Source organism: Syzygium oleosum, unplaced genomic scaffold (genome assembly GCF_021117445.2).
Source record: "Syzygium oleosum isolate NSW1041296 unplaced genomic scaffold, Sole_v2.1 Sole_v2.04, whole genome shotgun sequence".
NCBI lineage: Eukaryota > Viridiplantae > Streptophyta > Magnoliopsida > Myrtales > Myrtaceae > Syzygium > Syzygium oleosum.
Window position 1 is genome coordinate 4,616,919 of NW_026607488.1, and position 54,979 is coordinate 4,671,897.

A 54,979-nucleotide genomic window follows, 5' to 3' on the forward strand; every position below is an offset into this window, starting at 1 on the left:
CCAGATATCGAACAAGTCTAGGACCCGATCTTTATAATCCCCGTCAAGTCACTGTCATTGTAGGATGGTTTTCTAGAATTCATATGGAAACTAGACTAGGGTGAGACTACATGGAAGGGTTCAAGATCATGAGAAGTAGAAGTTGTTAAAGCTAGGCTAGTATCCGAGGAGGAACTTACGTGAGTCAATTTGTACTTGGTGCGCTAATTAAAGAGTACCACAGAGTCAAAATTTTGAGATTTTGATATTTCCTAGGTTTAGACATCAATCAATATGGATGTGGTCAATTTGTATTTGGTGCACTAATTAAAGAGTATTGCGAAGTCGACATTTGAAGATTTCGATACTTTGTAGGTTTAGCCATCAATCAACATGGATGTGGTCTTTCTCTCTCTCCCACCACGTGACATTCGGTATTTCAACATTGAGTAATGTAATGTACAATAGAATAGTTTATTGATGTACCAAATTCTATGTGATCCACAATCATCAATTGCGGTAATAAGCCAAACTCGGTCATTTATATAGAAACAATCGGTGACAGTAGCACATGCGATCTTATCAGTTTATATACTAATTCTTTATAAAATGTTTTATGTAGCATTACTCATTTCCGTTTTATGCCATCCGACTTATGTAAACTCATTTTGCACCAAAGGAAAAAAAAAGAAACTTTTACGTTAATTCAATCCGAATTATCCCAATTCATGCAACAACTTTTTTGTAGTTACAAACTCACCAAGAGAACGTGGGGGAGAATTCACGAGAAAAGAAGATTGAAGTATAGTAAGTGAAAACCACTTAATTAAATACATTTTGTGTCCTTTAATTTTGGGGGAAAATTACCAAAACAGTCCTAAATCATTGCAATTATGTCAATTCAGTCATAAACCTTTTTTTTGTGCCAATTCAGTCCTAAACCTTTTGCATTTGTGCCAATTCAGTCCATCCGGCTAATTTTGGCCGGCTGGTGCTAATGTGGACGCTGGCCGGCCAGCCAACGCTGACGTGACAATTTTTAAATATTTTTTTTTTTTCGAATTTTTTTTATTTTTTTCCTTTCTCTTTATTTTTTTCCTTCTTTCTTCCCCCTAGCGGGTGGCCGGACCGGCCACCGGCTAGGGTCGACGAGGTCAACCTCGCCAGCCACTGGTGAGTCTCGCCCTCGCCGTTGCTGAGCGAGGTCGAGCCTCGCCCAGCCATGGTGAGGTCGGCTAGGCGAGCTCGACCTTGCTAGATTTGGGCGAGCTCGAGCTCGCCCAGCCACGGAGAACTTTTCCCTCGCCGTCGCTGGGTGAGGCTCGCCATGGCTAGACGAGCTAGACCTCTCCTAGATCTGGCGAGGTCGAGCCTCGCCGTGGCTGTGGGCGAGGTTGAGCTCGCCTAGCCATGGTGAGCTCTGCCCTCGCCATCGTTGGGCGAGGCTTGCCCTCGCCGTCGTTGGGGGCGAGCCTCACCAGTGGTCGTCGAGGTTAAGCCCCTGGCTAGTCCGGCCACTGGCCAGGGGAAGAAGGAAAGAAAAAAAAAAGAGAAAGGAAAAAAATAAAAAAAATTCGATAAAATAAAAAATAATATTAAAAAATTGCCACATCAGCGCCGGCCGGCCAAAATTGGGCAGATGGACTGAATTGGCATAAATGTAAAAAGTTTAGGATTGAATTGGTACAAAAAAAAGGTTTATGATTGAATTTGCGTAATTGCAATAGGTTTAAACTATTTTGATAATTTTTCCTTAATTTTGGGATGATAGAGATCATCGATTGCTGATATTGAAACTAGCAGGAAGACAATTTAGAAAAAAATGTCCATGTTGGAAACATGACATCTTCAATGCCACATGGGCTTAAGCTGCTGCTTTAGCAGAGAAAGCCCAATCTTGTTGGACTCCTAGTAAGAATCCAAGTGCTTAAATTAGCCTGTTCACATGAATAGTTCTGTCCAATGCACACCGTTCAACGTGCAAAAGTTCCCATTTCTCCTGCTAATTTCATGAAAGATAGGTAATTTATTCCGAAATTGAATGACTTGATGGAACACACATCTAGAAATTACTCTCTCTTGATCTAAGTCCAAAGAGGCAAAATATTGTGCTCTTGTAAGACATAACAAGTCATGATACTAACTTGAGCAATATCGTATGTCGGAATAACTATATCCTATTTTCCGAGACATTATAATGCAATGTCTGTCTTTTATTCGGTTGGTATTCAATAGTGGTTTTCAACTATGTTATATGTGCTTTACAAACATCGATTTTCAAGAAGTGCAATGCTATTAATTCTAAATTTCATATACTCAAAGATTAGAGTAAAAGAGAATTGTATAATTTTTGTGTCTATCACAATGAGTACATGAGGTATTTTTAGGCTTTATAGAAATATCATCTAAAGTAACAAGATATTACAATATCAATTATGATAAATTATAGTCAATTCTAGTTATGCACAATCAAGGAAGATATAGAGAATCTCCTAATTATTTCTAACATCCCCTTAAACTCAGGCCTAATTCCAAAAAAGAGCACAAACTTTATATCGAGTGACAATTCTGCCCTCAACTTTTTTTTGTCTCGTAAAAAATCACCAACTTTAACTTAAATCCCAAATCTAGCCCTCCTTGACTTAGAATAATTGATTATCCAACTTGACATTCCACCTCAGCAATAAATCCACGTGGCTTGCTGACTGGATTTAAAGCACTATTCATTGTCTTCTTCTCTGAGCCACAACTTGAAGAATAACGGTAAAACTGTTCATCTCCTTCACTTCACCGGCAAGTCAAAAAGATCTATAGAATGAATCTCTCCTGTCAGACTTTGTCGTTTTGTCGTTATTTGAAGTTGTAGACCATCGCCCATTGACAGACGCCATGGAGAGATCCACCAAGCTCACGATCATAACATTTTTTCTCAAACAATGGTGATTTCAGATAAAAAGTCAACAGGGGGCTAGATTTGGGATAATGATGAAAGTTGGTGATTTTTTATGAGATAAAAAAAAAGACGAGGCCAGAATTGTCACTCGATCTAAAGTCGGTGCTTTTTTACGAGACAAAAAAAATTAAGGCCAGAATTGTCACTCAACCTAAAGTTTTTGTTTTTGTTTTTTTGGAATTAGCCCCTTAAACTCATGGTAAATAGAAGAAGTCAACTCGAGTTTGGAGAAAAGATCTAAAAAGTGTTTGGGTGGATGTAGCTTAAACGCGAAATTTTCTCATAATTATTCGTTCAACAGTAAATTGAAAGGCAAGTTAATTGCACAACTTTCTCGGCCACGAGGTAAGCTGAGTAAAACCCAACACCAAATTGTCCAATCATGCTACCATCAGTACCGGCTTGCATTGCTTCCATGAATTGCGGATAAGTTCCTGAAGGAAAATCTCCTTTGCTGTAGAAAGTATTGGTAAATCAAGCTTAGGAGCTGGTTGATCTCCACATGGAACGCGAAGGTCTCTACTTTGGCCATCTGCGCATCCTTGAAGACCGGAAAGGCTGGAGAGGGTCGCGTGTGCTAAGGTGTTGAGGAGGCTGAACGAGGGTCAGTTGCACTTCAACGGTCTTTTCCTCGGCAGCTACCTGGAGAGATCCGACGGTGAACCGATGCCAGTCAAGAAGTATCTGAAGAGTCCGGCAGTGATGGTGAGTGAGGTCGTGCGTATGGCGTCCAATGCGATGGGTGGTCTCCCAAGGTAACAAAGAAGATGGAAAGAAAAGATGAAAAACAAAAAAGTAATTTGGGATTTTTCTGAATTTTAGGGCTTATATTTTTCTATTCATACTTTTTTTGGACAAAAGTGCTCATGTTCAATTCGCCGGAAAAATCACTTGCTCGCCTGCTGGCGAACATTTGGCCGGTTGGCGAGGTTAATCCCTTATTTGAGACAAATTAGGCCACTTTAAGCCCTTAATTGATACAAAGTTCACTTCGAATCGTCCTGTGAACAAATACATGCATTAAAATTATTTTAGATGGAGAGAGACCTTTTTTTCATATTTTCAGTGATTTACGAGCGACACGTCAGTTGTTGACGTGGCATACGCTTATTTGGTATTTAGTTACAACTTGACACGTGGAATAAATTATTTAAAAAGGGGGATATAATTTTTTAACTCTTTCTCTTCCTCCTCCATTCATGGCCACCACTTCGCGCAGATCTGGCCGTTGAGTGACGGCCAACTGACACATCCAGGCTGACCTCCGCCCCCTCCGTCGTCCCGGCACCCTCCGTCGTCCCGGCAGTTGTGCCTTGGCCGCGAGCTCATTCCTCTTCTTCTTGTCCACATATCTGAATGATCGTCCACTGCTTTGTTCTTTTTGTCCGCGAGATCTAAGTGCTCCGTTCCTCTGGAATCCAAATTGGATCCCCGATCTGGAGCCTTGGCCACGAGCGGCTCCAGATATGGAGGCAGCTGCCATGGATGAGCAAGGTAAAAGGAGGGGTGGCTCGGCTTGGACGCGCAGCAGTGTCGGTCTAGATGCGGCACGGACGGCTCTGCTAGCGGCGACGTCGGAAGGAGGCTCTGAGGATGGGCTCAAGGGTTGCCGGCAGGTGGTTTGGCCCAAATTTTATTTTATTTTATATAATTCCACATCAATATATATGTGTCAATTTGTAATTGGCTTAAAATGCAAAAATACGCGTTAGCTTGTAATTTGAAAGGTATTTTTGGAAGAAAAAACGTTTAGAAACAAAAATAGGAACTTTGTATATTTATATAGTGTTTCAATTAGAATTATATTATATTTAGATATGGAAAACTCTCAATTTCTCTCTATTCCATTTTTGACAAGTTATTCAATTCACCCCTTAGCAAAAAAAAAAAAAAGTTATACAATTCGCTACCAGCATAACAGAAGGTGGGGACTAATCTTTTCGAAAATATCATTTCTGAAACAGTTTTCGAAAATGCCGGGCATTTTTGGCCTTGTGTAAATTGACTGACCACCCTTATCATATGCTTGAAAAAGAAAAGCAGACAAGGTGTCACGAGTTTCAAGAACTGTTGCAAATTGTTCAATCACGTCCATTGGTCGGCATTTTTTTTTTTTGGAATAATTGAGTCCCTAAACTATATATTCGTTTTGTACGAGTTGGTCCTTAAAAAATATAAAAGGGAGATGTTGGCGTGGCATTTTATGTGGCAATTATTGAATAAAAAGTTGTTTTCAAAATTATAAAAAAATTTAAAAAAATCCGGAAAAGAACTATAATCTGAAAGGTAAAAAAAAAAAATTCACGTTGGAGAAACTCTCGAGTTTTGTTACTACATTCTGGATAGCAATCGTTTTTGCCCAAAGGTGAATTCATTCTGCAATAAAACCATATTAGTTCACGAAATTCATCGACAAATGGATTTGTCTCCTTTACAGCCTATACTTAGACAATTTGCATTCTTTCACTAACCTCGGTCCTCTCTACTCATTCGAGAAGCTTTTGGAGAAGTGGAAGATTGTCCTCTTCGACAAGTCGTCCACGAATACATGCCTCGCCAGAGTCCCCCAAGGTCTGCGAAGTGCGCCACCTAACAGTCTAGCACCGCCGCCTACTCTGATCTTCTTTAACATATAGATGGAAGCAATGAAGGCTACTGACCCTCGCCTCCGATTTGGGCGAGAGCCGCCCCACCTTTGAAAATCTGGACGAGGATCGCAGCCCTTGCTGCCTGACTGCACTATCCTTTCCCTTCTCCTCTTGATTTTTCTATTTTTTTTTTTCAGATTACTGTTTTTTTTCCCAGATTTTTATTTTTTAAAATTTGAGAACAATTTTTTATAGATTATAATTGCCCCATAAAGTGTAATGTCAGCATTTAATGGCCATGTCAGCATCTCTGTTTAAATTTTTAATAAAATAACCAATTCGAACGAAAAAAAGGTAATTCGTTTAAGAACCAAATTGCATAAAAAAAAGTTGGAAGATTTTCGGTAACTTTGGGACTAGATGCCTTTATTAAAAGGGAAAAAAAAGAATTTTTAATTGGCGAACTTTATGGTCTCCCAATGAGTCTTTTAAAATTTCGAAACTTGTTAAAAAGTCTTGCACACCTTCATTGAAATCTATTTTGCTAATGCGGAACATTAGGTGGGCAATAGAGAAATAAATTTGACTTTTAAGTTAGCCGACCAAGTTTTTTAGGTACTGGCACTCACTTGCCTCGAAACCACCCACTCATCTTTTAAGCCAGGCCACGCCACGCCACACAACCTTTTTTCTCTATAGGAGAGAGATCCGGAGGTAATAAGCTTCCTAGCTATGGCGAACTCAGAGGCTAGATCAAGTAGTGATGCTGCACGACCATCAAGAAGTGCGTATCAAGTGTTCCTGAGTTTCAAAGGATCTGATACTCGTCATGGATTCACAGACTTCCTCTACCACAGCTTGCTAGATGCGGGAGTCCGTGTATTTAGGGATGAAGAAGAACTCCGTGTTGGCGAAGTGATCGGTGGGAACCTTATACGTGCTATCAACAACTCCATGATCTACATACCCATCTTCTCTCGAACTTATGCTTCCAGCAAATGGTGCCTCCGTGAGCTTGCGCACATAGTAGACAACGTGTCTAAGTCAGAAGGTACAAAAAGTGTCCTTCCTATTTTTCTCGATGTGGAACCTGAAGATGTTAAACTTAAGACTCTACGATATAGCAATGCTTTACGGGAACACGAGAACAAGTTTCCTGATGAAGTCAAGGCATGGAGAAAGGCTCTTGCAGAGGTTGATGAAATCAAGGGATGGAATGTGAAAAAGGACCAAAGGTAATACTCTTTTAAGACCCCTACCTATTTTTTTTTATATGATGTACAACGTTGCCTCGTCAAACAAGTTCTTTTATTCTTTTTGTAACGGAAAGTATTGAAAACTACCTCCAATTGGCAATTACTAGTCTCATTCAACTTTCCATCCTCTGCTTTGTCTAAGATTACACAAGGAAACTAAGATTCAGTGAAGAAAAATCAATATATCAATATTCAATAGAAGTGAGAGAAAACTGCTGTGTTCAGTGTGCAACGCTACATTTGTCTACATTATCTTGGTTCATGTTTCTCCTATTATGAGTGCTGAAAATTTTTCTAGGCTTAACTGGATATGCCGAAATTTTGTTTATGCACAATTTAGTAGCCACTTGGTAACTTTGGCTATCGTGTGAGCCAATACTATCGTCTTCAGACATTTCTATAATTACATATCAAAAACATATCACGTGAATTATACTAAATTAGCCTATACTGATTATTCAATGTATTGAGATCTCATTCTGTGATGTACTTCAATCTATTCAGGTTACATTTTGACAATCCCACTTACGATGTGTCAGTATGAAATTAATCTAGTCAACTAATGAAAGCGATTTTGTACACTGCAGCCAAGCAGCAATTGTCAAATTGGTTGTTAAAAAGGTTTTGGAGAAACTGGAGCTAAAACAAAAATCAGTGACTGAACATTTAGTCGGACTTGATGATCGAGTAAAGCACTTGATAGAGTTATTAGATGTCAACTATCTTGATGTGCGACTCATTGGAATTTATGGAATGGGTGGCATTGGTAAAACAACTGTTGCCAAAGTCATCTTTAATAAACTTACTTCCCACTTTGGAAAATGCTGTAGCTTCCTTGAGGATGTTCGAGAAAGCATGTCGACCAAGGACGGAATAATCCAATTGCAGAAAAAATTACTGTCTAACATTGTTGATTTTGAATCTACAGAAGGAGTCGAGGATAGTGAACAAGGAATTTGGAGGATTGAAGAAATATTTTGCACTAAGAAGGTCCTTGTGGTTCTGGATGATGTTGATAATAAAGAGCACATTAAGAAACTAATAGGAGATAAGTCATTACATTCGGGATCTAGGATAATCATTACAACGAGAAACACTACTATTATGCAAGTTGAGGGTTTTAAAGGTAAAATTATACCGTATGAGATGCTCAAGATGGAAGATGCTCTTGCACTTCAGCTTTTTTGTCGGCATGCCTTTGGCAGAGACTTTCCTCTGGATGATTATCGTGGGCTTTCCAGTGAAATTGTCCGAAGTACAGGAGGGCTTCCTTTGGCAATTGAAGTGATAGGTTCGTTACTTAAACGGAAAGACAGAGCATTTTGGGAAGAGACGTTGGTCAGGTTAAGGAATGTACCCGAGGAAGAGATTCAAAAGAAGTTGAGGATTAGCTATGATGACCTAGACGAATATCAACAACAAATTTTTCTCGATATAGCATGCTTCCTTTTCAATGAGAAGAAGACGGATGCAATTTACATGTGGGCTGATTGTCAGTTTTATCCTGAAAGAGGAATTGATGTCCTTATCAGTAGGTGCTTGATAAAGATATTGAACAATAACAAGTTCTCGATCCATGATCAACTAATAGACATGGGAAGGCAAATTGTCCGTCAAGAAAGTCCAAGTGACCTTGGAAAGCGGAGCAGGTTGTGGATTGCAAAAGAGGCCATCGAAATCATTAGAACCGAAAGGGTAAGTAAGAAACGTCCAATTTTCAAATAGAAGTTGTATATTTTAAGATAAAGGATTCTATTTAATTTAGGATGTTTATCATTTGTTTCTTTCACATTCAAGTTGTAAAACATAGTGGTTGGAAGTTGAAAAACTTCTTCACCAAATTTCAAATTTTCACTTGCAGAGGAAGGACAAGGTTCAAGCGCTTGAAATAAATGTACAGGATGGTTTCATAGAGATTGCAAATGAAGAGTTTGAAAGGTTACCAAACCTAAGGTTCCTCAACTTAAGCAATGGAACTTTTGCTGGGAACTTTGCACAGTGTCATTCAAAGTTGAGATGGATTTCTTGGTGTTCTCCTTGTCAAGATTTTAGGGCGGACAATATGTATTTGGATCATCTTCTTGTTTTTAAACTTGATGGGAATCGCTTCACCGATGATTCAAAAGCATGGGACTTGATCAAGGTAAACTACATGATTTAATTCTAGTCTAATGGTCCTAGTGTTGCTATGCATTGGTTCTTACACTTGACATGACATCCATTTTTACAGAGGGCACATAATTTGAAAGTTCTATCTCTTACTGACTGTCGTGGCATAACAGCAATTCCAGACTTCTCCAAATGCTTGGGTTTAGAGAGGTTGACTCTTGCACGCTGCGACAATGTAAAGAGAATTAAAAACTTCATTGGAGATTTACGATCATTGATTAAATTAGAGATTGTAGATTGCCTAGGTCTTACATATTTGCCTGAAGAAGTGGGGGCACTAGTGAAGCTTGAACACTTCTCATTGCAGGATTGTTCTGGGTTGAGAGAGCTTCCAAGCTCGCTTGGGAATTTAACCTCATTGGTAAAGTTAAACTTATCAGGTACAAGAATAAGGGAACTTCCCTACTCCATTGAAAAGTTAAAATCAATACGCGCATTGCGTTTATCAAAAATTAAATCATCATTTCCAGAGCATAATGATTGGCAATTACCTAGTGGAATCAGTCTGTTGGAAAATCTTGAAGTGCTGGATCTCTCTTGGTGTAAAAAAATGAGAGGTAAAATTCCTGTTGGAATTGGAGAATCGTCATCTTTAATAATCCCAGATTTAAAGAGCACCGGTATTAGTGGACTTCCAAGGACAACCAACGGGCTTCATCACCTCCAAGCACTCCATTTATGGGATTATAATATAATTCGAGAGTTGCCAGAGCTTCCCACAAGTTTGACCTGTCTACATCTTAGATCTGAATCATTGCTCTTTGTCCCTAATCTGTCGAACCTTACTAATTTGGTTGGACTGGAACTAAGCGATGGCTGTAGGAATACAGAGAAATCAAACCTAATCACAGGACGTGATTTAAGGTGGATTGGGAGGTTATCTAGGCTGGAAAAGTTGGATTTGAATCTGCTAAATGTCCCTGCACCTCAAGAGTTGGCTTCTCTTTCTCATCTGGATTTTCTTGGTTTGTCTTACCTAGACCTAAAATCCCTCGTGCAGCTTCCGTCCTCCTACTGGAGATTGAGAAATTTGTCGAATTTATGGATTCGTTATTGTGCAGCGGAAGAAATTCCACTAGATGGACTTCCACAACTGAAGAACGTAACTGTTCTCGGTTGTAAGCTTCAGAGGTTTTCTATTCCTTTGGAATTAAGGAAGCTACGGAAAGTGTGGGTGTCAAAATGTCCAGAGCTAGTTGAGATACAAGTTGTGGCTCTTTTGAAATCACTGGAATCCTTCTCCGTTGTTCAGTGCAAATCTCTTAGAAGAATAGGTGGGTTACCATACTTGAAGAACCTGGAGAAATTGCAAATCCATGGGTGCGATCTACTTACTAATGTTGAGGGCCTCAACGAGCTAGAGTCTCTAAAATCCTTGAGTGTCGTAGGGTGCAAGTCATTGAGAAGGTTGATTGATGCATCTTGCACAAATATACAAGATGATTGCCTCGTCAATATACAGGATTGTGGAGACTATATCAAAGATTGTCCTAAGAGCGACCCACCTGCAATCTCGTTGAAGCATTACAGAGACGAGGTGCGACATCTTTATCAATGTGTGCAACTTTGTTTAATTCCTTTCTTTAGCCACATAAATATCCGCCCTTTCAAAGTTGCCATTTTTGTTGCACTGTAATTTTTTAGATGGCTGATTTGTTTCCTTAGATGAGTTACTTATCTATACTGGCATTTTTGGTGTTGGATAGTCTTTAGTTCTTTAATATTGCCAGCAAACTAACATAATCATTCTCTGAATATTAATTCATCAAAATTGCTTTCACAGACAAGATGCTAGATAATAGATTACAAATTATTGATTTTAAAAAAATTATATGATTTCTTTGTCTACTAATTTTTTTTTGCAATAGGCATAATTAATGCACAAATATAATATTGTACATATAATAAAAGTAATTATGGACTATTTAATACGATTATTGCATTAATGCGTTCTGGAGAAACTAATGCCCAATTAATTTTGAAGCATATTACTTTAGATTAAGAAAGAATACAACAACCTGCAGACTTTCGTAACCTGATTTGAAACAATTTGTCACATGGTTATGGATTTTTCATTCGAAAAGTAGAAAATAAAACTCTTTTTTGATTACAAAATACAAAATAATTGAATATATATATATATATATATTATGTCTTTACATTTTGTGATTTGTAGATTCATCAATTTTGTATCTAGATTATTTTTTTATCAATAAATCAGAGTAAAAATCTCTACTCTTTAAATGCATTTATTTTTTGTTTCCAACGGATTGTCTAGTGGATGTGGGATATAGAAAAACAAAATAACGATTCAAATATTAACTCATGTTTCCATTCATATAGAAAATGAGTTGTTACAACCTTCAAATCAAGAGTGGAGAAGAAGGCAATCTATGATGAGATAGAACTCTCAAATAGATAATTATCTTACTTATTTGGTGTTTAATTTAAATTTACATCACATACTTATTAAAAGTTTAAAATTAGTTACTAAAAGAAAATTCGAATAAGTATTACTGATCTTACACTAGATATTTGAGTATTTAATCCTAAACCCGTCTCTAACTAATGAATGATGTCTATGTCCTATTGGATTTCGGGTAGATAAGCAGAAAGGTTTAATATATATCCAATACATATGTTGTTTTGCTCTGACACTGAATTTGTTACATCACAGTTGGGGGGTCCCTTCACAATCATATTCCACCTTGGAGTAAAGAAGCCCAGTGGGGGGTTTGAGTTTATTGGTGGAATAAAGAGGGAAAATGAAAATGTCACTCCTAATTCAGTGACATATAAAGGATTGATTGCTGACGTTATAGGTTTTGGCTTCTGTTTAAAGAGAATGTGGTACGAAACTCCTGGTGAATACCACGACTTGCTCATAGAGATCAAGAGTGATGAGCAAGTGAAGGGAATGGTGCAACTAGCATCTAAAAGACTATCAATTCATCTGTACGTTGAGGGAGGGGTTGACAGTGAGTGGGAGGGAGAATACGATGACGAGATGATGGAGATGTTAAGGGAGGAATGGGCAATGAAGACTGATGTGTATTCTGACGAGGATGGGGCTGAGTGGGACGTTCCGAGTCCTGATGAAGACTCTGACTCTGCATCTGTGAGTGGAAGCGAAACTGATGGCACCTCCTCCATTGATGATTTCCAGTCAGAATCAGGCAATGCTGAATTTTTTGAGGCCAGAAGCCAAATGAGGGACGAAAGGAATGGGCACTCTGGCAATGTCAATGGAGGGAAAACGACGAGTATGGAAAATAGAAAGGAGGAGAAGGTTGAGAGTGGGGAACCTGCCTACCAAAATGATGTTGTTCGGTCGAGTTGGCAAAGATGCGAAGGAGTTGAACATCATGAGAGCACCTGCAAAGCTACAACTGAAGTTGAGGATGAAGGGGACCTTTCTTCTGTAAGTATTGAATATTTGCATTATCTTAATTCTGCAGTCCTCAAAACTAATGTGGAATTTCAACGTGGTCCAGGTGAAGAGAGATAGAACTGTGGAGACTGACCGAATACCTACAAAAACAGGCAGAGGAAGTGTGACCGTACGTGCTTCAAACCCAGCAAGGGATCCTGTAGAAATAGGTAGAGGAAGGGGTATAGCTTCAAGTTCAAGAAACAGCAAAGGTTCGAGGTCGGGTAGGGACGCAGCTTCCACTTCAGGAAAGGGCAAGGCATCAAATTCAGGAAGGAGCATATCTTCAATTTCATGAAGCAGTGCAACTTTGAGTTCAGGAAGGGGCAGATGTTCAATTTCAGGAAAGGGCACGACTTTGAGTTCAGGAAGGGACACGATTTCGAGTTTAGGAAGGGGCAGAGGTTCAAGTTCAAGAAGGGGCACAACTAAAATGGGCACAAGTTCAAATTCAGGAAGGGGCATAGCGTCCAGTTCACGAAGCAGCTCGACTTTGAGTACAGGAAGGGGTAGAGGTTCAACTTCAGGAAAGGGTGCAACTGTGAGTTTGGGAAGGGGCACGACTAAAATGAGTGCAAGTTTAAGATCAGGGACAGACAAGGGTTCAAGCTCGGCCAAGACCGAGCCTCAAACATCAAGTTCATGATAAACTAAATCAAGGTAAAGTTCAAGTTTCCTCGAATGTTCTTCCATCTTTCTTCTAGGAGACTTAAAATCAACATGTGCTTATGAAACTACGTTTGGGTAACTTCTGTTGCCGACGCAAGGCGGAAACACGTTACAAGAAATTCAAGGTTGCGGCATGGCTAGAAGATAACAAACGAAAACATCCACAAGAATTGTTCTAACTCAGGATTGTAAAGGATCAATTTTAGGACTAGTTTGAATCTCGGCTTTCTTGTTGACATCCGTTTTTGTTTGCTTGTCATAATTTGTTAGCTGAATGAATACATACTGCTCTATTACTGTTAAGGATGTTATCGGCAGCTTTTCTAACATTTCAGCGTGTAAAAAATATTTCAATGCCAATTGTCCTCCTTACAAAAGTCAGCACTGTTGACAAGCAGTCATTAAAGCTTAAAGCTTTAGAAAATATCATGCCTGAAATAGTTTTTGATAATGCCGTGCGATACACGGGCTATTGATCTTGTGTGAATTGATTGACAAGCCCTATCATATGCACGGAAAAGAAAAAAAGGATAAAGGCATTGGGAGTCCGTGAATTATTGCAAAATGTTTAATCAGATCTCTCAACATTTTTTTTGTGTAATCGAATCCCTAAACTATTTGTTATGTTCGAGTTGGTTCTTCCATTAAAGATAGATGCTGACGTGGCATCTTATGTGGCAATTATAATATAAAAGATTGTTGTCAAAATTTCAAAAAGTAAAAATCTAGTAAAGGACGAAAATTTGAAAAATGAAAAAGAAAAAACATCAAGCAGAAATTCATTTTGGAGAAATGCATGCGTCTCCATCTGAAAGTAGTTTTGAACTGGGTTGCTTTCGTTTTGCCTAAAGACGAACTCATATTGCAATAAACCAAATTAATCCACGAAATTCATGAGAAATGCATTTGTCTCCTAGTTTTTCCAATAATTAGAGAGTTGCATTCTTTGCTCACCTCGCTCACCTCGCTCACCTCGCTCCTCTCCACTTGCTTTTGGAACTTCTGGAGAAGCTGGAGATTATGCTCTTCGAATTTCTTCAACAGGTTGTCTAAGATAGCACATACGGTTTATACAGCATTACTCCTCTTCACGTTATGCCATCGACTAATGTAAATTCAGTCACCCAAAGAAAAGGAAACTTTTACATAAACTCGATCAGAAGTATCTCATCATGAGAAACTGAAATATATGAGCAGAGAATATAGAAGTATAGCAAGTGAAAACCACTTAATTACATACATTCTCTATCCCTTCATTTATGGGGATGATAGAGATCTTTCAATGCTTTATTTTGAAAGTAGTAGGGGGACAACCCCAAAGGAAGTCCATGTTCGAAACATGACATCCTCTATGCTACATGGGCTAGAACAGCTGCTTTATCCGAGAAAGTCCAATTTTGTTGGACCTCTAGTAATGACCCAAGCGCTTTAATTAGCCGGTTCACATGAATGGTTCTGTCCAATACACAACGTGCAACGTGCAAAATTTCCCATTTTTCCTATGGACATCCTTGGAGTCCAATCCAAATACGTATGATAGACCGTGTTGTCGACATATAGCGCACGGTACACTGGTTCCAAAATGGCCAACCTTAGGAACGATTGCGTGGTCATTAGAAAGCCACACGACCCTCGCGTACGCTCTCGATGCGTGATATCTATACCTCCACGTATGTTCTAGTGGAGAGAGGCTGAGCCCCCCATGGGGAGGTTTTGCATTGAATTTACATAGTGACATTTCTTTTGCTTTTGCATTTGCATCGTCCAGTTAATTTTCGCGTGCCAAGTGAGGTTCATCTCTCTTGCCCTCGATTTCACCAAAAGATAGGTCATTTATCCTGAAATTGGATGACTTGATATAAAACAATATTTCTGCAAATCGCTTTCCCTTGATCTAGTCCAGCGAGCAAATACCGTTCTCTTCCAAGACATACGCTCTAGTCAGGATACTAACTTGAGCAATATTGTATGTCAGAATAACAGTGTCCTATTTCCCGAGATATCATAACGTAATGCCCGTCTTTTATTCGATCGGTATTCAATAGTGATTCTCAACTATACTATAGGTACTTCAGAAAGAAGCGTCGATTTTCAAGAAATACAATATTATTGATTCCAAATTTCATATGCGGAAAATTGATTCACAAAATGATGCCTCGGACTCGTTGAGTCTCTAAATTTGAACATAATCCACTTACTCATACTTATCTACTTACAATTAGTCACATAATTAATTTAGTAAGGGACCGCTATTTCCACCCCTCCGTTCCCAAGGTGGGTCCCACAGTCCCTCACCTTTTTGTTTACCGCATATTTAGCATAATCTCCGCCTCTCTCCCTAGGAAGCACGGACACGCGTGTCAGACACCAACACGTGTTTGACACACTCCGATACACTACCAACACGTGGTTAACAAGTGTTAGACATCCGACACGCGGTCAGCACTCCAGACACACCAGCGACAAGCAAGTCCAACATCCCGATATGCCATTCCGACACACATGGGGTCAATTTTAAACATTTTCAATAAATTAGAGGTCAAAACGTAAATCTATCAAAAATATATAAACTTAAGGCATATACACGCACGGGGTCAATTTTAAACATTTTTTTCTCCAAGTTTTTATGAATTATTGGAATGGAATGTAGTTGAATATGTCAGTTCGAAACAATGAATGATATTAACAAATGATGGATTAATATTTTTGGAGTAAATTCATTCTAGGAATTTTTTATTATTTATTTATTTGTAAATTTAAATCAAATTAATTTGATTGAAATGATCATAAAAATGTACATTTAATATACAACGTGTTCCAACGTATCGGAATTCTCTGTTTTTTAAGACATGAAGTGTCAGTGTGTTGTATCGAGTCGCGTGTTCCGTGTCGGTGCTACTTAGCTCTCTCCTCCTTGCCGCCGGTCCTTTAAGCGCTCATCATCCTCGCCGACGCTTGCTCCGCCTTCCTCGCGATCTTCCCCGCCTCGCGGCCTTTCCCCTCGGGGCAAGGCCATGGTGACTTCGACTTCCTCCACGAATAAGAATAATCCATCGATTGAGAGACTGGATCGCACGTTGAGGAGGACTTCCAACGCAATTTCTCATCCGGGTTCCGCTTTGGCGGCGAGAAAATGGGAAAATTACCAAAAAAGTCCTAAACCTTTTGCAATTGTGCCAATTCAGTCCTAAACCCTTTTTTTTGTCAATTCATTCCTAAACCTTTTGCAATTGTGCCAATTCAGTCCATCCTGCCACTTTTGGCCGGCCGGCTGGCTGACATGGCAATTTTTAATAATTTTTTTTTATTATTTTTTGAATTTTTTTTATTTTTTCTCTTTCTTTTTATTTTTTTTGCCTATCTTCTTCCCCGGTCGCCGGTCCGGCGATCAGCGAGAGGCTGAGGCCGGCGAGGTCTACCTCGCCGGCCATGGGTGAGGCTAGCCCTCGCCGGCATTGGCGAGGCCTCGCCCGATCTGGGCGAGACCTCGCCGTCGCCTGATGAGCTTGAGCTCGACCTCGCCCGACCATGGCGAGGCTCGACCTCGCCCGGCGACGGTGAGGCCGCCCAGATCTGGCGAGGCCTCGCCGTCGCTAGGCGAGGTCAACCTCGCCTTGGCCATGGCGAGGTCGACCTCGCCCGGTGACGGCGAGGCTGGCCTGGCGACGGCGAGGTCTCGCCAGATTTGGGCGGCCTCGTCGTGGCCGGGCGAGGCTTGGCCCGGTCATGGCGAGGTCGGCCTCGCCCCGATCTGGCGAGGTCGACTTCGCCGTCGCCGGGCGAGGTCGAGCCTCGCCATGGCTAGGCGAGGTCAAGCTCGCCAAGCGACGGTGAGGTAAGCCAGATCTGGGCGGCCTCGCCGTCGCCGGGCGAGGCCTTGCCCAGATCTGGCAAGGTCGACCTTGCCGTCGCCGGGCGAGGTCAATCTCGCCATGGCCGGGCAAGGTCGAGCTCACCCAACGATGGCGAGGCCTCGCCCAGATCTGGCGAGGCCTCGCCGTCGCCTAGCGAGCTCGACCTCGCCTTGGCCATGGCGAGGTCAACCTCGCCCAGCGACGGCGAGGTCGACCTTGCCAGTGCCGGTGAGGGCCAGTCTCGCCCATGGCCGGTGAGGTGGACCTCGCCGGCCTCAACCTCTCGCCGGTCGGCGGACCGGCGACCGGGGAAGAAGATAGGCGAAAAAAAAAGAAAGAGAAAAAAATAAAAAATAAAAAATCGAAAAATAAAAAAAAAATTTATTAAAAATTGCCACGTCAGCCGGCCGGCGTCCACGTCAACGCCGGCCGGCCAAAAGTGGCCAGATGGACTGAATTGGTACAATTGCAAAAGGTTTAGGACTGAATTGGCAAAAAAAAAAGGTTTAGGACTGAATTGGCACAATTGCAAAAGGTTTAGGACTTTTTTGGTAATTTTCCCCCGAGAAAATTGCATCCTCCGAGGACCATTCCACACAAATGGTAAGCCGAAGAGTCACGCCCAGTTGTTGTCAAAGTATTGAAAAAAAATCTGGGAAAGAACGAAATTTGAAAAACAAAAAGAAAAATCAAACAGCAGTTCGTTTCAGAGAAATGCATGCGTCTCCATCTGAAGGTAGTTTTGTACTGCATTCTAGATTGCATTCGTTTTGCCTGTAGACGAATTCATTCTTCAATAGATTTGTCAAAATGGGTCATAAACTCATTTCTTAACCTATATATTAGTAAATAGATCATAAAATTAGTTAATTATCTTTAACAAATAGATCATAAATGGGTATAAGTATAATATAGGTGTTAAATGAGTCGTCAATGAGTTATAAATGGGTTTACAACTTATTTTAACTCAACTCATCTCTATCGCCCTCACTCAATTTCGCGTTCATTGACTCCACACTCTCATCTCAGTTTGGGTATGAGTTTTCCTAAATTTGGTTAAATATGGAAGTGTTTTAGCAATATGGGTCGGGTATGGATCGGGTCGGGTATAAGTAAAGAAAATTGTATTGCACATAAATGGGTTAATGGGTCAGTTCGGGTCGGATCATTTATGACATGATCCAAACTCAACCCGACCCACAAATTTGACAGATCTATTCTCCAATAAGCCAAATTATACACGAAATCCATGAGAAATGCATTAACCTCGGTCCTCAATACTCGCTCACGAAGCTTCCGGGGAAGCGGGAGATTGTCCTCTTCGATCTTCTTTAACAGGCTGTCCACGAATACACGCCTCTCTGAGTCCCCAAGCTTTGCGACATCCGCCACCTCACGGTCCGTCCCAGCCGCCCTCTTCGATCTTGTTCCACATGGATATTCAGCAACATTGGCGATATTTCGGACGGGCGTCGCTAAAGCAGTTCCCACCAAAATCTCTTTTCGCGTGTTTCGACGCTCTCTTTTCGGAGAAGCATCGTGTATAAAAGTGAGCCTGAAGGGAAAGGAGGCTGAAACGACCACCCTCAAGAACCACTTCACTTTATGCCTTTTATCTTTTATGGCTGATGATGTGCTTTGTGATAGTTTCATCAATCAATCACCCTCAAAAACCCCATCAAAGCAAAAGGCCAAAAAAAGAAAGTTAATGGCATTTGTTAGCGTTAAATAATTGATCCATTATCTAGAAGCTCCTAGGTTAGCTCTGGCTGTAGTTAAGATGAGGGACGAATATTGATTGAAAATGTGTTCTTCCCTTTTATTATAACTATTCCGGTCCCTTTCATTCGTCATTGTTTTCCAAGTGACTCATTCAAAGGTCGGAAAGCGAATCACGCGGGGTTTAGTAACTTTAAGCACAATCAAGCCGAGTCTTAATTTATTGCGTTGTCTTCACAGCAACGTATCACGTGTTTGATAGATGAATTATTTCTCCGACATTTGAGATATTTCTGTGGAAGCAACGAGGGCCACTAACCCTCTCCTCAGATTTAGGCGAGGGCTAGCCCCTCGCTGAAGATCAGAATGAGGGCCGCGACCTTGCTGCCAGTGCACTACCCTTTCCCTATCTCCTTTAGATTTTCCTTTTTCAGATTTTTACATTTTGTAAATTTTGAAAATAATTCGTTATATTATAATTGACCCACCCATAAGGGGCAACGTCAGCATTTGATGTGAATAATTTTATGAAAGGAACAATTCAAAAAAAAAAATTACACAATTTAAGAACCTTGTTTCACGGAAAAGTTGAGAAACCCGATTACAATTTTGCAATGACTTAGGGATGCGATGCCTTCGCCCCAAAGGAAAGGGAAAAAGAAGAAACACTGATTGGCCTTTATGGTCGCCAGGGTCTCCCAGGGAATCATTGGATATTTCGAAACACGTGAAGAAGAATTGGACACATCGACGGGTGAATAGTTGCCAATGAAAAACCTGCAATGATTGGACTTTTATCAAGCAAAAGAAAAAAGAGAGTTGAAAAGTCAAAGAAAGAAAAAGCGGGCCTTCAGCTTATTTATAAGGAAAAGCAGCGAGAGAGAAGATCGAGAGAGTGCCCGGGAAAGAAAGAAAAGAAGGGAAGAAAGAATAAAGAAAGGGAAAAGAGAGAGATGGGGTTTTTGTGCATACTCGCCGCCACGGACATCTCGCCGAACTGGATTTATTACGTCTCGTGCTGTTCAGTAACTACTCGCACCCCTAGTTCATTAAAATATTTTTTGAAATTAGAGCATAATTTCGAAATTTTGTGAAATTTGAGCTGCGTGATCCAATTTCTGAGATGTTGAATTATGAAATTTCATGAAAATTATGGATTATGACATCATAAAGCTGTGGATTTTACCGGGAGTCGATTTGGACCAACGGTATGATGCCATAATCCACAATTTTCATGAAATTTTAATAAATCGCACACCCAAGTGTAGTCCGTTTAAGTTTGAATAATCGCTTGGGATGTGTGATTTGTTAGTGCGTATGAATTGTTTTGTTAGCGTTTAAGTGTCATTTAGCCGATTCGTAGTTCATGTAGCATTTTCCTTGGTTTTAACGCCGATTCTCATTTAATTATTAGGATTACTAGATCGTCGGTGCGTATAGTTACGTTGTGAACATTCTCAAGTGAATGGTGCTATATCTTATATGAATTTGTAAACTCATATCTTGAAAGCGATAGGGATTCGATATGTTGCATTTTTATTGCGTAAAAGTCTTGATTGGCCATTTACTGTGTTTTGGTATTTGTGAATAGTTTGTGAAATGTTTTAGGAGATGTGTTGTGAAAGGTTATATGTATGTATTTGTGAAATGCTTTATAAAATGCATTTTATTCATAAAATAAGTTGTGAAATGTGATTTGTTTTTCCTTTGTGAAACCATTTGGGTGATATTGACCCCGAATTGGTTTGAGAATTGGGAGGATGTTGTTGTGAGTTTGTATTGGTGCTCAATATCACTGTGAGCCCAATTAGGGGCTTGTGGATATGCATACTAGTTTATGATATCCTTGTACGTCAGCCACTAGCAATATAGGTGAAGACCTTGCCAAGGAGGGAGCTTGATTGCCTTATCACGAGTATTATGCGTGATCATTGTTAGATATTTGAGCACAAGTTTGATCAATGGATGGACTAATGACATATGATTTGAGATTGACCAATGGAATGGATTATTACTGTATGATTTTGACGAGATTGATCAATGGGCTAGATTATTGATGTTTGTTATAATATTATTGATTTAACGAATGTTTTCTATATGTATATGGTTATGTTAAAGCAATATAATTCTTTTTCTTCTTATAAGTTTGTTATATTATGGATTTGTGTTAAATGAGTTTTGATTTGGTTTTGTAGATGTGCATAGTGATTGCTCGATTTGCTTGAAAGAAATACGCACTATTAACTGAGCTGTGGTTGCTCACTCCTCTTCTTCCCAATTTTTTTCAGGTTTTTTTGTTAGAGGCTCCGTCCTTCAGATGGGAGGATAACCATGTCACTCCTCCATTTTGATAGGTTTCAGGGTATGATAGAATCTTAGGTGCGAAATAGACAATTAAATTCAACTTTAGCTTGGCCACGCAACCCTAACCTTTTTTCTCTTTGTGGGAGAGAGAGATCTCAAAGTGCTAAGCTTCCTATCTATGGCAAACTCAAAGGTAGAAATGAGTAGTGACGATGCACGATCATTAGAAGGTGAGTATCAAGTGTTCTTGAGTTTCAGAGGACTCGATACTTGTTATGGATTCACAGACTTCCTCTACCACGGCTTAGTAAATGTGGGAGTCCACATATTCAAGGATGAAGATGAACTTCGCGTCGGCGAAGTGATTGGTGGGAACCTTTTATGTGATATCAACAACTCTATGATCTACATACTCATCTTCTCTCGGACTTATACTTTCAGTAAATGGTGTCTTCGTGAGCTTGCGCACATAATAGACAAATCATCTTAGTCAAACAGGAAAAAAAGTCTCCTTTTTATTTTTTTCGATGTAGAACATGAAGATGTTAAATTTAAAATTCCTCGATATAGCGATACTTTACTGGAGCACGCGCACAAAGTTCCCTAACGAAGTCAAGGCGTGGAGGAAGGCTCTTGCGGAGGTTGACGAAATCATGGGATGGAACGTAAAAAAGGACGAAAGGTAATACTTTTTTAAGAGCCCTACCTACAACTTTTTTTTTTTTGGTTGTATGATGTACACAATTTAAGAACCTTGTTTCGCGGAAAAGTTGAGAGACCCGATTACAATTGTGCAATGATTTAGGGATGCGATGCTTTCGCCCCAAAGGAAAAGGAAAAAGAAGAAACACTGATTGGCCTTTATGGTCAGCAGGGTCTCCCAGCCAATCATTGGATATTCCGAAACATGTGAAGAAGAATTGGACGCATGACGGGTGAATGGTTGCCAATGAGAAACCTGCAATAATTGGACTTCTATCAAGCAAAATAAAACAGAGAGTTGAAAAGTGAAAGAAAGAAAAAGTGGGCCTTCAGCTTATTTATAAGAAAAAGCAGCGAGAGAGAAGATCGAGAGGGTGCCCGGGAAAGAAAGAAAAGAAGCGAAGAAAGAAAGGGAAAACAGGGAGAAGGGGTTTCTGTGCATACTCGCCGCCACGGACATCTCGCCGAACTGGATTGATTACGTATTGTAACGTTTAGTAAGTATTCACACTCTTCGTTCGTTCAATCGAAGTATTTTTCGAAATTATGACACAATTTCGTAGTTTTGTGAAATTTGAGCCGTGTAGTTCGATTTCTGAGATGTTGAGTTATGAAATTTCATGAAAATTGTGGATTATGACATCGTAAAGCTGTGGGTTTTAACGGGAGTCGATTTGGACCAACGGTATGATCGGAATGAAATTTTAGGGTTTCGCATGCGAGTTTCATATTCCGTTTAAGTTTAAATAATCGCTTGGGGTGTGCGATTTGTTAGTGCGTATGAATTGTTTTGTTAGCGTTTTAAGTGTCATTTAGCCGATTCATAGTTCATGTAGCATTTTCCATTCTAATAGGTTTCGAGGTGTGACAAAACCTTAAGTGCGAAATAGACAACTAAATTCGACTTTAGCGAGGAGAGAGAGATCTGGAAGTGCTAAGCTTCCTCGCTATGGCAAACTCTGAGATAGAAACGAGTAGCAACGCTGCACGAGCATTAGGAGGTGAGTATCAAGTGTTCCTGAGTTTCAGAGGACCCGACACTCGTCATGGATTCACAGACTTCCTCTACCACGGCTTGGTAGATGCGGGAGTCCGCGTATTCAAGGATGATGATGAACTTCGCGTCGGCGAAGTGATTGGTGGGAACCTTTCACGTGCTATCAACAACTCCATGATCTATATACCCATCTTCTCTCGTACTTATGCTTCTAGCAAATGGTGCCTCCGTGAGCTTGCGCACATAGTAGATAATGTGTCTCAGTCAGACGGTAAAAAAAGTATCCTTCCCATTTTTCTCGATGTAGAACCCGAAGATGTTAAACTTAAGACTCCACAATATAGCAATGCTTTACGGGAACACGAGAAGAAGTTTCCTGATGAAGTCAAGGCATGGAGAAAGGCTCTTGCAGAGGTTGATGAAATCAAGGGATGGAATGTGAAAAGGGACCAAAGGTAAATACTCTTTTAAGACCCCTACCTATTTTTTTTATATGACGTACAACGTTGCCAAGTCAAATGAGTTCTTTTCTTCTTTTTGTAACGGAAAGTATTGAAAACTACCTCCAATTGCTGCTCTCATTCAACTTTCCATCCTCTGCTTTGTCTTATAAGACTACACAAGGAAACTAAGATTCGGTGAAGAAAAATCAATATATCAATATTCCATAGAAGCGAGAGAAAACTGCAGTGTTCAATGTACAACGCTACATTTGTCTACATTATCTTGGTTCATGATTCTCCTATTATGAGCGCTAAGATTTTTTCTAGTCTTAGCTATAAATGCCGAAATTTTGTTTATGCACGATTTAGTAGCCACTTGGTAACTTTGGCTATTGTGTAAGCCAATACTATAGTCTTCAGACATTTCTATAATTACATATCAAAAACATATCAAGTGAATTATACCAAAATAGCCTATACTGATTAGTCAATGTATTGAGATCTCGTTCGTGATGTACTTCAATCTATTCAGGTAAATTTTGACAATCCCACGTGTGATGTGTCGGTATGAAATTAATCTAGTCAACTAATGACGATTTTGTACATTGCAGCCAAGCAGAAATTGTCAACTTGGTTGTTAAAGAGGTTTTGGAGAAACTGGAGCTAAAACAAAAATCAGTGACCGAAAATTTAGTCGGACTTGATGATCGGGTAAAGCACTTGATAGAGTTATTAGCTGTCAACAATCTTGATGTGCGGCTCATTGGAATATATGGAATGGGCGGCATTGGTAAAACAACTCTTGCCAAAGTCGTCTTTAATAAACTTGCTTCCCACTTTGGAAAGTGTTGTAGCTTCCTTGAGGACGTCCGAGAAAGCATGTCGACCAAGGACGGAATAATCCAGTTACAGAAAAAATTATTGTCTAACATTGTTGGTTCTAAATCTGCAGAAGGAGTCAATGATAGTGAGCAAGGAATGTGGAGGATTGAAGCAATATTTCGCACTAAGAAGGTCCTTGTGGTTCTGGATGATGTTGATAATAAAGAGCACATTAAGAAACTAATAGGAGATAAGTCATTATATTCGGGATCTAGGATAATCGTTACAACAAGAAACACAACTATTATGCAAGTTGCGGGTTTTAAAGGTACAATTATACCGTATGAGATGCTTAAGATGGAAGACGCTCTTGCACTTCAGCTTTTTTGTCGGCATGCCTTTGGCAGACCCTTTCCTTCGGATGATTATCATGGGTTTTCCAGTGAAATTGTCCAAAGTACAGGAGGGCTTCCTTTAGCAATTGAAGTGATAGGTTCATTACTTAATCAGAAAGACAATGCATTTTGGGAAGAGACATTGGTCAGGTTAAGGAATGTACCTGAGGAAGAGATTCAAAAGAAGTTGAGGATTAGCTATGATGACCTAGATGAATATCAACAACAAATTTTTCTCGATATAGCATGCTTCCTTTTCAATGAGAAGAAGACGGATGCAATTTACATGTGGGCCGATTGTCAGTTTTATCCTGAAAGAGGAATTGAGGTCCTTACCAATAGGTGCTTGATAAAGATATTGGACAATAACAAGTTCTCGATCCATGATCAACTAAAAGACATGGGAAGGCAAATTGTCCGTCAAGAAAGTCCAAGTGACCTTGGAAAGCGGAGCAGGTTGTGGATTGCACAAGAGGCCATCGAAATCATTAGAACCGAAAGGGTAAGTAAGAAACGTCCGATTTTCAAATAGAAGCTGTATATTTTAAGATAAAGGATTCTATTTAATTTAGGATGTTTATCATTTGTTTCTTTCACATTCAAGTTGTAAAGCATAGTGGTTGGAAGTTGAAAAACTTCTTCACAAAATTTCAAATTCTCACTTGCAGAGGAAGAAGAAGGTTCAGGCGCTTGAAATAAATGTACAAGATGGCTCCATAGAGATTGCAAATGAAGAGTTTGAAAGATTACCAAACCTAAGGTTCCTCAACTTAAGCAATGGAACTTTTGCTGGGAACTTTGCACAGTGTCATTCAAAGTTGAGATGGATTTCTTGGTCTTCTCCTTGTCAAGATTTTAGGGCGAACAATATGTATTTGGATAATCTTCTTGTTTTTAAACTTGACGGGAACCACTTCACAGATGATTCAAAAGCATGGGACTTGATCAAGGTAAATTACATGATTTAATTCTAGTCTAATTGTCCTAGTGTTGCTATGCATTGGTTCTTACACTTGACACATCCATTTTTACAGAGGGCACATAATTTGAAAGTTCTATCTCTTACGGACTGTCGTGGCATAACAATAATCCCAGACTTCTCTAAATGCCTGGGTTTAGAGAAGTTGACTCTTGCACGTTGCTACAATGTAAAGAGACTCGAAAGCTTCATTGGAGATCTACGGTCATTGATTAAGTTAGAGATTGTAGATTGCATAGGTCTTACGTATTTGCCTGAAGAAGTGGGTGCACTAGTGCAGCTTGAACGCTTCTCATTGAAGGGATGTTCTGAGTTGAGAGTGATTCCAAGCTCACTTGGGAATTTAACCTCATTGATAGAGTTAGACTTATCAAAAACGAGGATAAGGAAACTTCCCAACTCCATTGGAAAGTTAAAATCATTACGCACCTTGCGTTTCGCAATATTTGATCATCGCGAGCATCATGCTTGGCAGTTACCTAATGGCATCAGCACTTTGGTAAATCTTGAAGAGTTGGATCTCTCATGGCATAATGTGACAGGTGAAATTCCTGTTGGAATCGGAGAATTGTCATCTTTAATAATCCTAAATTTAATTGCTACCGGTATTAGCGGAATTCCCAAGACAATCAACAAGCTTTCTCGCCTCGAAACACTCAATTTGGGGGAATGTCATTCGATTCAAGTGTTGCCGGAGCTTCCCAAAAGTTTGACCTGTCTACTTGTTGAATCTAGGTCATTGCTCTCGATCCCAAATCTATCGAACCTTACTAATTTGGTTGAACTGCAACTATGTGATGGCTCTAAGGCTACAGAGAAATCAAACCTACTCCCGGGATGCAATTTAAGGTGGATTTGGAGGTTAAATAGTCTGAAAAGGTTAAGGTTAAACTTGCTAAATGTCCCTGCACCTCCAGAGTTGGCTTATCTTTCACATGTGGAAGATCTTAGTTTGCATAGCCTAGACCTAGAAACCCTCGGGCAGCTTCCGTCCTCTCTGCTGAGATTGGATTTACAATTCTCTAGCATCAGGTGGGCAGAGTTACCTCTCTTGACAAATTTGTTGACTTTAGAGTTCTATCGGTGTGAAGTGGAAGACATCCCACTAGAGGGACTTCCACGACTGGAGAAATTAACTGTTGACGATTGTAAACGGCTTCAAAGATTATCCATTCCTTCGGCACTAAGTGAGCTACGGCTAGGGGAAGTGTCAAAATGTTCAGAGCTGGTTGAGATACAAGTTGTGGGTCTTTTGAAATCATTGGAATCCTTGCGCGTTGATGAGTGCGAATCTCTGACAAGAATTAGCGGGTTATCATACTTGAAGAAGCAGGAGGCTTTGACAATCCTAGGCTGCAACGTACTTGCTAATGTTGAGGGCCTTGATGAGCTGGAGTCTCTGAAATCGTTGGAGGTCCGGATGTGCCCGTCATTGAGAAGGTTGATTGATGCATTTTGCACAAAAATACCAGATAATTGCTTCATCAAAATAAAGTGGTGTGGAGACTCTATCAAAGATTTTGAAATGTCCTTGAAGGATTACAAAAACGAGATTCTTCAGAATACATCAAACAAGGTGCGGCATCTTCTTCATCAATGTGTGGGACTTTTGTTTACTTCCTTTTTTTGCCAAATATCCTCCTTTCTTTAGCCAGACAGTATCCGCCCGTTTAAAGTTGCCATTTTTTTTGGTTGCAACGTAATTTCTTGGGTGGCTGATTTGTTTCCTTGCATTAGTCACTCATCTCTACTTCCTTTTTTGGTGTTTTTCATTGTCGGTTCCTAAAGCAATCTTTACCCCTTCTCTTGAGGTTCCCAGCTTCTGCCGTACTTTAATTACTTGGGTTGCACGTTTTTATCCCTATTTTAGTTACTTGTCTCCACTTGCCTTTTTGGTGTTGGATCGTTTTGGTTCTTTATCTTGTCAGTAAAGTCGTTTGATATTATAAATATAATTGTAGTGATTATGGATTATTTGATTCAATTGCTGCATCGATGAGCTGTGGAGAAATTAAAGTCCCATGGTTTGATCATAGCTACAACAGAAGAGAAAAAAGAACTCAATAGATTCTGCCGCGAGTCACCATATGGGAAAATGAATGATGAACAAGGGCAGCTAACTCGTCATATATATGTTTGGTATTATGATGATCCACCTCCTATGAACATTAGAATGTTTGTTTTGCCTCTTTCTTTAATAATTATGTTAGAATGCTTTTGCAAGTTAATTAAGAGCTGATCTATCCACTTGCAGGTTAAGCACTAACTGTTCAGAACTATACAACACATTTATTTGCTGTTTTGCCGGTGCTTGCATATATAATGGGCTTGATATAATTGTTCAGAACTATACAACAATACATTGCAACTTTTCATAAAAGAGTTCAAACATCAGGACGTGGATAGAAGAGGTTTGGAATTGAAAAGAGCAATTGATAAAAAGGAACATGTAAGAAGAAAGAAACAGTGCAACCCTTTCAAGTTGTGGGTTATAATGAAAAGAAACAAGGTACAAACAAATCGGCAGTAACTTTGTAGTTATTGGTGACTATAATGGTAAACAAATAAATAGTGATTCTCAACTATACTATAGGTACTTCAGAAAGAAGCGTCAATTTTCAAGAAATACAATGCTATTGATTCCAAATTTCATATACGGAAAATTGTCTTCTTTCCTTACCAAAAAAAAAATGGTAAACAAATCGACAGTAACTTTTTGTCGTGCTTTTGTAAGTGGCTAGTAGATTAGTACATTAAGAAGGCAAACGTACATGTAGAAATTATGAACAGAAGGAAATAATGCCCGCTAACTCTAGCTAGCATTGACAAACTAAGAAGAACTACATACTTCACTAAATGTAGCATTCATGTACCAAACACAATCTTTTGACATTAACGTACAATTTATAAGGTTACAAAAACTTTCTATACAATTGCAAAAGACTATCTCATGTGTATTGCAGTTTGTGAAATTTTACTTATGGTACCACCTTGACTATAGTTTTTCGCTATTAGTGGATCTCGTCTGTCTTACGATGCTTAGGAGTGATACCTGTCGATAGGAATTAGTCAAGCTAAATGTTAGCACTATAATATTTAAAAAGAATTTCTTTTAATTAGGAACTTTTTTTAACATTAAAAAAAAAATTCTAATGACTCCATTCTTAAGTACTTACAGCAGTATAAAAAAATGGTTCCACAATCGCTTAATCTATCCTTAATTCGATGGTCAATGAGAAAGTGAGTAGTTACGGTCCTCAAATCAAAAGTGGAAGAAATTGCTGTTGGAATGTCTACTTACGGAGGTGTTAAAGTACTTTTTTTTCCTTCTTTAGCTTGAAAAAGGGAATCCGTGATGACACAGTACTTCTAGGTAGATAATCATCTAACTCATTTGATGTTTCGTTTAAATTTACATTATCATATAAGTATTACTAGTATTCCACTAAACATCTCAGTATTTTATCCTAGATGTCTCTATCTAATGGATCATGTCTACGCAGTATTGGAATTCGGGTAAATACGTAAAAAGGTTTAATGCATATCCAATACATTTGTTGTTTGCTCTCACGTTGGACTTGTTACATCAACAGGTAGAACATCCCTTCACAATCATATTCGTCCTCGGAGTTGAGAAGAATAGTGATGGGTCTGAAATTGTTGGTGGAACGGAGAGGGAGATCGAAAATGCGACCCCGGGTTCAGTCACGTATGAAGGATTGGTTGCCCAGGCGAAAGGTTTCGGTTTTCGTTTGGAGAGAATTTGGTGCAAGGCTCCTGGTGGAGACCGGGTGTTGCTCGTGGAGATCAAGAGCGATAAGCAAGTGAACGACGACATGGTGCCACTAGCATCCAAAAGAGGGTTTGTTCATTTGTACGTCGAGGGAGGGTTTGACAGTGAGCCGAGCACAGCTACAAATCAAGTTGAGGATCGAAAATACCTTTCTTCTGTAAGTGCCTCACAGCTTTTCCAGTGTATTCCAATAATTTATATCATATACTTATTAAAAGTTCAAAATTAGTTAATAAAAGAAAAATCGAATAAGTATTACCGATTTTACGCTGGACATCTGAGTATTTAAACCTAGACCTGTCTCTAACTAATGAATGATGTCTGTGCCTGTTGGATCTTAGGTAGATAAGCAGAAAGCTTTAATAGATATCCAATACAAATGTTTTTTGGCTCTCACATCGAACTTGTTACATCACAGATGGAGCGTCCCTTCACAATCATATTCCACCTTGGAGTAAAGAACCCCAGTGGGGGGTTGGAGTCCGTTGGTGGAATAAAGAGGGAAAAGGAAAATGTCATTCCTGATTCAGTGACATATAAAGGATTGATTGCTGACGTTAAAGGTTTCGGCTTTCGTTTAAAGAGAATGTGGTGCGAGAGTCTCCGTGAATACTGCGAATTGCTCATAGAGATCAAGAGTGATGAGCAAGTGAAGGGAATGGTGCTACTAGCATCTAAAAGAAGATCAATTCATCTGTACGTCGAGGGAGGGGTTGACAGTGAGTGGGAGGGAGAATACGATGACGAGATGATGGAGATGTTAAGGGAGGAGGCAATGAAGACTGATGTGTATTCTGACGAGGATGTGTGGGATGTTTCAAGTGCAGACTCAGACTCAGACTCTGCATCTGTGGGTGAAAGCGAAACTGATGGCACCTCCTCCATTGATGATTTCCAGTCAGAACCAGGCAATGCTGAATGTTTTGAGGCCACAGGAAATAGGCGGCAAATGAGGGACGGAAGAATTGGGCACTTTGGCAATGTCGATGGAGGGAAAACGACGAGTATGGAAAATAGAAAGAAGGAGAAGGATGAGAGTGGGGAACTTGCCAACCATAATGATGTTGTTCGGTCAAGTTGCCGAAGGTGCAATGGAGTTGAACATCATGAGAGCTCCTGCAAAGCTACAGTTGAAGTTGAGGATGAAGGGGACCTTTCTTCTGTAAGTATTGACTATTTGCATTATCTTAATTGTGCAGTCCTCAAAACTAATGTGAAATTTCAACGTGGTCCAGGTGAAGAGAGATATAACTGTGGAGACTGACCAAATACCTACAAAAACAAGCAGAGGAAGTGGGATCGGATGTGCTTCAAACCAAAGAAGGGATCCTGCAGAAAGAAGCAGAGGAAGGGGTACAGCTTCAAGTTTAAGAAACAGCAATGGTTCGAGATCAGGTAGGGACGCAGCTTCCACTTTAAGAAAGGGCAAGGCATTAAATTCGGGAAGGAGCATATCTTCAACTTCACAAAGCAGCGCTACTTTGAGTTCAGGAAGGGGCAGAGGTTTAATTTCAGGAAAGGGCACAACTTTGAGCTCAGAAAGATACACGATTTTGAGTATAGGAAGGGGTAGAGGTCCTAGTTCAAGAAGGGGCACAACTAATATGGGCGCAAGTTCAAGTTCAGGAAGGGGCATAGCATCTAGTTCTCGAAGCAGCTCGACTTTGAGTACAGGAAAGGGCAAATGTTCAACTTCAGGAAAGGACGCAATTGTGAGTTTAGGAAGGGGCACAACTAAAATGGGCGCATGTCTAAGATCAGGGGCCGACAAAGGTTCTTCAAATCCACAAAGCAGCACGACTTTGAGTATAGGAAGGGGCAGAGGTTCAACTTCAGGAAAGGGCGCAACTGTGAATTCGGGAAGAGGCACGACTTTGATTTTAGGAAGGGGCGCAACTGAAATGGGCGCAAGTTTAAGGTCAGGGACGGACAATGGTTCAAGCTCGGCCAAGACTGAGCCTCAAACATCGAGTTCATGATGAACTAAATCAAGGTAAAGTTCAAGTTTCTTCCGATGTTCTTCCAACTTTTTTTTTTTTTTTTTATGACCCAGGGAACCCCCGCACGGCCGACAGCCGGGAGGTAAACCCTGGGGGCGACACGTGCTAGCCACCACACACGTGCACCGGTTAAGTCACCCTGCGGCACCCGGGATTCGAACATTCAACATTTTGCGAGAGGAAGAGTGCGCACTCCAGCAGCGCCACCCAGGCGGGTGGTTCTTCCAACTTTCTTTTAGGAGGCCTAAAATCAACATGTGAATATGAAACTATGTTTGGGTAAAATCTGTTTCAGATGCAAGGCAGGAACACATTTCAAGAAATTTAAGGTTGCGGCATGGTTAGAAGATCACGAACGAAAACATCAGCAGGAGTTGTTCTAACTCAGGATTGTAAAGGAGCAATTTAAGGACTTGTTCGAATCGTGTTTCTTGTTGATATTCGTTTTTATTTGCTTGTCATAATTTGTTAGCTGAATGTGTACAGAAATGGCTCTGTTACTAATAAGGATGTTATCGGCAGCTTTTTCAATCATTTCAGTGTGTAAAAACATTTAAATGCAAAGTGTCGTCCCTACAGCAATCACTAGTGTTTACAAGTAGTCATTAAAGCTTCAAAGCTTTAGAAAATATCATGCCTGAAATAGTTCTTGATAATACTGTGCAATGCACGGGCTATTGACCTTGTGTGAGTTGATTGACGAGCCTTATTAATACGCACAAAAAAGAAAAAAGATTGCGAAATGTTCAATTAGGTCTGTCGACATTTCTATGTAATCGAATCCCTAAACTATTTGTTATGTTCAAGTTGGTCCTTCCATTGCTGATAGATGCTGACGTGGCATCTTATGTAACAATTACAATATAAAAGATTGTTGTCAAAATTTCAAAAAGTAAAAATCTAGAAAAAAGGACAAAAATCTGAAAAAGAAAAAACATCAAGCAGAAATTCATTTCGGAGAAATGCATGCTTCTCTATCTAAAAGTAGTTTTGAACTGGGTTGCTTTCGTTTTGCCTGAAGACGAACTCATTCTGCGATAAACAAAATGAATCCATGAAATTCATGGGAAATGCATTTGTCTCCTTCTAGTTTTGCCTATAATTAGACAGTTGCATTCTTCACTCACCTCGATCCTCTCCACTCGCTCACGAAGCTTTTGGAGAAGCCGGAGACGGTTTTATGTGGCGTTGCTCATCTTCATGTTATGTCATCGACTTATGTAAATTCATTATTTCACCCAAAGAAAAAAAAAAGAAAGAAAAGCAAACTTTTACATAAATTCGATCCGAAGTATCTCACCATGAGAAACTGAAATATATGAGCAGAGAACATTGAAGCATAGTAAGTGAAAACCACATAATTACAGTCATTTTCTATCCTCTATCTTTGGGGATGATAGAGATCTTTTATTGCTTATATAGAAAGAAGCAGTAGCGGGGGGACAACCTGAACGAAAGTCCATGTTTGAAACATGACATATTCTATGCTACATGGGCTTGAACAGCTGCTTTAGCAGAGAAAGCCCAATCTTGTTAGACAACTATGGAAGAACCTAAGGGCCAAGTGCTTAAATTAGCCCGTTCACATGATGACTGGGTTTGCATCGAATTTACCTAGAGACATTTTTTTGTGCGTTTGCATCGGGCGGTGTTCCGATCAATTTTCACATGCTAAGTGAGGTTCATCTCTCCTGCTCTCGATTTCATCAAAGATAGGTAATTGATTTCATAATTGAATGACTCGATGTAAAATGCTTCTGGAAATCAATTTCTCTTTGGTCTATAGTCCAAAGCGCCAATATCGTTCTCTTTTAAGACGAATGTTTCAATCACAATACTAAATTGAGCGAATATTGTATGTTGGAATGATTATATCTCATTTCCCGAGATATCATAACATAACGCCTATCTTTCATTCGGTTGGTATTCAATAGTGGTTTTTTTATTATGTTATAGGTACTTCAGAAATACAAAGCTATCGAGTCTAAATTTCGTATTCTCAAAATCAGTTCAAGATAATACCTCGAACTAGTTGGGTTTCTAAATTTGAACACGACCCACTTACTTATCTATCTACTTTTGATTAGTCGCATATTTTAGTAATCTTGTCTTTGACATGTCAAATTTAATGTCCTTGACATTTCGATTCAAAATGAACATTCTCCTATCATAATTCTGTCCCATCTCACTCAATCAAATCAATTCCACGGCTAGGTCCATTCAAGACAAAGTCATTGCAATTCGCAAAGGCAAACCACACACTCCATCTTCATCCCCCACCTCACTGATGATGGTTTCCTCCACAAAATTCAGAGATCGGGCCCCTCTCCCTTCTAAGATGCAACAACCTCTCTCCCCCAGTCCTGGAGATAGCAAAAACAAGAACTCCCACGACCAATCTTTGTTCAACATGAACATAAAATTTAGGCCCAATAATATAAAATGATGCATGGACCCACATGATATCTATCCAAGAGAATGATAACACCCCTACGGGTAACATCTGTCCCTTCAATCTTTTGTTAGCTTTCTAAGTCGATCAATCTTTGGACTCTCTCCAAATCAAAGATATGCAATCGAGATTTAGATAAAAATAAGATCTGAGAATAGCAAAGCTCAGAACCCCACTCGAGATATGCTACTTGGGGGTTTCTTGATTCTATCCGAATCTCAAACCTCCCGCGTGGTCGTTGAAGGTGTTTGCTTCGATGGATAGCAAGCGACATGGAAAAGGAAAGCTGTGTGGGAACCCAACAAAGGGTTACCACAAAATTTCTAAAGACAAAAAAACAAAAGCCCCCAACAAAATCAATCGATTAATAAGTAGATATTTATCAGTTCAATACCATAAAAAATCACAAACCGAAACACTCATGTTGCATTCACCCCAAACGAATTTTAGTTCCACAGAAAGTCCCGAGCCGGTATGTACGTGCCACATCTGCTCTAATTTTGGCCTAAGAATTTGGTACATTGGTCGCGTGTGCACCGAGTTTAAGATTTTTTTGGATAACGTGGCACGGTATACCGGTTCTGGAATTTTTCATGACACGAAAATTAATTTGGAATCAATATTGCACGGATATATCAATTTGAGATTTTTTTACGATAATAACCGTTATGTATTCGATTGGGATCCCGTAAATTCGCGTTCAAATTACATCTCTTGAGAAATCGTGACCCACATCTTAACACACGAAAAGAGAAGGGTGGTTTTTGACGAAATTGATGGAGCAAAATAAATTGCGGTACGTCCCATGAAAGGGACGGGAGCGTGAGCGAGGTGGTCGCTCCAACGAAAGAAGTCGGGGACTTCCTTATCCACATATTTTGTGCCCGAGAGAGAGTTTGACAGCAACTTTGGATGTTGTCGCCTAACCACCGCCCTCACAAACGTGCGATGCTCGCACGATTTGGACTGGGGTTGATGCTGTCGTCGTTCGAATTCTTCGTCTTCGTCTTAGTCTTCGTGTTTATTGCTTTCTTGAGAAGGAAGCTGTGGTTGTGGGAAGGAAGATGGGACCGAAGGCGACCGATCAGGCCATCACACGTCCTGCACACTGCGATTCAGCTGTTTTTTGTGAACTGATCTGATGATGAAGAAATAGTGCGATGACGGATCGGATGTCGTCCTCTGGCTTTACACGACTTGTAGTGTCAATTCGAGCCATGAAATCGCATCTATATTTGGTTAGACAGGCGTCCCTTCTTTCGCTTTCGATGGCGAAAAACAAATTCTATCCCTCGAAATTCAAAAATTCAAGTCTGCACCCTCGATCTCCCAGACTCCAAAGGAATTTTTTTCTCCTAAATATCGCTCGAGTAACAACCTACTAAGAAAAAGTGGGTGGTGTAGCAAATTCATCGGTATCGGAGTTCAAAGAAGAACGTAATTATGTTCATGGAGCAAGCAAATGTGCTAGCATTTTCACAAGTTCCCGAGGATCCGATTATTAGACATTGGTTTCCCGTCGGGTCGCAAAAAACCAAATCTTGATCAGTCGTGCGTCACAAAGGACCTTCAAAATTTTATGTACTTGGGCTGTGTGTTTGTTTGGGGAAAAAATAAATGATTCACAAAACATTTTTCAAAAAAAATTAATCGCTTCTATAAATGGAAAAAAAATTTCATTATTCACGAAAATATTTAGATATAAATAAAATTGATAATGAAAACATTATTCATTGACTAATTATTTCAAGTAATATAAATAAAAATTGTTAGAAAAATATGTTCCACATCGTACATTTTCTGTGAACCTTAAGAGAAATTATTATAGACAATTATTAATTTTCTTTTCAACCTTACCAAGGGAGATAGTAGAAATCCAACTATCCAGCCTTCAACAATCTCGGGAAGGAAAACATCTACCGGAACTAACTTTTCAACTGATCAACGATATACATGGATCAGGTGATCAATGACAGATCAGTATGAAACAAGTGGAATTTTACTGTATTGCATGATGTACAGCTGACAAATAGCTCAAGAACAAGAATTGTTTGCTTAGACAAAACAATAGCAAAAAACTCTTATCAACTATTAAAAACAAGTGACACAGGAGGATGATGATTGAATGTCACCTTTGCTCGGCCTACAAGGCAAAAAACCACAGCCCCCATACATTATCCTTGGCAGTCACTAATCCGAGAGGAAATCCAGCTCGCTGGGTAGAGTAACTCTTTTTCGCAGCAGGGACTCGATCGTCGGACATTTCCTCTGTCTCCCACCTCTGGGCCTCGATCGAAATTGCTCATCTGACTCCTCGAAATCACCCTGAACCCAAGGAGCCAAAATTTCCAGGTGTAAGGATCATCCATCTCTTGTGTAGTAAAGCTGGATTTCAACAGCAGTAAAATTGAATTTCGATAGAGAGAATGAGAGAATAGGGCTCACTGGAGTGTAAACATGGCAACCAGTTTTCTCATGCTTGTCTCTTACGTGCTTATACGCAAACTTCTTGCCACAATCCTTATAGCCGCAAACAAATGGCCTCACCTCAAGATGAACAGCCTTCACATGCTGACGTAAATTTGATTTCTGTCAACAAGGAAAAAACATCAGCTAATGTACACTCAGCAGCCACACGATAAAAGAACTCAAGCAACAATTATGTTCCATGCACAGCCAGAATCTACTTTATAGGTGATTGCATCTTACTGTTGAAAAAACACGGAGACAACCCTCAACATCACATCTGAATGTTTCTGAATCAGCAAAAATTTTCTTCTCATGCATGCGGAGATGGCGTTGGATATTCTTCCTCAGCTGCTTAGTCCCACATATGTCACAATTGACTAATTGGTGAGCTGACTGCATGTGCTCCTTCAGATAATCAACAATGCTGAAGTATTTCATGCACTCACAACAGAAAGCCTCCAGAGTCTCCAGTTTGACTGCGGCAGTTGAACTGACGTTACTATTGAACAACACATTAAACACCTCGTAGATATCATTTGGCTCACCAAAACACCTTCGTAATTAAGTAACTTACCATGAGAATCCTCATGCTTTCGCAACTTTGATGCAAAATTGAAAACCTTTCCACACCCAACCTCCGGACAAACATGCTGCTTCGGACTCTTAAATTCACCAGACGTCGATGGTAGCTCATCGTTATGAATTTCATTCGTGTGCCTCCTCATGTTCCCTTGATATGCATATGACTTATTGCAACCATCAACAGGACAGCTGAAAATCTTTCCTTTATGCTGAAGAAAGTGACGAGCCAAATGGTCTTTTCTCCTATAGTTTGCAGGGCAATCCTCTATAGAACACTTGAAAGGCCTCTGCAAATGAATTTAGCATATTGACACAGATACAAAGCATACCAAATCTCTAGATATCAATAGAACAAAACGAACGATGCTTCAAACCTTAAAATAGAACATGCGTGACCGAGGCTGACTTGATGGATCTTCTCAGGTGGTCCCCCAACCTGATACTAGTCCAATCAAGATACAAGAATGCAGCCTCTTGCATTTTGGAGTTCTTTATGGTGGGATCCAATGCTTCACGCCATTATTATATCATAATCAGATGAGCCAACATACTTTATCCTGCAAGGTCTTGATTTCAGTATAGGTAAACTCGCAGTAGCCAGATGGAAAAGAACTAAACAGCTCCATTTTTCGACCAAAACTAAAACTATTTTATCATAGAAATCTATCTGTAAAACCAGACCGCAATAAAAGATTGATACTTTCTCATAGGTGCTGCCATGTGATGATGATCCACAAGTTCACGGCACTATATTTTTAGGTAATCGCCATTCCACAGCCCAGAAAATCATGCACACCCCCAATGATAATATCCGAATTGCCATTTGTGACACCTCATTAGAAGTATACCTGTCAAATGGGTGGGTCGGGTCGGGTCGGGTTTGGGTCGGGTCATAAATGGTCCGACCCAAATTGAACCATTAACCCGTTTATGACCCATTTATGCGCAATGCAATTTTCTTAACCCATACCCGACCCGACCCGACCCATACCCAACCCATACCCGATCATACCCATATTGCTAAAACACTTCCATATTTAATTAAATATAGGAAAATTCGTACCCAAGCTGAAATGAGAGTGCGGAATAAGTGAGTGCAAGATTAAGTGAGGGCGAGAGAAATGCGTTGAGTTTAAATCAGTTCTAAACTCATTTATGACCCATTTGCGACCCATTTACGACCCATTTAACACCAATATAAGACTTCTACCCATTCATGACCCATTTACTAAATATAACTAACCCATTTATGACCCATTTACTAATATATGGGTTAAGAAATGGGTTTATGACCCATTTTGACAGGTCTAATTAGAAGTTATAAATGTGAAAAGTTTAAAAGCAAAGCCCACAACCGAGCATTGAGTTTAAATCAACCCGTTTATGACCCATTTTGACAGGTCTAATTTAGAAGTTATAAATGTGAAAAGTTTAAAAGCAAAGCCCACAATCGAGCATTGACCCATTAACCCATTTATGACCCATTTATGCGCAATGCAATTTTCTTAACCCATACCCAACCCATACCCGATCAGACCCATATTGCTAAAACACTTTCATATTTAATTAAATATAGGAAAATTCGTACCCAAGCTGAAATGAGAGTGCGGAATAAGTGAGTGCAAGATTAAGTGAGGGCGAGAGAAATGCGTTGAGTTTAAATCAGTTCTAAACTTATTTATGACCCATTTGCGACCCATTTACGACCCATTTAACACCAATATAAGACTTCTACCCATTTATGACCCATTTACTAAATATAACTAACCCATTTATAACCCATTTACTAATATATGGGTTAAGAAATGGGTTTATGACCCATTTTGACAGGTCTAATTAGAAGTTATAAATGTGAAAAGTTTAAAAGCAAAGCCCACAACCAAGCATTGTACATCAAAGCCACCTATTCAACAAGACTGGTGCGACTGTGATCAGAAACCCTCCACTTTACAAACTGAACGACACTGTCGACCACCAAAATAACAGATGCAATCTAATCGAAACTTGACTGAAATTTTCAAGGTACTTGCTTTCATGTTGCATTATCAAGAACACAAAATAACTCTAGGGAGATGAACAGAGAGCTCAATATACCTCGAGCGAATGGCCCTGCATATGCTGCTTCAAGTGCGCAGGTTTCTTAAACGTCGCCCCACATTCTTCGCAAGTATTAGCTTTCGCTCCCTCCTTCTCCTCAACCCCTTGAGCCATTGCCGCTTCCATCTCATCCTGTTAAGGACCAAAGCAGCATGAAAACCAGTTCACAACAGTCCTCATCGTGGCGGACATTCTTAGGCAAGCACATTCCGTGACGCAAAACCAGTAATTGCTGATAGAACCGATTGCATCGTAGCATCAGAACTCACAGCCCAAAACAAACCGAGCTGCTTAGAAAGCATCGGAAGGCAATGACACGAAGAGAACCGAGTAAAAAAAGGAAAGGACCTTGTGGTGCGATTGGATGTGAGAAGTGATGATGGATTTCTTGGACCTGCAGATTCCACAGAACTCGCAGTAGTAATGCCGTATGTCTCTGAACACAGGGCTTGCTTTCTTGCAGCCGTCTTCTTCACCCATCTCTCGCTCTCTCTCTCTCGCTCTCGCTGCTGTTGCAGAGCTTAACCCTACCAACAGGAGGAGACACGCTCAGACTCGTCTCAAGGTTTTGTAAAGGAAGCAAATGTCATATATATATATATATATATATAGAGAGAGAGAGAGAGAGAGATTAGGGGTGAGCATGGTCCGGTGGGTAGTTTCCGACTAAGAACCGGTTCTGAAAAATTGGAATGGGAACCTCCCGTTGGTCCCATGGACCCACCTGAGAACCAGACCAGCGGTGCTAAAAACACTGAATGATGTGATACCACAATAAGGTATGGTAACAAGGCATGGACCGGTGGAACTAAAAACACACTGAAACCCGCACTCTCTGATGACTTTTTTGATCAATGCGTCAGAAACTTGAATCATCCCTCATCTTTAGTAAGAGGGAGTTAACCATTAGGAAGCAACGCAGAAATATATCAAAAAAAGCGCTGATTGCATCATATCTTGCAATTGCAATCGTTAACTACTGAACAATGTCACACAATCCAACCAAAGAAGAGTCCGGGCCACATCGAACGAACAAACGGGTCGCGGCGTTCGTAAACGGCCCGCCATACACGGATTGAGCTCGAACTCCGCAAAAGCCGGACGACGACGCGTAAAATGACGAGGCTTTCAAACGACCGTAAGAATCCGAAACAGGGCAAAAGCTTAACAGATTCGAACCCGAAACGAATCGAAGCAAATCCAACGCGAATCGACCTAAATCAATACCTTGTTGCAGGCTCTCCTTGCTCCCTCCTCTCTCGCCGATTGATGGATCTAGGGTTTCCTAGCTGATGAGGTTTTAGAGAGAGAGAGAGAGAGAGAGAGAGAGAGACAGTGCAGCTTCGAGTAGAGAGAGAGAGAGAGGTTGCTGCTAGGGTTTTTGGAGGGAGGGAGGGAAAGATTGCGAGCGGGCGAGGACGAAGGAGGAAGTGAACCGGAAACGGTGCCGTTTCGGTTGCGATATTTCTTTGGGCCTGTGTTGGGCCCGGTCGTGGTGGGAACTGGATGGGCTTTGGAAATGGATCGGGTGATCCGGCTTCGGGCCCACCCGAAGTTTCGGATTACGGGTTTTTTTTCCCGGATGCGGGATGTTTCGGATTCGGGTCGGATGATGTTGGTGCTATTTTTACTTCTTGGGGAAATTACACGAAACTTCCCCCAAAAAAAATTTAGCCCCTAAATTTTCAACAGCTATATATTACCCTTCAACCCAAAAAAAAAAAAGAAGAAAAGAAACTGCTATATATTGGCCCTTTGAGTCTTTCGTCTCAAAGTTCTTCTTGAGAATATTCTTGGAGATTTTGATAATCTCAGCATGATTTCCAAAAATCAACAAGTCGTCGACATATAGACAATTAAGTACGCATCTAATGGTTTGTGGATTTAGTGTATACACATTTGTCAAACTCATTGATTTTACATCCATTTTGAATAATCACATGGTCAAACTTATCTTCGCTTCAAAGCCGAGAAACGAGCGGTGCCATGGTTCGACTGTGAGTACTAGTAGATGAGGCTAGGGTATCAGCTTTGCTAGGGCTTCTTTTGAGCGTCGTGAACATGAGGGCAAAGAGGCCAAGTGAGCTTCCTTCTCTATTTTAGTACACCGGCCGTGAGCTTTGTGAGTAGAGTGAAAGAAAATTATAAGAAAAAAATTATGTATATATCCGGGTGGGTGGTTCCACACCTAGAACTGACATCTGGATTGATACTTACCTATTCTAATAAATTGGAAATGGGAATCGGACCGATCCTTGTTGGAACTGCTGGTTCCGGGCGGATCTTTTGCACACCCCTACTTGATGTGTGATTTCTATACCCTCACACATGATAGTAGTGGAAAGAGGCCGAGCGCCCCATGGAATGGTTCGCATCGAATTTACATAGTTACATTCATTTTGTGTGTTTGCTTCTGATGGTGTTCCGATCAATTTCTGCATGCTAAGCGAGGTTCATCTCTTCTACTCTCGATTTATTTAAAGATAAGTCATCTATTCTGAAATTAAATAACTTGATGGAAAACGTTTCCAAAAATCACTTCCTCTTGATCTAATCCAAGCGCCAATATTGTTCTCTCTCAAGTTCTGGTCACAATGCTAACCTTAGCAAGATTATATGTCAAAATAACTATATCCTATATCCCTGATATCATAACATAATGTCTATCTTTTATCCGGTTGGTATTCAACAGCAATTTTCAACTATGATGTATGCGTCTTAGAATAATCGATTTTCGGGAAATACGTTGCAATTGATTCTAAATTCCATATATACTCAAAACCGGTTCACAAAATGATGCCTCGGACTAATTGGGTTTCTAAATTTGAACTAAATTAGTCACATATTTTAGTAATTTCGTCTTTGACATGTCAAATTTGATATCCTTGACATTCCGATTCGAAACAAACATCGTCATATCGTAATCCTATCCCATCTGGCTCAATCAAATCAATCCACAGCAAAGTCCATTCAAGACAAAGTCATTGCAATTTGAAAGGCAAACCACACACTCCATCCTCATCCCCACCTCATTGATGATGGTTTCCTTCAGAAAATTCAGAGATCTGGCCCCTCCCAACAAAGATGCAACAACCGCTCTCCCAGTCCTGGAGATAGCAAAAACAAGAACTCCCACTACCAATCTTTGTTCAATATAAACATAAAATTTATGCCCGATATAAAATATGATGTTAGACTTAAGTAAGTCATTAAACTGTTTCGTCTGAACTTTAAGACATTAAAATACAGGGTATTTCCTGGAGAGAGGGAAGAAAAACTGTCTCCTCAATTAAAGGGGCTGAGCATAATGGCACCGGCACGTTAAAATAAGGAACGCGGTCCTGTCAACCCGTCAGATATATACACCTAGACGGGCAGGGCGGCTCCAGTCGGAAACTCTATTTCCCCTGCTAGGTCCATTCAAGACAAAGTCATTGCAATTCGCAAAGGCAAACCACACACTCCATCTTCATCCCCCACCTCACTTATGATGGTTTCCTCCACAAAATTCAGAGATCGGGCCCCTCTCCCTTCTAAGATGCAACAACCTCTCTCCCCCAGTCCTGGAGATAGCAAAAACGAGAACTCCCACAATCAATCTTTGTTCAACATGAACATAAAATTTAGGCCCAATAATATAAAATGATGCATGGACCCACATGATATCTATCCAAGAGAATGATAACACCCCTACGGGTAACATCTGTCCCTTCAATCTTTTGTTAGCTTTCTGAGTCGATCAATCTTTGGACTCTCTCCAAATCAAAGATATGCAATCGAGATTTAGATAAAAATAAGATCTGAGAATAGCAAAGCTCAGAACCCCACTCGAGATATGCTACTTGGGGCTTTCTCGATTCGATCCGAATCCCAAATCTCCCACGTGGTCATTGAAGGTGTTTGCTCCGATGGATAGCAACGTGGAATAGGAAAAAGCTGAGTGGGAGAATTCAACAAAGGGGCACCACAAAATTTCCTAAGAGAAAAACAATAAAAAAAAAGCCCCCGAACAAAATCAATTGATTGATAAGTAATTATATATCAAGTCTGTTACTTAAAAAATCTCAAACCGGCGCACTTATGTCGCATCCACAAAAAGTCCCGAGCCAATATATACGTGCCACATTTGCCCTAATCTCGTCATAAGATTTCGGTAGATTTATCATAAGTGTACCGAGCTTAGAATTTTTGGGGTAATATGGTTCGGCTTATCAATTTATGAGTTTTTGTGACGTGAAAATTAATTTGAGATAAATATATTATGGATATATCAATTTGAGATTTTCTATATTTGATCGGGATCCTGTAAACCTCACATTCAATGTACATCTCTTTAGAGGTTATCCAAGGTAAGCATGTCCCATTAGAGATATCTCAGGGACCGAACCGACCGATTTTAAGTTGGTTCTAGGGTCAAAACTTTTATAATTACAATTTTAGAAAAACATTCAAAGTGATTAATTTGTGGCTTAGAGGTTAAGGCATCGATTGATTTTTTAAGCAAATTTTTTTAAAAAAAAAAAGAAAAGCAAGTTAAAGCGGGTAGATATTAATGGAGTAAGAGAAATTGTAAAAGGAATGTGCGAAGCACAAACAGACCTGCAGGAAGCTTAGACTCCCCCTCTTATTATCTCAGACGCTGGAGGCTACTATACATGTCTACCCGAAGATAACCAACTGAAATTGACATGGTGTCTACCTTCACCACCCAAGAGGCCTCAAATTTCCTCTAAAAATTTTTCTTTCCTAAAGAGAGGGAATACGAAGAGAACATTGGAACGAGCTTCCAGGGAAATCACTTCCTTATATTTTCTTCTTGAGCCTTTTAAGGTCTTGCTCAGGACCAATAGCGGGTAGACATTAATGGAGCAAGAGAAAATGTAAAAGGAAGGGGAGATAATGCCGTCGAAAAACGACAAAAGCGTTTTGGGGTCCCACGAAAGTGACGGGTGCGAAGTGGTCGCTCCGACGAAAGTCGCCACTTCCTTATCCACATTTTTGTACCCGAGAATCGACAGCAACTTTGGATATTGTCGCCTAACCACCGCCCGCACAGACGTGCGATGCTCGCACGATTGGACAGTGGCTGATGTTGTTGGTGTTGTTGTTTGAATTGATGATTCTTCTTCGTCTTCGTGTTATTGCTTTCTTGAGGAGGAAGTTGTGGTTGTGGGGAGGAAGATGGGACTGAAGGCGACCATCAGCCATCACACGTTCTGTACACTGCGATTCAGCTGCTCTTGTGAACTGATCTGATGATGAAGAAATAATGCGATTACGGATCGGATGTCGTCCCCTGGCTTTACACGACTTGTAGCATCAATTCGAGCCACGAAATCGCATCTATATTTGGTTAGACAGGCACCCCCTTCTTTCGATTCTCTTGTTTTGTTTGCCGATAATATGATTAGTCATCGACGTGGAAAGCAAATTCTATCCACCGTTCCTCGAAATTCAAGTCCGCAACCTCGATTTCTCCGACTCCGAAGGAACTTTTTTTCTTGAAAATATTGCTCAAGTGACAACCTAAAAAAAAAAAAGGGAAAATTTCAATTAAGGACCCCAAGTGGGGTCAAATTCTCAAAAGAGGGCTTAAAGTGAACATAGCGTTAAATAAGGGCGCGAAGTGCGTCAATCAATCTGAAATAAGGGCCGAAGTCGAAAAATCTCAAATAAGGGCACGGGTCACCGGCCGGCCAAAATGCCCGCCGGCCGGCGAGAATGTTACTATTCCGGCACCAGAACAGTAAAATTTTTTATTTTTTCCTTTCTGTTTTTCTTTTTCAGTTTTTTTTCTTTTCCTTTTCCTTTTCTTTTTTTTTTCTTCTCTTCCTCCGCCGGCCATAGCCGGAGCCGGCGGAGGACGCCGACCTCAGGCGAGGGCTCGACCTTGCCGACGTCGAGCGAGGCCGGCCTAGCCGTTGCAGGCGAGACCGGCCTCGCCCGATGCCGGCGAGGTCGAGCCCTCGCCAGATCCGGTGAGGCTCGACCTCGCCGGCTGTCGGCGAGGCCGGCCTTGCCGTTGCAGTGGCGAGACCGGCTCGCCCCGACGCCGGCGAGGCCGAGCCCTTGCTGAACCGGGCGAGGCTCGACCTCGCCGCTGCCGGGCGAGGTCGAGCCTCGCCCGGATCCGGGCAAGGGCTCGACCTCGCCGGCTGTCGGCGAGGCCGGCCTTGCCGTGTGGGCGAGACCGGCCTCGCCCGACGCCGACGAGGTCGAGGCTCGACCTCGCCCGACGCCGACGAGGTCGAGGCTCGACCTCGCCGGCAACTGGCAAGGCCGACCTCACCCAGCCCAAGCGAGGGCGGCCCTCGCCCGACGCCGGTGAGGGCGGCCTCGCCTAAGGCCGGCGAGCTGCGCCGACCCCGGCTATGGCCGGCGGAGGAAGAGAAGAAAAAAAAAGAAAAGGAAAAGGAAAAGAAAAAAAAAACAGAAAAGGAAAAACATAAAGGAAAATAAAAATTTACTGTTCCGGTGCCGAAATAGTAACTTTCTCGCCGGCCGACGGGTATTTTGGCCGGCCGGCGACCCAAGCCCTTATTTGAGACTTTTTGGATACTTCGGGTCCTTATTTGAGACCGATTAGGCACTTCAGGCCCTTATTTAACGCTATGTTCACTTTAAGCCCTCTTTTGAGAATTTGACCCCACTTGGGGTCCTTAATTGAAATTTTCCTAAAAAAAAGTAGGTGGTGTAGCAGATTCATCGGTATCGGGGTTCAAAGAAGCATGTAATTACACACGTCGAGCAAGCAAATGCGCGAGCACTTTCCCAAGTTCCCGAGGATCCGAATCTCAGATATTGGTGTACCGTCAGGTCGCAGACACAAAACGACATTTAAAAGTTTTCGTGCGGCACGGCATTCGCGTGAGAAACGCGACGAATTAAGTAGTATCGGGACAATTTTTTAGAAGGGTACGGGGTGCAAGTATATTGCTTTATAGGGCCTTTGGTTTATTAGTGGGTGTTTGATGGGGAGAAGGATTAAAGATTGAACCCAAGATCTTGGAACTATACCGTCCTACTTTGTCGGCCTTTTCCTTTGCTTCTTTATTGAACCTTGAAATTGAAGCGTTGTCCCCACATGGCATGTCTCTCTCTACCCCCTTCGAATGTCGTGAAAAGAGAAAGGTGAGAACGGTTGAGTAAGGTTTGTACTTTCACCATTTACAAGTTTAGAATACCAAAACAATACATCCACCCGCGCATGGCCGAGTTGGTGAGCGCTTTCCTTCCCTCAGAGAGGTTCTGGGTTCGAATCCCCGTTCGGTTTCGTAATTTAAGTGGGGGCCCTGGTGGTGAGTTGCTGGGCTAGTCTCCCCCGAGGTATAGGCGCCCCGATGACCTATGCGGGCTCGTCCCCGGGGAATGGTGGAGGATCCTCGGTTACCAAAAAAAAAAAATAATATCAGCTTTTGACTCTTATGGACGAGCAATAGATTTAGTCGATAAAAGTGAAATTTGATGAAACAGTGAAAAGAATAGTCACCAACTTGATGAGTAGCGATAATTTCGTATATTTAAGCTCTTTCAGATTTCGACCAAAAAAAAAAGCTCTTTTAGATAAATGTCGACAACTTAAAGAGCATCGACAATCATTAAAGTTATCGAAGCAAATGTCAGTTGTTTGAAATGAAGTCATTGACATCGACATTGACATGTAACTAAGGGTAAGTGGTTCAGGATCGGTCGGCCCAAGTTTTACCTAGAACCTATTATATTGGAACCGGGTCCCTAGATTTTGAAAGTTTGAACCTACCCTATATACTCTAAAACCTGAGATCTGCCCTGTCAATCGGTTTCAGGATCTACTAGGAACCAACCAATTTCTTTTTTTTCTTTTTCATTTTTGTCCTCCTTTTTATTGTTTCATATTTAGTTAAGCAAAATGAACCTAAATTATAGGACTTCGGTCCTTAATCATCCATGAAAAATTGTTCCTAATTCTAACCACCCGAAATCAAAAGAAACAACAAATATAATTAATCACTTAATAATAATTTTAAATTAAGGCTCCGTTCCTAATCCGATTCTTCAATTCCCGGTTTGGTTTACCAAACCGCACAGCATCGATTCCACTTTTTTTGGAACTAGTAACCGCAGGAACTTGGGACCGTGCTTGTTCCTATGGCGTGTTTAGTCCGATTCGTGGTTCTACCTTGAACCGATGCTCACCCTTAAATGTACCTACCTAGTAGCGATATTTTTGGATATTTAATCTCCTTCTAAATAAGTATTGTTGTAACTTCTTGTAAATTTAGTAACCATATGGAGATGAGAAGTCGTGGCGAAGTGAAGATACGGAGATGTGAATGATTGGCTTGACTCACGTTTCATTGGAAAATGGTCGGTCACAATGAACCAAATCTTGGAAAAATTAAAAGTGCAATCAAGTCAAGTCGTGCAATCGAATCTAAGTAAAGTCAATTCATTCGGCACGCGAGTTTTGACTTGAAACTGTAGATTCAAAACTCGATACTCGGCTCAAGTCGAATCGAGCTTTTAATCTTTTATGTATTCATTCATATCTACAAGATTACTTTTTCTTGGCTCGAATTCAAGTAAAAAGCTTGTTTCAAAACTCACCAGATCAACGAGGAAACGAGATAAACGCAGATGATCTTTTCGCGAGGTGTGGAGCAGCCAATGCTCCATGGTCGCTGCTTGACCATGTCTTGTCCCGTTCCCCCACCAAATTCAATTCATCATCATCAAACACTCTCAGTCAAAACGCAAGTGGCACGACAAGAGAAGATCTTCCCCCTTTAAATTAATCAGAAACGGGGAAAAGTGAGCAAAGCTTAGCAGATAAGGACGGGGGATCATCGCTCTTATCAACTCAACTCACCACGTCCACATCAAGAACCTCATCTGGTTTTTTCTATCTTTTATATCAAGTTGAAGATAAACCCCGGTCCTGAACCGGTCATTCCATATGCCGGGACAGAGTCGGATCGATAGAGATATGTTTCTTTAATCACCCTCTGAACTCGTAATCACTGTGCTAATGATGTGACTAATCCTGCCACTGTAGTCCGAACTACGAAGCATGAACAGAGTAGAACAGAGCACACACACGAAAAGGGAAATCAGCATTTATAATCCGAGAGAATGAGATAATACAGAGAGATGTGAAGGACTTGACAAAAAACGATAATCAACAAAACAAGCCCCAAGCGCCACAACCCACCCACCAAGATCGATCAATCCTCCTTCCACGTTCTTGTTTCTTCTTCCTATACAGAATCTGCTGCATTTGCGTTGCAAAATACTTAAGAATGCTTACTAAAAACTTCATTTACAGAGAGGGAAATCGAGAGTCATCAGGACCACAAAACAGAGACCATAAATCTCTCTCCCGCCAACCAATATTTACACCTTGAGAAGAAGGGTAATCATCAACAATGGAAATGAACACGGAGATATATTCACACATCGAGTCAGATTTGAATCGCAGGCCGACCGATTGCTGAACCGCCGACCGATTGCTGAACCACCCACCAGCCCAAAAAATCACTTCTCAAAAAATTTCGAGCTGAGTCGACCAGGGGAGGACTCAGAAGCTTCCGTCGCCTTCACATGACCAGCTCAGAGACCCACCCCACGTCCGGACCAGAACCGGACCCGAGAAGGTCGGCGCCGTCGAGGGAGTTCTCCTTGCTGAGCTTGGCGTACATCTTGGCCCTCAAATCTCTCCCGGACTGGACCCTCTCCATCGGGGGCTCCTCCTCGCAGCGGCGATGGTGAGCCTCCCACAGATCGAAGAGCCCACCGCCAAGCTGCCCGTACCGCGGGGAAGACTCGGCCCTCGGGGTCGAGGGCGCCGCGAGGTAGCACCCGGGTCGGAGCGGGGACCCAAAGAGGGACCCCCCCTTCTGCCCGCGCGGGCTCATCTTCATCTTGGCGATCTGCATGCTCCTCATGCATGCCACGAGCTCGCTCACCGAGCCGGGCGACCCGCAGCAGCCGCGGTGGTTCGGGGACACCGGGGGCGAGTTGGTCGGGGGCGAGATCGAGGGCGAGGTAGAGGTCAGGATCGAGGTCGGCGACGACGATACGAAGGAGGCAGACCAGGGCTTGGTGAAGTAGGAGTCAAAGGCGGCCGCCGCCGCCGCAGAGGGGCGGACAGGGGACCCGAATTCGGAGTCCGCGGCGCTCCTGGGGCTGTGCTGCTGCTGCTGCTGCTGCTGATGCTGGTGCTGGGTGGTGGGGAGGATCCTGAGCTGGTCAGGGGAGTGGGCGAAGAAGCAGACGCGGCGGCGGCAACTCTGCCCGTCCTTGCACGCCTGAGTCCTGTATCGCTCCGGGTGGAGCCAGCACTCGAACACGCCGTGCGCGAACTCGCAGGAGTCGCCCTTCTTGCACGCACCTGCCAAAAAAAACCGAGAAATCCCAGTTGAATAACAAGGAACACAACCAAATTTAATCCCGCAAAAAACCCAAAAGTTCGACAAGAGATGCGCAACAACACGCGAAGGATCGAAACCAGAGTCGACATTTTGTGCCAAAACCATCATCATTTCCACTCAAAATGAAAACCGATGAGAAACCAACCAAAAGATTTCATTTAATCTTCATCTGGTAAAATTTCAAGAACGGTGCAAACAAACGTGAATGGGCTAACGCAGAAACACCTCCGAAAAATAAAAAGGCAAAACAAAACCGCCCCCACATCTATGGTCCAGCCGGAAAATCCATAAAATAATCCAAAACGGGTAAAAAAAAAAATTCAATCTTTTTTAATCAAATCGCCAGATACCAAAAATGGGTCACCTGGGCAGCTCCTGAATCCAGATAAAAATCTGCAGATCCGAACAAAACTACGCGAGAAGATACAGCTTCTTCTTTTTTATGCATCGCGTATTGTTATTATTGTTATTATTATTATTTTCCTTACCTTTGCGGAAATCAGGGCATGCAGTGCCGGAGTAGAGGAACCGGCGTGGGTCCCGGCGGCGCGCCTTCTCGCCGGGGTGCGCGTAGGGGCACTCCGTCCAGTCGTGCGACCTCCCGCGCGCGCACTTCCTCACCTTGAACTCGTACATCCGGAACTCGTCGCACCCCAGCACCCCGTCCTCCCCCGTCCCGCCCCCATCCTCCTCCTCCACCTCCTCCTCCTCGACGTTCGACGGCAGGTACCGCCGCAGCGCCGACAGGTCGTAGCGGCACTCCGCCCCCGCCCCCGCCCCGGCATTGCCGCCGTACCCGGCGGTTGGGGAGTAAGGGGAGTACGGCCCCCCGCGGCCGGAGGCCGCCGCCGCCGCCGCCGGGTCGTCGAGTGGGTCCCACGCGGGGATCTGGACGGTCGGGGCGGAGCGGCCGTGGTGGTCGCCGGTCATCGTCATCATCATCATCTTCGTACCCTTCTTCTCCTTCTTCTTCTTCTTCTTCTTCTTCTTCTCGATCTTCACTCGCCGGACATGGAGTCCCAGTTTGGTTGAGTGCAAAGAGGCAATGCGATGCTGAGTTAGGAGGGGAGGGGGGCGGCTTTCCTTTTATGAGAGGGTGGAGCTAACCGTGGTTGGGTTGGTTCTTGACCGTGGTTCCGTGGGCCTAGAAATCTACCGCCTCCCACTTCCTACTGCGGTTAAGATATTGCGGGGGGCGAGCGATCGGGTCACCGGGGGGTCACGGTGGTTTTGGGGACACGTGGAGGGACGGGATAGGCGGGAAGCGTGACGGGCGGGTGAGGTTGGAGGAGAGCCTGTGGATAAGAGAGAAAGGGACTGCTGCCGTGGCACTCGGATTTTATAGGGGGGAAAGGGGCGGGTTGATGGTTGTCGAAATCACGGGATAAACGGTGGGAGGGTGGGAGGAGGGATGTGACGTGGATACTGGGGTATTAAAATTAAATTTTAAAAAAATTAAGGAAAGTTAATTTAGTAAATAAATACATTTCAACGGTGGTTAGGTTAATTAATTAAGGCCCTCCTTACGTTTTTTTTTTCTTATTTATATTTTTTGATCCGGTCCGGCCCTTACTGTAGGATTGATCGGTTCCCGTTCCGGACCGGTTCCCAGTTTCCTGAACCGGCGACCGAACCGACTGGCCGGTTCGGTCGGTTCCTGATTCGGTCGGCCCGTCTTAGTCATCCCTACCTTGTTGAGCACCCGATTAATTCGCATTTGATATAGTAGGCGATTGATCTAACTTTGATCACAATCGGTGGCTAGGGCAGATAATTGTGCTGTCGACAACAAACATATTTATCATCCGAATAATTATTTAAGGTGTGTTCATCTCGCCGAAAATAAATAAATTTGGACACATTTTCCTAAAAATGATGGCTCGAATCGCTTACAAAAATGAATGGGTGAAAAATATTTTCATCGTCCACGAAGATATTTAGGCATAAATCGTTATCAATAATGAAAATATTTTCATTAACTAATCATTTCAAGAGATATAAGCGATCATTTTCAGGAAAATATTTTCATGAAACAGACGGACCCTCATATTGTCCACGAACGCATTAATTCTTGTCGATGAATCACAAACTTGGCAATTTCTCTTCTTCTTTTTTGGGGGTTAGAACAAACTTTACATCCCAACTAAACTCTATATCAAAGGTTATTATAGAGAAAAGAAGATGTGGTTCTTATCCTAAGAAAAGCTCAATTTGCAAGCTTGTGAGATGCGTCACTGTCAGGTATGCGAGTTCACGTCAAACTCCATCTCGAATTGTTACGAAGCATAATGCTGAATACTACGAGGGCAAAGACCCTAATCGCAATCTTACCATTTATAAAAGCCTATCCAACGTGCTCGATTATCTATATCTAGTGGGTTTTTCTTTGGTCGGCATATCTAGAGGGTTGAAAAAAGGGTAAATTTACATAATGACAATGAACCGTTTTGCACGTTTTGATGAGATATTTTTGTCCTTACCTGGAGTCTTTTTCAGCCAATTGGTGAATACATAAATGCAATTTGACTAAAAAATATGTGATTTCAACACGTGAATTTTTGTTGAAGACATTAATGAGAATCCAATGTCGGACGAAAGATCTCCATCTCAAATGCGAAACACTGTAGAAATAGAGGGAAAAGGATAATGTGTTAGCCAAGAATTTTACAAATAGAAGTAGTTTTGGAAGAAACAAAAGTTCGAAGGAGGTCAAATGTGGAAGTGACTGTCGAGTTTTTTTTTTTATCGTGACTGTCGAGTTTTTTTTTTAGAGTTTAAATGGTCAAATTTTTTTTTATCGAAAGAAAGATTCCATTTATTTCTCAGAATAATACTTAAAAGGTACATAAAATTTTCAAACTTAGCAAATCCCAGATAAGTGCAGAACAAATAGATAGAAGCACACTCTCATCCCTCAAGAACAAATATGCTATCCCAAATATTCGGCAGCCGATCACCAGATTCAGTGATGAGCACATGGCTTGCGGTGTGTGTATAGGTTCGAGTTCTCATCGTCATTGTGGTGCAGAAACACCAATATTAATATGTTGAAAGAACACACATGTAAGAGACTCCTAGATCTATATCTAGAATTAATTTGAGAGTGTCAAACCCTCAGATCTATACATAAATCTAAATCTAAATTGAGAGAAGAGAACAGCCTAATCATGAAAAGGTTATGGAGCCATGTTAGGAACATCCCCGTCGGTGACTATTGACTCGACGAATGGCCAAACTAATTTTCACGTTCACCCAATATCAGTTGCAAAACAGATCGAGAGAAAAAAATAAAAGACAATTAAAGAAAAGAAAAAGAAAACCAAAGACTAAGTAGGCTTTCAGTTTCAGGAGAGCTTCAAAAGAGGGAAGAATTTTTGGGAGACGAGGAATTTGCAGAGAGAGTGAAAGAGAAAGAATGAAACCCTAGCTTGAATGGTCAATTCTAGAAGTTTGATCGTATCACGTTAGCCTTTAGTAAAGCGACTAGTGTTGATATTTAAGCTTGTTGCGCGATTAATTTTTATCATCCTACAACATTATAAGCTAATAATAAATTTCACGACTTTAATTGCACTGGGAAATTAAAAAAAAAATTGCATTATTTTCACTTTTTTACCACCATACAAATTCTTTTCCGAAAAGAAAACATTGGAATAACATTATGCTAATTTTTTAATATGGAAAAGAAACGTTTACTTAAAACTTAAAAAATGTAAAAGAAACTGAGAGAAGCATCCTAGATTTCTCACATAGGATGCTGGGATGAGGTTTATTGCACTATAAAGATAATTAAGTAGTTTACCAAAGTTTTACTTTCTAAATAGGGAAGCGGTAACAAGGTGGATGGTTACATTCATTTGTCTTACCTCGCCCTCCTTTTCCTTTGATCAATTTTACCTCTTTTCCTCTTTGATTTATACTTTGAAGGAGGAAAAAAGAGGGATTTCGTAATTGCTTTAATGGAGAAAACACGAAAGTGAGACAAATGGGCATTTTGTCAAGGCCCGTCATAGTCATTGTTTATCGTGGCCTATATCTCTCTCCGATTCGACGGCGATGAGATGTGGCTCGTCATTGTCAAGTGGAGCACGACGACACTGTTCATCTCCGTCGGTAAATCTTGCACATCCACTTAAGGAGGAGGAGGAGATAGGGACGAGGCATGGAGAGGGAGAGAGAGAGAGAGGAGGGGGGGATTTGGGGTGGGTGTACTCATCGTGAGGAGAGAGAGGAAGTGAGGTTTTTACCTAGTGAGGTTACTAGCAAGGTAAATAAATATATATATATCGTTTTTTTTTTAGTGGTCCACGTAACCTTTTGCCTAGATACAGTACGATTGTGTGGGATTACCGTCAAATATTCTAAAAATTTAAGCTGTTAGATGAATGCATGATTTAATATTTAGGTATTCTAACACTCCCCCTCATGCTTAGCCTTGTGTTTTTTGCCTAGTGCTAAGTATGGAAATATTTCACTGGGAGGTAAATAGAGAGCCTGAAAAGATTTGAATTCAGCGCCTCGATACCATTAAAGATTTTGTGGAATCACTGCCAACTATTTTTAAAGTTTAAACTGTCAGCTAAAAGTGTGGTTTAACATTTAAATATTATAACAAATATGATGATGAGCTTTTGAAAATCACAAATAAGCAGATAATCAAATGAGGGCCTCGATATAAATATATATTCGACTACATCATCTTTTTAGATTAATTTCATAAGCAGCCCTATCGCGCATGCGTTTGCATCATTCGATTAATTGAATCTAATCGACAAGGGAAGTAAAATACACGTACTTTTTATTTCGGTTCGCTCGACTATCCTGCCGCCGTTGGATTAGCTCGCTGAAACTTCCTACGCGCCGTCAAAAGCTAATCACAAAATTTCATCCCGAACCATCCCACTTTATCACCCAAATTATACATAGAAATAGAGAACCGCCACCCCCATGAAGATTCATCATCACATGAAATTACCAACCCTCGAACGCGAACCGCGGATCTGACCGATGTTTTCCTCGGTCGCGGGTTGCCGCAAGCCGTGGGAATCTACACGGGCGAGTTGCTCCGCTCCGACTCGACGTCCTTTTGACTCGATTTTTATTAGGGGATAATAACACAAACAGTCCCTGAACTTTGGCTCAATGTGAAATTTGGTCCCTGAACTTTTAATTTGTTCAATGTAGTCCCCGAATTTTAACCCAATGTTCAATGTGATCCCTAAATTTTCAATTTGTTCAACTTGATCCTTGAACTTTTAGTAAATGTTCAATTTAGTCCCTGAACTATATGAAAATATACAATATAGTCCCTGAACTTGAATTAATGGAAGAACTACGTTGAGCATTTTTATAAAGTTCAGGGACTTTATTGAATATGTATCAAAAGTTCAGGGATCATATTGAATAAATTAAAAATTTATGAATCATATTGAATATTGAGTTAAAGTTCATGGACTATATTGAATAAATTAAGAATTTAGAGATCAAATTACGTATTAAATTAAGATTTAAAAATTATTCATGTCATTTTCTCCTTTTATCATTGCGCCCAAAACAAGGAGGGACAACAACGTGGGCAGCGGTTAGAAAGCGAGACAAATTTTGCTGCGGGAGCCGTACGATCTCTCGCCTGGTGGCAGCAGCAGGAGAAGAGAGGTGGGGCCCCCCGATCAGCTCCACCATCTCGGGAGGCAAGGGCCGAGATCTCTCAACTGCCCCCCCGTCCCATCCGACGTGGCCCCTCGCCCCTCCACTCCGACGTGGGCCCCCCCAACCCCACCCAGGCCCCAGCCGCGGGAGCTAGACGACAAAAGAGAGGAGACGCCCCGGGCGGGGGGAACCACAAAAAAAAAAAAGGAAGAGAGGAATTGCAGGTATCGCCCACCGCTGCAGTGCGGACAGTCCGTACGTCCCGCCAC

General features: G+C 41.3%; 4 protein-coding genes across 5 annotated transcripts; 2 read left to right on the top strand and 2 right to left on the bottom strand.

Annotated features, from left to right (window-relative positions):
• Positions 1-6,156: 6,156 nt before the first annotated feature.
• Positions 6,157-10,159, top strand: LOC130137947 (disease resistance protein L6-like). Its single transcript, XM_056310652.1, has 4 exons — positions 6,157-6,755; positions 7,364-8,471; positions 8,638-8,919; positions 10,007-10,159. Exons 1-4 carry the CDS (start codon positions 6,253-6,255, stop codon positions 10,022-10,024), a joined length of 1,911 nt encoding a protein of 636 aa, XP_056166627.1. The 5' UTR covers positions 6,157-6,252; the 3' UTR covers positions 10,025-10,159.
• Positions 10,160-21,769: 11,610 nt separating this feature from the next.
• LOC115674271 (disease resistance protein L6-like) lies at positions 21,770-31,620 on the top strand. 2 transcript variants are annotated; one of them, XM_056310651.1, is made up of 9 exons: positions 21,770-22,120; positions 22,460-23,075; positions 23,675-24,782; positions 24,949-25,230; positions 25,315-26,835; positions 28,853-29,209; positions 29,471-30,214; positions 30,288-31,045; positions 31,348-31,620. In XM_056310651.1, exons 2-8 carry the CDS (start codon positions 22,573-22,575, stop codon positions 31,029-31,031), a joined length of 5,259 nt encoding a protein of 1,752 aa, XP_056166626.1. In that variant the 5' UTR covers positions 21,770-22,120; positions 22,460-22,572; the 3' UTR covers positions 31,032-31,045; positions 31,348-31,620. The 2 variants fall into 2 exon arrangements, with proteins under 2 accessions (XP_056166626.1, XP_030452481.1); XM_030596621.2 differs by having other exon boundaries at positions 22,478-23,075.
• Positions 31,621-35,688: 4,068 nt separating this feature from the next.
• LOC115674252 (transcription factor IIIA-like) lies at positions 35,689-40,006 on the bottom strand. Its single transcript, XM_056310654.1, has 7 exons — positions 39,832-40,006; positions 39,001-39,179; positions 38,650-38,784; positions 36,548-36,842; positions 36,214-36,449; positions 35,950-36,093; positions 35,689-35,829 (listed from the first exon to the last, which is right to left on the bottom strand). The coding sequence occupies exons 2-7, from the start codon at positions 39,130-39,132 to the stop codon at positions 35,695-35,697; spliced, it is 1,077 nt and encodes a 358-aa protein (XP_056166629.1). The 5' UTR covers positions 39,133-39,179; positions 39,832-40,006; the 3' UTR covers positions 35,689-35,694.
• Positions 40,007-47,711: 7,705 nt separating this feature from the next.
• Positions 47,712-50,117, bottom strand: LOC115674375 (zinc finger CCCH domain-containing protein 2-like). Its single transcript, XM_030596748.2, has 2 exons — positions 49,550-50,117; positions 47,712-49,021 (listed from the first exon to the last, which is right to left on the bottom strand). Exons 1-2 carry the CDS (start codon positions 50,004-50,006, stop codon positions 48,228-48,230), a joined length of 1,251 nt encoding a protein of 416 aa, XP_030452608.1. The 5' UTR covers positions 50,007-50,117; the 3' UTR covers positions 47,712-48,227.
• Between the last annotated feature and the right edge of the window lie 4,862 nt (positions 50,118-54,979).

What these genes read in the sequence shown, in the direction of transcription:
- LOC115674375 (XM_030596748.2), bottom strand. Translation starts at nt 50,006, where the DNA reads ATGATGATGATGACGATGACCGGCGACCACCACGGCCGCTCCGCCCCG. An exon ending in ATGCCCTGATTTCCGCAAAG is followed by an intron (nt 49,022 to 49,549) that starts GTAAGGAAAATA and finishes TTTTTTTGGCAG; the next exon opens with GTGCGTGCAAGAAGGGCGAC.
- LOC115674271 (XM_056310651.1), top strand. Translation starts at nt 22,573, where the DNA reads ATGGCAAACTCTGAGATAGAAACGAGTAGCAACGCTGCACGAGCATTA. An exon ending in AATGTGAAAAGGGACCAAAG is followed by an intron (nt 23,076 to 23,674) that starts GTAAATACTCTT and finishes TGTACATTGCAG; the next exon opens with CCAAGCAGAAATTGTCAACT. An exon ending in AAGCATGGGACTTGATCAAG is followed by an intron (nt 25,231 to 25,314) that starts GTAAATTACATG and finishes CCATTTTTACAG; the next exon opens with AGGGCACATAATTTGAAAGT.
- LOC115674252 (XM_056310654.1), bottom strand. Translation starts at nt 39,132, where the DNA reads ATGGGTGAAGAAGACGGCTGCAAGAAAGCAAGCCCTGTGTTCAGAGAC. An exon ending in ACATCCAATCGCACCACAAG is followed by an intron (nt 38,785 to 39,000) that starts GTCCTTTCCTTT and finishes GGTCCTTAACAG; the next exon opens with GATGAGATGGAAGCGGCAAT. An exon ending in GTTGCCATGTTTACACTCCA is followed by an intron (nt 35,830 to 35,949) that starts GTGAGCCCTATT and finishes CCTTGGGTTCAG; the next exon opens with GGTGATTTCGAGGAGTCAGA.
- LOC130137947 (XM_056310652.1), top strand. Translation starts at nt 6,253, where the DNA reads ATGGCGAACTCAGAGGCTAGATCAAGTAGTGATGCTGCACGACCATCA. An exon ending in AATGTGAAAAAGGACCAAAG is followed by an intron (nt 6,756 to 7,363) that starts GTAATACTCTTT and finishes TGTACACTGCAG; the next exon opens with CCAAGCAGCAATTGTCAAAT. An exon ending in AAATCATTAGAACCGAAAGG is followed by an intron (nt 8,472 to 8,637) that starts GTAAGTAAGAAA and finishes TTTCACTTGCAG; the next exon opens with AGGAAGGACAAGGTTCAAGC.